The sequence below is a fragment of the Lissotriton vulgaris genome, chromosome 10 (assembly GCF_964263255.1).
Source record: "Lissotriton vulgaris chromosome 10, aLisVul1.2, whole genome shotgun sequence".
In the NCBI taxonomy this organism is placed as follows: domain Eukaryota; kingdom Metazoa; phylum Chordata; class Amphibia; order Caudata; family Salamandridae; genus Lissotriton; species Lissotriton vulgaris.
The window spans coordinates 719,709,686-719,781,774 of record NC_141698.1 but is presented as its reverse complement, the minus strand read 5'-3'; positions in this window follow the sequence as shown (position 1 = coordinate 719,781,774).

Here is a 72,089-nt window from a genome sequence, read left to right as displayed (position 1 = left end):
ATAAACAAATCAAGTGTAAAATGTCACTTTGTTTGGCTTTACATAGCCTGCACGGCTCTTGAACTAGTGGCCTTAGCCATGGTGGAAAAGCTGTGCGCATGGAAATATTCCCATCCTATGCCTCAAAAAATTCATTTTTATAGACTTCGAGCAACCCTGACTAAAAAATGGTTGTGGAGCCAGTGATTTATAGGAGTTGAGAGTCATCCAGGCGTGTGATCTATTTGAGAAGCTTGCTTTGTCCTCCACCAGAGAGATTTGTTTTAAGGTTTTCCAGAACAGCTTTTTAAAATTGGGATATCCAATTTGCGCATCCCAGAGTTCTGTGAGTTTAGTAGACTGTTGGGCTAGTTGAAAATAGCTTCTGGCTTGGGAATGCTGTCTATGCTGTATATCCCGCCACAACAGATTGTTTAGCGTGTTTGTGGGGGCATTTCTGGCCCGGTTGCAAGCAGATGATATAAGCACCATACCTAGCTAGATATTGCCGTAGGAGGCCAAACTCCAACCTTATTTGAGCAGGTGATGTGTAGGACGGAAGGCTGAACATAATTCTATAGGCTTTGACCTGCGTAATGTCCAACTCGTTAGCATCCCTTCCTCTCATTGCCTCACTGCCATAAGCAAGTGAGGGGATTAGTTTGGCCTGGACTACTTTCAAAAGCGGAGTCAGGGTCGGCCCCATCAGTTTATTTGCGAGATTTTTCATTGTTAGGGCAATCAGCAGACCTTTTCTTCTCACTTCCTCTTTCTGGCGACAAAACTACCCTTCCGTATCGAATATAACTCCAAGGTATTCCTGAGCTGGATCGAGTTTTGTGCCGCCAAGGAACCGATTTCTATGGAGAGTCTTTTTGTTGTTTATTGTCATTATCCGTGTCTTGCTCAAATTTATTTTTAGGTTGTTTGCTGTGGCGTAGTTCTGTGTTTCCGTCAGTAGGTGCTGGAGACCAACATAGGTATGACTAAGTAGAACTAAATAATCTGCGTACATGAGATTGGACAATGTTTTCACCCTTACCTCGGCGAATGTGAGTTACAGGTCTCTAACGCCTTTGTAGGTCAGCCATATATAAATTAAACAGGGTTGGTGCAAGCACACATCCCTGTTTCAGTCCCTTTGATGTTGGAACTTTCGAGGAGATGTGGGTAACACCACCTAGTTTCACCTGCACCCAAGTATCTGTGTGCAGAAGTCCCACCTCCAACTATTACGTAAACAGCGACATCTCACAGATGTATAGCTCAGTCCACAACGAACATTATGCTCTCCCCATCCTCATGTGTGAGAACATTTCACAGTTATCTGATCCCAGCAGTCCCTTCATTGTCCATACTTGAACGAGTTGACCTTCAATATTTATCAGAATCACTTCCTGTAAATCAATCTCCAGCGTCCTAGTTCTTTAATTTTGTAGGACAGCAGCATCTTTGAACATGTTATTATTAGTATACACAAATATGTACATTTGTTTCAAGGTTGGTGAGAACTATACCAAGAATTCAAAATCATTATATCGGATTTGGTATTGTTTACTACATGACCTGACAACATCTAGGCTAAGAGGCAAATATAGGTACAAACACCTGCAGTTAAACACGGGCACATGCAGGAACTCAAACGCACACACATATACACACACACATGCATGCAGAAACACCCACAAAAGCATGTTCAAGGTGAGCAGGTCTGACCTGGGCTTCACTGCACTCATAACCAGGAAGCAGGGAATTTAGGTTGAGTAATGGTCTGTTACATGCCCTTAGAGGGTTAATGGCCAATCCTTGAAACCAAGAGTCATGCTGCACTGGTAGATCTTAGCTGCTTACAGCACATGCGCAAAAGCCGCTCTATGCCACAAGGATGGTCAACACCTTGTGATCACTAGCACCACATAATTCTGGCTCAGTCGAAATCTTTGGTCTTTAAGGGCTCTTTGGTCCTTGAAGGCCAATAAAAACAGTGTGTGCTTTAATTGGTCTCTCCTCAACCAAAAAGTGGCCAAGTATAGGAATATCAGGCCAGGCGTGGAGGGAGCATCTGTGCTTATCGGGCAACTGCTGAAATTGCTGAGAGAACACAGTGCTCCCACAGCCTACCCAGCACTTTAAGCAACTCTTCAGCTTCCAACCACCTGGGGGAATTCCTGGAGTAACTGGAGGCCAGCCTAGTCATGGCTGTGCCTACTCAAGTTCTTGAGGCATAGCTTTAAGGAGGATAATATTGCTTGACTACAAATGACCTGAGAGCATGTAGGATGGATTGTTGAGCGCAATTGGCCAAAGCAAAATAGTTCTACTTGTAAATCTGACGTACAGCTTTGTGGTCTTTGTATTTATATAACTTATCTTCTGTCTGTGCTCTTCTATCATGACTCAATGAGAAAAATGAATAATTCAGGAGTGGAATGCGTCAATAAATCTCAGTTACTGCTAATTACGCTGAGACGCATTTCAGTCCACCATCAGCTCACTGTGCCTTTGGACTCAAGCTGCATCTTACTAGTAAGCCAAACTAAGTCGAAACAGGTCCGGGGTTGCTTGCTGGCAATTTGGACTGAACAGTTCCTCTTGGAGAAGGACTAAACCTGACTTGCATAAAGCAGGTCTCTGTTTGGATTGACATAGTTGGTAAAAAAAACGATGGACTGAAATGCCACTCGCAAAAAAGTAGTTCGGGCTGGACTGTTCCCATGAGGCACAGGGTCAAGGCTGATTTGCATATAGCTATTGTCTAACCTAGGGTGGTGTGGAGTGCAAAAAAACGATGGATTTAGGCCCAGATCTTTGTACTGGGGTGAATGTAAGACATTGTTCTGCATTCTGTCCATCAACTGTGTTTTTTGCAATTTTCACCCCGAGTGGGCTGGGTATGCTCAGACGTGAGTCCCAGGCTCTCCACATCACTGGAGTCAAGCTATCCAGGCTGAAGAAGGCTGAAAGCCAGAAACCGGTCCTTGGATGCTTGATTCCGGTCTAGGAAAGACATGGCTTGGTAGTTCGGGCTGGACTGTTCCCATGAGGCACAGGGTCAAGGCTGATTTGCATATAGCCATTGTCTGACCTAGGGTGGTGTGGAGTGCAAAAAAACGATGGATTTAGGCCCAGATCTTTGTAATGGGGTGAATATAAGACATTGCTCTGCTTTCTGTCCATCAACTGTGTTTTCTGAACTGCCACTCCACATAATTATCAGTGGCTGTAATAAATGCATGCACTACTGTGTCTGGACACAATTTGTGGTTTGTCAGGAAAGTCCAAGCAATAAATAAAGGCAGCTTTAAATTCTGTGTTGATTGTGTCACATTTGTGGTGCTTCAGAGACAGAGATCAAATGTCAGGCAATATCTTCTGACAAATTGGTGCTTATTCTTTTAACAGGAGGACTGATGCTTACTTTTCTTTCTCTGACTGCAAATAGAGAGGAGTTTTTAAAGTGAATTGTGTGACATGCTTGCTGGAGTACATGGATTGTGAAAGGAAAAGCTGTAGTATGTCCTTTTGTGCTGCACACATCAAAATGTAAATACCTTTAAATGAGCTGTGTACATTTAGCAGTTAGGAAAGCACAAATAAAATACTTTTTTTGTATTTCTGAAGCGTGGTGGAAACAGAAATTTTAATAGGATTAAAGCAAATCAAGACAATTTCTTTGATGATGCACAAATGATAAATATACACAGAACCCCGATTACCACACAATTTAATTTGTGTGATATGTAGTTTTATCAGTAAACCTGGTATGTCCGTTCAAATGTAGTGACCATTTCAATGGAAAATGAGCTGTCTGTAAAAGACAGTACGCTACCACACGATGCTTTAGTTACATCCGAAAATTGCCCGCCTCATGTTGATTAAAGGTAGGTGAGTCACGAAAGTTTGTCATTCTAAAAGTTGGGTGGTAGTTATAAAAACTTTGGCAGGCACTGCACTACACCATCAATGTTTTGATTTCTAAATGAGATGTCTAAAATGTGAACAACATGCCCAGAAGCGGGTCCTTTGCTAACTGTGCCATTGCACTCAAGCTGGACCTCACTGATAGGATGTATGACATTACAACGCATGCTTTTACCACGCATGCCTTTACAACGCGGTATTTACAACGAAAACCTTTACAACGCATAGCGCTTTTGGGTGCTGGATAGTGACTAGTTTAATTTACTATTCCAACTCCAGTCCCCGTGGACACTAGGGAAGGTGTTGGATAGTAAATTAAACTTATTCCCTATCCTAGAGCGCCCCCCAGCGCAAAGCGTTGTAATGGTTTGCGTTGTAAAAGTTGCGTGGTAAAGGCACTGCGTGGTAAAAGTTGCGTTGTAAAGGATGTTTCCCTCATTGATACAGCCCAACAAGGCCAGAACAGATCTAGGGTTGTTTGGTTCCCCATTTAGAAGCCTCCTGGCCTGGTAGTTCGAGCCTGGTTGCTCCTATGTGAGCAGGGCCTTGTCTGAATTGGTTATGAGGGCTGGTCTCTGTCTTAAGTGGCATAGTGGGCAAAGGAACAATGGCCTGGAATGTGAACCTAGTATTTACTAGTGGTTAAAATTAATTAATTCATTATATACATCGCTTTTTTGCTTTTCTGAGAGCCCCTACGTGTGATGGATATGCCCTGATATGGGTCTGTGCTCCCTATCCCGCTGGAATCAAGATGCACTTTACTGATAGGACCAACAAGACCAAAGCCGGCTTAGGTTTTTTTGTGTCCCCGTTTTGGGCTGAAGTGGCCTTGCGGATCAGGCTGAACTGTTACTATTGGTGCAGGACCCAGTTGGATTTGCGCATGGCTGTCCTCTGACTGGAAAGTCATAGTGGGTGGAAGAACAATGGTTGGAATGCTGCCTGAGTAATTGCCAGAAGGTACGATTAATGAATCCATTCCACCCATCACTTTTTGCATTTCTAAGTGAGACACCCCAAGTGTGAATGCATGTCCCAACCTTGGGTCCCGCCCTCACTGTGCGGTTGGACGCAGGTGAGACCACACTGTTTAGGTCCAATAAAACTGAAACCAGTACAGGGCTGCTTGCATTGCAGTCGAGAGGGAACCTGACCTGACAGTCCAGGCTTACACATTCCTTTTGGAGAAGGACTGCAAATGATTTGCATAGGGTGTCCTTTGTCTAGAGTTTCATGGGGGCAAAAAGAATGATGGATGGTGTGTGGCTCTGAGCATATCTCAGCGGCTGACATTATATAATTCCTGCATTCCATCCATCATTTTTTTGCTTCCCTTTTGAGTTGACCTGACTCCTTCCTGGCAGCCCCAGGACGGTAGGTGCTCAGAGCAAAGTGGTACATTGCACTGAGGTAACAAACCACAGAAATTGGTTCACTGTGCAAAAAGGTAGTGTTCGCTGAGAGGGATTTCACCCTATTTGAATCTTCATAGGCCACAGGCATGCTTTCTTCCCTTGAGTATAGAGTCCTTTAATTCAATCAGTTGCAGAACTGATGCTGCCATACTTTTAAAATTAGGGTCACAGCAGGCTTAGCAATAAAGATGTGAGCGCCTTCTCTCCAGATGGTAATTTCTCTTGCTTTGGCTGTATGTTTATACCGTGGTCATTAAACGGAGATGGTATGTTGTGCTCTCACAGTAAGACACGTTTCTGAACTTGGGTTTAAATCTTTGGAAATCTTTAGGCCCCGGCTGTGAATGGCTTCTAGTAAATCTTGTAAGAGCTGTCAGTAGTCCATGGCAACAAACAAGCACTGGCAAAGCCAGTAGGTCCAGCCTTTTGATTTTCTCTCTGCTTGTTCTGTTTTGTCACTTTTGTACACTTTATTGTTGGGAGTAGCTGCCGGGCTCTCACCAATAAAAAAAAATATTGGCTCAAAGCAAAAGTATTTTACCTCCTTGCCATAGCAGTCCCTGGCTATGAAGGGGCCTTCTTAGTGTGAGGTTGTGCTCCCAGTGAAAGAACAGAATGCTGTCTCTCACCGTGAAGTTAGCCAATGGCTGAAATGGGATGATCCATTTGCCGTTCTGTATACAGTAGCGGGCAGAAATAAAATGTGAGTGGCACAGCAACAGACCAATTGATGAGGAGAGCTTGTTGAAAGCCCTTATAAGTAAGTATATGAGCTATATAATTTACTAAGAGTAAATACCACTTTCAAATGTCACGAGCCGCCCCTGGTAAATAGTCTTGGCTAACACCAGACATAAAAAGGCACAACACATTATTACATGTATAACCCCCCCCCCCCCCCGCCCCCCACACCAGAGTCTTTTGGTATGTTCTGATATCCTTTATAGAAAGTGCCAAGATCTCTAGCAGTGCTGCCTTAGATGTGGCCCGTGTTGAATATAAGGGCGGATCAGATCCCACATGAATTATTACCATCGCATTACCAACTAGAGTGTAAGAAACTCCGAATACTGTAACCCAGTTCTGGAAACGCTGCTTCAATAATGAATGAGTTTCAGCCTCCCTTAGACAGTGGACGGTAAGTGGTAGGAGGGAGGGAGGCATTACTCACTTCAACACACACGGACACATCACTGGCAGAAAACACAATTGCAGCAGGCAAGATGACAGGGAGCTGAGATTATGCTTTCAGACAAATGACAACTTACTCTACGTGCTATTTTAGGGTACCAAATTGTTCAGACTGCCTGTACTCGGAGTCTCAGGACTTGGTGTGTGTGCTTTTATCTGTAGAAAGAACAACCTTGAAGGATTTTATTTACAACACGACGGGAGGGTGCACGTGAAAGTATCATATTTTACCAGCTAAAACCAGGAGGATTGCCAGAATGGCACATGCGCAGTGCAATTTTATCTGATCTTTACTTTGACGATCAGCGCAAAAACAGCATTTGCACCAACCAACTTTCTGCAAAAACTAATTTTTTTACCAGTCTGTTATAAAAAAAAATTCACAGGGCAGTTATTCATGTGCTATTTTGCGTAGACATTTGTATTACTACTCGGTGTACAAATATTGTTTGCATCAACCGAAATTTGTCAAAATTGCATTTTTACACAGCTTCGATTGGAGCAGATTCTACTTTTTTCCACTAGTCTGTTAGTGCAAAATTAAGCTGCTGCGTTGCAAAGTTTACGCAGTCAGCCCTTTTCCCGTCCTCGTGCAACATTTACAAAACGGCTCTGATAGAGAAAAAACGTGCTTTATACTCAGTTTGATGGAGGAAGGCAAGACGTGAGGGAAAGCTTGGGGGTGAAGAGCCGCATTGCAGGTAATTGCTGAGAACTCATTAGGCCTGAAACGTCGAACGTTAAACACACTTTTATGTGCATTTCCTTGGCAGTTTCTCTAGCACAGATCTGACTCATCGTGACTTAACCGAGTGGCATAAACGCCGCTTAGAGCAGTGCAGGGCGGAATTCAGTCCAGCTCAGTTCCAAGAAAAAGCTCCGCCGAGGCCTGGGCCCTGAGGTGAAGCAAACGGAGCAAGACAGATCTCGCGATGAAAATGCGTAAGCAGCTCTTAACTCAATCGACCCAAGTCCTTTTGCTTATTTGAATGCAACAGTCATCCTTGCCGACGATTTACTCGTGCCGCCTGGTAATATTTTAATATCAGTTTTGTGGTCTATTGGTTGATAAGGCCCTCCGCGCGCCCCCACGGACGCTGCTGCTGTAAACGGACCCACTTAGCAGGCGACAACAATAGGGAGTAGCGCGGGTTTATGTCTTTTCAGCGCCGACGGGAGAAGGTGTTTCTCTGCTTGAAGATGCCTCCGAGGAAAAGGGTAAATTATGAGAATCCCAAACGGGGGCAGTTAACATATCGCACACAATGCACCTCGCGCGGGATAATTCGGCCGGAAATTGCAAGCGGAGAGGATGCAATTTTATTGGGTCACATTAAATAAGGAAAATTAAATTCACCTGATTTATAACTGCCTGCCGAACCTGGGGACTGCAGAGCACGGGATTCTTATTTCACGGGTTTACGCTTTTGTAAAATAATGCATCTATTTTATTTTCGGAGCTAGGGAGATGCGTATTTTGTACAGAAGTGGTTTCTCGTGAGGATACACATTCTCTGAGCGCCTTGGAGCAAAACACATTTTGAAATGTTTTTTTTCTTCAAGTTTGTATTTTCTGTTGGTTGGAGTGTTGTCACTGCTCAGCTAAGGTCCTCTTTTAAGTGGGCTAGTGCTCCTGATATTAATGACACTGGAACACTTTTAAGAGATGGGGCTGCCTTCCATGTTACAACAGAGAAGTATTAGTGATTGTAAAAAATCCAAGTGGCACACAAAGAACAAGTGAGGCAAATGAGCCACGCCCATTTAACAGCAGAGTGGGTAACAACAGCAGCTAATTTGAAGAAAAAAAGTCTCGTCAGGAGGCTGCTTGAACCTGTTCATTACTCCTGTTAGTGCCTAAACACAACAACTACTAACCACGAAAGTAGGAATAGGATGTGGCATAATGGCCAGAGCTGCTGACACTGGAGCCGGGGAATCAGGTTTGAGTCTCGGCGTTGGCTCAACATCCTGTGATTCTGAGCAAATCACTTACTCTCCATGTGCCTACCATAAATGAATGTGTCCTCAACTGGTGCTCATAAAAAGCACCAGTGTTGATGATTAAGTGCCATTGCTCCATAAACCACCAGCTCAAATTAAGCACTGTGCAATATGTGTCCGGTGGTGCATTTGGAGCACATTGTCATAAATATATTATTAAAGCATGGTGTGGTAACACAAATGTCATATACAGACACGACATTTGCACAGATGTACAATGTTACTGTTAAAACTATGTAGCGCACAAATGATGCATCAAAAACAGGTTTCAGCATATATTTATAATTGACACATCACCAAGTAAAGTGTCTTGATTTGTTTAATTCCTATTAAAGTCTTTGTTTCCATCACACTTCAGATTTAAAAAGGTGCCTCATTTAAGCTGCCCTTGCCGCTGGTTGTACAGTTCATTTACAGGTATGTTGTGTGTTAGAAAAAAATGGGACCCTACTGCTTTTTCTTTCAAATTTCCTATAACACAGCCAGATTGTTACGCAGCTCATTTTGCAAAATCCTTCACTTTGTAGTCAGAAAAAGAAAAGTAAACCACCAATATCACTTTTAACCACATCCGTGCGGTCCAGATTTACCGCCGGTGCTGAGCCCTAATGAAAACGGGCGTGGTCATGACGGAACGGTTCCGTCATGAGCACAGCTCAACCGATGCTCATGACGGAACCGTTCCGTCATGAGCATCGAAGGGGTTAAAAGAATAGGCTGTATTGGGAGTTACCAGTTTTATCTGGAATCACATGTGGTGTGAAATTGCCGCACTCGGTCTTACCGAGACAAAATCACCTGGTCATGCATGGAGGACTTTGTCTTTATAAATGAAGGTGTCAGGGTTTTTGCAAATAGCCTCTATTTATGCTCCAAAGGTAGGAAATAGGATTAAGACAATTGCAAAACCCAGTCGGGTAAATGTGTGGTATCCATGTCCTTAAATCAGATCTCCTCAATTACTGTGTATATAGTTTCTCCTGTGTAGAAAACGTAGTGTCCTTCCCAAGATGGCGGCCGCTGTGGCCATTGAGGAGAACCTTGAGTTAGCAGACGGTCTAGTTAACGTGTGACACGCGCTGTTTATTAACTGCGCACTTCAACTGATTTGGTTCCTGAGGTAGCAGCTTGAGTCTGAGGCTCCGTGTCAATGTTCCTGACAGGAGTTGTCAGAGTCAGTAGCAAAAGTTAAATTCTGAGTCTGCTTCTTTCCCGCATATATGTAGGAAGAGCCATTGTAAGTCTAGTGAATATTTTCCTGACAAACTCTGCGGAATTAGAATAAACCTCCTCACAAGAATTCAGTTTGTCTCCAGTTTCCTGAGTTCTAGAGACCACAAGGGAGTATCGCCAGTACAACCTTTGACGCGTCAACTCTCGAAGTAGAGAGGTATTCCTGCCCGCTTTTCTTGAACTGTCGTAACAGAAGACTCTTCAGCAGTCAAGGAGAGAGACAGTAAGATGGCGGCACTTTTCCCCTTTGCCTGCGAACTTGAAACTGTGTTTTCCCTTCTTGCGCTTTCCCTTGCTTTTCCTCCCCCTCTTGCCTTCCTTGTACCTTTTTGCGCGCTGAAGGATTTCACTGTATGGATACTCCACAGAGTCAAGCATAACTATCAGAACCTACAACAGAATCCCATTAAAGCGTCATTTGGAAGTATTCAGGTATTTACAGTAGAAGCTCAGGGAGGGGGGTTAATAAACCAGTAAGAAAACCACAGTAACAATAGTTTGTCCCCTTTCAGGCAAGAAGCTTACCAACTTCCAAAGAGTTACCATCACTCCAATAGAAGAGTAGCAATATCTTGAGGACAACTGGTAGGATAAGCTTTGTTTACTAAATAGAGAGAATTGTTAGAGAAGTTGGGTTATTGTTTATTATGTTCCCCTCTGTGTATTAGGCACCCTACTGGAACAGACAGCAGAAGCATAAGCAGAGCTCCACAGTCGTTGAGGGTGACAGCAGTTCTCAAGGTGTCTCTTCTCTCTTCCACTTCCCCTTTTCCCTTTCGCTGGCGGATTTGCTCTTGGTAGCAAAGACACTGGAGGGAGGGCGATTGGGACTAGCATCCATGCTGCCTCTTCGAAGAGATTGAGCCTTCTGACAGATTGAAGTGCCCACGTTCTTTCGCTTCGCCTGGGCAGTATGGCTGAGGGAATGAATCTTAAAGAGTTGGGAGAGTTTTTTTTTTTAACTCTTTATTCGTGACTTTAGCAGGTGTTATACATTACATTCAATCGTTATATCTTGTATCAGTCTTTTCCATTTTCTTTACCTTTAACTTTTTGTAGCATATCTTTCCAAATCATGTTCCGTCTGTCTTACAATTCTCCGGATGCTTCCCAATTACAGCATTTAAACATCTTAATTATGACTTACATATTCTGCTAAACCCCAACTGCCCTTCCCACCCTACCTCCCCTCCCCTCGTCTCCTGGCCGTTCTCCTTCATACACTCTACATGTCGGGTCCGTGAGCTTCCGCCTATCCAGAGAGTGTTACAATTCGTAGGTCTGGTTTATCCCTCGTGACTTTTAATCACGCTCGTGTGCCTTGGCAGTCCCCTGTTATGTGTGTGTAGTCATACCGCTGGGTCTTGCTATATGGTCAGATCCATCTCTTCCATTTCTATCAGCATTAAGTCCCATACTTGTGCTATAGGGTATTTGCTAAGACTCCTTCCTCCTCCCCACGCAGCGCCGCGGATTCAGCTTTGCCCCATTTCAACAAGTCAGATCTCCATATTTCTGCCTGTGGGGACATGGGCGATTTCCACCTCATGGTGAGTACACTGAGTGCCAACAAGAGTGCCAGGTCCATAAATTTCAGTTGTGCTTTACATGTTTAGGGTCTTTTCCTGTTCCCTATCAGACAGGGTAGTGCCCCCTCAGGGATCTGTAGTGTTGTTACGGAATGTAATGTGTTTTTGATCGTCCCCCAGTAATTGCGTATCTTCGGGCATGTCCATAGCATGTGAAGGATGTGTGCCTCATCCTCTTGACATCTTGGGCAGCAGTGTGTAGTGGCAGGGAACATCTTGTGGAGTCTCTGGGGTGTGAGATATGCTCTATGGAAAATCATGGCCTGTATGAACTTGAACTTAACGTTCCTAGACACTCTCCTATGATGACCAAGGATAATTTTCCATTCCCCGTCTGTTATGGGTTCTCCTGTGTCCGCAGTCCAGATCTCCCTAAGTGTGGTAAGTGGCAACGCCACATGCTCCCTAATACCTACGTATAACCATCTCACCAGGTGTCCTCCCGTTCCCATATAATGCAGGAGGTGTACTAATTCATGTTGGTCTGGCTTTGTGCGTTGGGGAGCCCAACGCGCCGTATGTAGTGTGTCACCGAGGCATGTAAAAGGTATAAGCATGGCGGGGCCCCCGTGAGCTGTACAAATGAGGCATGATCCAGTATTGTGTTGTCACCGAACAAGTCTCCCACTCTGTCCACCCCAGCCTCCTTCCAGGGACTCAGTCTGCGTTGTGTCAGGTTCCCTTGCGGCATCGGGAGTCCCAGGAGGGGGATGTTATCCGCATAGGAAGTGGTCCCTGCCGTGTATTTCAATGCCTTCCTCCAACAGGTCAGAGCCACATGCAGGAGGGGGTGGCAGTTATGTTATGTTATGTTATTTTGTGTCTTTTATAGCGCTCGGCTACTCAAAAGAGTGTCCCGGCGCTTTATTGACAACCTGAAAAAGACAAACACAACACACAGATTAAAAGAAACAGGGTCAGCAGAATACGGAAATCTAGGAAGCAAAAAGCCAAGTTTTCAGGCCCTTCCTGAAAGCCAATAGATTTGAGGTGCTACATAACATCAGGGGCAGAGAGTTCCAAAGCTGTGGGGCCCGGAGCATAAAAGAACGACCTCCCATACGAGCCTTCCTCACACGAGGGACAATGGCAAGGAACATCGACTCTGACCTCAAAGATCGGGAAGGACGATAGGAGACGAGCCTCTTCTGAAGGTATTTAGCCCCTGTGGCATAGAAGGCCTTGTGAGCAAGAGGTAAGGCTTTAAAAACTATCCGCTGTCGGATAGGCAGCCAATGAAGCGACTGCAACAAGCCAGAGACTCTGACTCGCCTATGCAGGCCAAAAATGGCACGCGCTGCCGCATTCTGGACCACCTGCATCCGTTGCAGGAGATATTCCGGCAGGCCAAGATATAGGACGTTGGAGTAGTCCAGTCTTGAACCAATCAAGGCCTGTACCGTAATCCTCCTGTGGTCCTCAGAGAGCAAAGGGAAAAACTTCCGAAGCATGCGGAGAAGACCAAAGCAGGTGCCAGTGAGGGCAAGGATCTGAGATCTTAAAGTCAGACCGTTGTCAATTTTGATCCCCAAATTCTTAGCTGACTGAGACGACCGCCCCGGAGGAGACATGTCAGCAGGCCACCATACCTGCCAGTCCGGATCGGATTGACAACCGAAGAAGAGCACCTCCGATTTATCTGAGTTGCAATTGAGGCTGTTCAGTTGGAGCCATTTAAAAACAGCCCCAAGGCACTCATGGATACTCTCTCCATCAAAATCCTCTCCTTTCCGACAGGTAAAAAGCAGCTGGGTGTCATCTGTGTAGGATACGATCTGGGCCCCGAAGGACTCGGCCAGAGCCGCCAGAGGGGTCATAAAGATGTTAAAAAGAGTCGGGCTCAATACAGAGCCCTGCGGGACTCCGACTCCGAATGGCGGCATCTCAGCAGAGCTAGAGGAGGCCCAGACCGTTTGTCGGCGGCCGGCCAGAAAAGATGTAAACCAGCTGAGCACCGTACTCCTCAGACCGATCTCATGAAGTCTGACAAGCAGATCCTCATGGGGGACAGTGTCGAAGCCGCCGACAAGTCGAGCATGATCAGCATGGCTCTGCCACCCAAGTCCAGCGTCTCCTTGATGGCCTCAGACACCTCCAGCAGCGCGGTCTCAGTGCTGAGATTAGGACGAAAGCCCGATTGAGTGGAATGAAGCAGATCGTGTGATTCCAAAAAATTAGAAAGCACGTTATGCACGTGCTTCTCCAGGGTCTTAGCCAATGCAGGGAGAAGAGAAATAGGTCTGTAATTGACCAAGACCTCAATGGCCAAACCGGGCTTCTTGATAAGGGGAATGACCATAGCCTGTTTCCAAGCCGAAGGGACCACACCCTGGCATCCTGGCATTGGGTAGGAGGAGGGAGTGTAGATCCCCTCGTGCCAGCTTGTCCATTGTGTAAGCGATCTCATGTAGGTCCCTGCCCGCCACCCATCGTGTCAACCATTGGAGCTGGCTTGCATAGTAATAACTCCGCAGGTCCGGTACGCCCAGGCCTCCCTGTCTGGTGTTCAATTGCAATTTTTTAAGACTTATTCTTCTTCTCCCCGAACCCCAAACCAGGTTGATCAGTAATGTATTTAGTGTGGTAAAAATTTGCTGTGGGAGTAGCACCGGCAGATTTACAAAATAATAGAGTATCCGTGGAAGTAGGACCATCTCCGAGACCGCCACTCGTCCCATTACTGATAGGGGTAGGGATGTCCAGAAGTTTATACTACCTCGAAGGCCAGTGATTGCCTTACAGATGTTCCCGTCAATCTGATCCTCCGGGTCCCGGTACACATTTATCCCGAGATATTTAAACGTGGTCGGTGCCACCTGGATCTCACAGGCACCGAACTGTATATGGGGAGGTTGCTGTCCTTCCCGGAAAAAGAAACCTAGGGATTTTACCGGGTTTATGGCCAAGCCAGATATGATCTCGAAGCGTTCTAAAATAGTCGCCAGGTGTGAGTGGTCCCCACGTAGGTTCCGGAGAAACACCAAGATATCGTCGGCATATATAGAGACCAAGTTGTTGGTGTCTCCAACTGGTATGCCCTCCTCCGCAGCTCTAGTTCGGAGCGCAATTGCCAAGGGTTCCAGCGTCAGCACGAACAGTAGCGGCGACAGCGGGCAGCCCTGTCGGGTACCCCTGTGCACGCCATAACTGTCTGATGTGTACCTTCCCTGGCCATCGGGTTCGCATATAGTAAGCGAATCCATTTTATGAGGGCCTCTGGAAAACCGAAGCGGTGTAGGACTTCGAACATAAAGTCCCATGTTAGGGAGTCAAACGCTTGTTGGAGGTCCAGGGCTATGCAGCCAGCATGTGGTAAGTCCTGGGGGGTAGTTGTCATAAGGGCGTGGAGTCGTCTTGAGTTTTAGGAGGTGCTCCTCTCCGGGAGGCAGCCACACTGATCAGTGTGGATCAGGCCAGGGAGATGGCGTTGTATCCGCATGGAGATAGCTTTACTAAGGATTTTATACTCCGTGGAGAGCATAGAGAGGGGCCTGTAATTACTCACGTCCAGGGTATCCCTGCCGGGTTTCGGAATAGATATCACCAAAGCCTGCATGTTCGTGGCAGGTAGGTGGCCAGCATCGTAAGCAGTTTTATAAATTTTCTCCAGGATGGGTGCCAGTATGTCGGAGTATGTTTGATAAAACTCCCCTGGCAGTCCATCCATACCCGGGGTCTTGCCCCGGTTCAGTGTGTGGATCGCTACTTTTATTTCCTGCTGCGTTATGGGTCCAGCTAGGGCCGCCTGGACTTCCCGGGTCAAGGCTGGGATTGTTAGTTCTCCCAGGAAGTCCATCATTTCGTCCCTGGCATCTACAGAGGGAGGAGCATAGAGTTTCTCTAAGTGGATTTTAAACACAGCGTTAATTTCTAGTTGTGTGTGCACCTGGTTGCCTGTTGTATCTCGGATGCTCGTTATCGTAGGGCTCCTTGGGGCGTCTCCGACCAGCCGAGCAAGTAAGGCACCGGATCTGTCCGCCTCCGCCTGTTGGCGTTTCAGATAGGTCCCATAGTCCATTACCCGTAGGGTTTCCAGTAGTTCAGCGTGCTCAATGTTACACATCTGTAGGTCAGCTTTACGGTCGGGGTCCTGCCCCGCCGTAGTTTCAAGTTCCCGCCGGCGATTCTCCACTTCGCAAAGTTTACCGTGAATTTCCTGTCTGACTCCCACTAATCGGCCGATAGCAGCCCCCCTCACCACAGCCTTCATTGCATCCCACACTATCAAATTTGAGGACGTAGAGTCCCAGTTTTCATTGAAGTAATCAGTCAAGGTGTCGGATATGTGTTTGCGGAACGGGCCATCTTCAAGTAGTGGGGGGTTAAGTCTCCAGGTAGGAACTGGTGAGGGCACCTTTCCCCAATGTAGGTCAAGTGTTAGTGGTCTGTGGTCTGAGAATGTTTTAGCGAGGTAGTCCGATGTGACACATTTGGTACCACCCAGTAACCAGGGGACATCCACCCAGTCCGCCAACGCCCGGCCCACTGCGATAAGGAATCTATCCTGATCGAAATTCGGGGCATAAATGCTGCCCAGGACTACCACTTCCCCATCCAGGGTGCCCCTCACCAGTACATAGCAGTCTTGCTCGTCCGTTCGTCTCTCTAGTTCCACAAACGGAGTACCGTGTCGTACCCATATCGTGGCTCCCCTGGAAAAGGCAGAGTATGTTGTGGAGAATATAGTTCCCCTCCATTTCTTCCATAGTAGGAGTGCCTCAGACTGCGTTAAGTGCGATTCCTGTAGGAATACTATGTGTGCCCTTTGTCTAATCAAGAAAGCGTGTACTCTGTGTCTCTTCTGGACCGCCCCCAGCCCTCGCACATTCCAGGTAACCAGCCTATAGTTTCCTCTTTCGTCAGCCATATCCCCCTGTAGGTGTCGTAATGAGTGTCCTCGTATGTCGTAACATGTATGTCTTCAGTGTCAACCAGGAGACGATTCCCTCCCTATCCCAAACCCCAACTTTGGAGGCGCAGCCTCTAAACCCTGCTGTGCTGAACCATAAACTTTGAAACAGAGTTAAACAAATTACGGTGCATGCGCTTGTGGGGGGTCGGCCAAGCATGTGCCGTGTCCAAAGAGCCGTGCTTGGTCAAGCCGTCGGCTCAACGGCGCCGCCGGGAGAGTCCTCTTGAAGCTGTCTAGTACAGGTAGCCACGTCTTGCAGAGGGGGGGAACAAAAGGAAAAAGGAGGAGGGGGAAGAAGGGTGGTCACTTCCCTATACACATGATAGTCTACAGCCGTGTATCTTAGGAGTTCGGGAGGTGTATGATTCACATCCTACGAACAATATACAGATAAAGCGTCCTCCCTCCCCAATTTGAAGCCACAGAGTGCGCGTCAGCAATAAAGAAAACACATATATATACCTTGTATGTGTATCCCCTCTCCTCCCACTGCCCCGCTGTACCAGCAGGTTATACAGAAAAGGATACCAGGTTGGTCTTAAGCTTCAGGTCTTGTCCATAGAAGGAATTATTCTTGAGCATTGTCTATAAGTTTGTCTGCCGCTCTGGGTGTCACAGTCGGGAATAACACCATACTATTGTCCGAGTCCGAGTGTATAGTGCTGTCTTCAGTGTCCGTATTAATTGTCTCTCGCTCCTCTCTGAAGGAACCCACCGTTGCGACAGCATCGTCCTGTCCTTGCTTCTGTTGGTGGGCAGTAGGTTTACGCTGCTTCGGGTCTTTACGTCGGGCGCCGGTCCGGTCCTCCTCATGGACTGAGCCTTCTTTAGATCCGTTGGCCGGAGATCCCTGCGTCGAGTCCAGATGCTCATCAATCTCCATCACTTCCATCCATTCCTCCACGTCGGTGGGGCTTTCAAAAAAGTGAGTTTTGTTGTTGTGGATCACCTTCAGGCGCGCAGGGAATAACAAGGCGTCTCTTTTTAACCTCGTAGTAGGAGGACCGCTGTTTCTGCACTTGATTGGTATAATCCGGATACAGTGATATACGTTTGTTCTCCCACTGTATGATCGATTTTATTCTGGCTTGGCTTAGTAGTATGTCCCTGTCTCGGTAATTTAGAATCTTAACGATCAGTGGTCTCAGTGGCTGTCCCGGTCTTGGTCGGCCAGTAGGGATCCTATGAGCTCTCTCTACGCAGAAGAACGGCGGTAGTCCCTCGGAGGCGACGTTATCTCGGAACCACTGTTCCATGAATTCCATTGCGTGGGACCCCTCACTGTGTTCCGTAAGACCAATGACGCGGATGTTATTGCGTCCATTGTGCCCTTCTGCATCCTCTACGCGTTCCATCAGGGATTTTACCTGGTGTTGGATTAGTTGGATGGAGTCCGTGTGTTCTGCCACCGCCGGGGCAAGGTCCGTCAGCGTCAGTCCCTGGTCTTTGACTTTATCCGCCAGGTTCTCATGATCAGCTTTAAGTAAGGAGAGGTTAGTGGTGAGGGTGCCCATCTGTGTCTCCATCACATCCCTGGAGTCCCTGATCTCTTTAAGTATGAAATCTAGTTTGTCACCTTGTTGGGTATCTGAGAGGGTGGAGGTCAATGTCAGCGGTGCAGAGCCTCTTGGGTCCGCATCCAGAGTGGGCCCCGTGAGTGTCCCATCCTTGCCCTCCGTGGTCTTCAAGCCTTTCGGTACCATGGCAAGCGCCGGAGGCCCGTGTGGTGTCAGGGGCACGTCGTGGGGCGAGTCTCAGTCTTCCGCTGTGTGCCTGTCCCTCAAGTACTTGCCCTGCTGATCGACTGTATCTTTGATTCCCCCGGTGTAGTCGCTCTCAGGATCTCAGTGCTTCTTCAGGGATCGTCTCCCACCTGCTCCGGGCAATATTGAATTCAGGGCCTTCCTCCAGTAGTTTCCACCATCGGGTGGTAGGTCGTGCCCCCAGCAATCTCACTCCGGCGGCCAGAAGCCGGCAGCAATAGTGTCAGGCCTCCGGCTTGTGTGTCCACTGTGCCGCTATTGGGTGGACGGGCAGATAAAGGAGGGCTGTCTGGCAGGCTTTTATTATTTGTGCTGCGGGTGCCACCCGCAGCATCTCGGGCCCAGTCTGCACCCGGGGCCCCGGCCTGCAACGCGGGAGTAGGCCTCGGGCTCCTCCTTCTCCTCGGGCACCGGGACCTGCAACTCCCCAGCCTCTCTCACCCATGCCCGTGCTGCCGGGGCCCCAGCAGCAGGGACCGGCCTTTATTCCAGAAGGCCCCGCTCGCCGCAGCCTGTCTCTTCCTATGTCCCGGGCACAATCTTCACTCGAGGCCCCGGCGTATGCCGTGGCGCTAGGCCTCAGGGACTCCCACGTCGTTCACCCGGGTCCCTCACCTCCAAACCTCTAAAATTGTTCAGCGGGGCACCCCAACAGCCAGTTGCGGTCGTCGGCGTGTTCAAGTGGCCCCTCGCGTCTGCATCCGAGGCCCCGATCCGCAGCCCGGGACTGGCCTCGGGCACCTCTTCCTCTCCGGGCACTGGGATCTGTAGTTCCCGGATTTCACTCCCCCACGCTTACAGAAGCAGGGTCTCAGCAGTAGGGGCCTGTCTCCGGCTCAGGATGCCTCTCCGCACCGCAGTCCTTCCCCTCCAGCGCTCCTGGCGCAGTCCGCACTCGAGGCCCCGGCTTGCGGCGTGGCGCTAGGCCTCAGGATCCTTCACGTCACAGACCCGGAGCTCCTGCCGTCAGACCTCCAAGATTTTCAGCGAGGCAGGCGGGGAGCCTTATCTGCAGGATGCGGTCGTCAGTGGGTGAAGACGACCCCTCGGTGTGGCCTGCAGGATATTTAGTCTCCCGGCGGCACCGGAGCTCTAACAGACTCCGTACGCCATGATGGCCTGCTAGCCACGCCCCCCGAGCTGGGAGAGGTTTTAGTAGGAATCCAGAGGGGATAGGAGCAGTTTGGGAGGAAAACAAGAATCTCAAGTTGGAATTAGTGGTCTCTCGTCAAGAGACTAGAGTGTTAGCTCAGAAGGTAGATAGGCTAGCTATGGGAAACCCAGTATTAAGTCCTCCTACATCAAGCACCAGCACCCCAAGTCCTGATCCTAAGTCCGTAGCACAGGTGATACATTCTGTTTCCCCGTTAATTCCTTTAGCAGCCCCAGAGAGGTTTTCGGGGGACCCTCAAAAGGCACAACTATTTTTGACACAATGTTCACTACATTTTATGTGCCGTCCTACACTATTTCCCGATGCTCAATCCAGAGTTGCCTTTATTTTATCCTATCTAAGTGGGGATGCTGCCAATTGGGCTATGCCTTTGGTTAGTGAAGATGACCCTCTTCTCTGTGATTTTGCAAAATTCAAAACTGAATTTCTCAGAATCTTTGACAGGAGACGGATATCCCAGGCCGCAGATAACAAATTGCTAGAATTGCGGCAAGGATCCAAAGATTTAATTACTTATCTCACGCAATTCAACAAACTAATTGTAGAAACCAACTGGCCAGAGGAGAAGCGTGCAGCCTTATTCTACCGAGGCTTAAGAGATGAGATTAAGGATACCTTGGCACAAGTCCCTAATCATCCCACAGAGTTGCCTGCATTGATGGATTTGGTGTTGGAACTGGATTTCCGTAATTCCGAACATAAGGGAGAGAAGAGGAAAGATTGGAGGGTTAATTTCCCTCGTTTTGATCGAATTCAGACCGAAAAAGGATCTGGTGGGAGTAATGATTCAGAGCCCATGCAGATTGGCGCAGTCAGAGGGCCTTTGAGTAAGGAAGAAAAAGAGCAGAGACGTTTGAAAAGGCTGTGTTTATACTGCGGTTGTTCTGGCCATTTCGTAAAAGAATGCCCAAAGCGTCCCAAGACACCGTTTTAGGGAAACGAGACGAGCCATCAGTAGGCTGAGCCGCTCTGGTGGTGAAGGATGAAAAGACGGCTCCAGAATCACATTCAGTTCTTAACACGTTACAGTCAAGTATTCCACATGTAATCCTGCATATGACCCTAAGGTTTCGTGAACATCAGATCATGGGAGTGGCCATAATGTTAGACTCTGGGGCCACCGGGAATTTTTGTGACATTAAATATGCCCACTGCATGGGCATTCGAGCCATTCGGAAGGAAAGGCCAGAATCAGTGAGAGCAGTCGATGGAACCAATTTGTCTTCCAGACCCATTACCAGTCATACCGAAGAATTGGAATTGATCCAAGCAGATGGGCATAGAGAAATTTTGAAATTTAACTTAATAGATGCCCCCCAATTCCAATTGATCCTGGGATTACCTTGGCTGACTACTCATAACCAGACTATAGACTGGGAGAACCAAACGGTCAGTGTGCAGTCCAGTTTCTGTTCGGAGCACTGTTATGGTCAAAAGGAAGATGTAATAGAACCAACTCAAGCATCACTACTTTCTTGTAGAGGGCAGTCAATTTGTGTAATTAACTCCGGAGAAATCCCTCCCAAGTATCAAGATTTTAAGGATGTTTTCAGTGAACAAGAGGCGGAGGTGTTACCACCACATAGAACTTATGACTACACTATAGATCTAGTGCCTGGGGCGGCGCTTCCCTGCAGTAGAATTTATGCTTTGACTGAAGCAGAGAATGATCACCTTAAAGAATATCTGGATCGATATGTTGCAAATGGGTTTATTAGACCCTCGCAGTCGCCGGTCTCCTCACCGCTCTTTTTCATCCCTAAGAAGCAAGAAGGAAGTCTGAGGACTTGTATCGACTACCGTGCCTTGAATCTAGTTACTATTAAGAATCGATACCCGCTGCCTTTAATTTCAGTCTTATTAGATCAAATTAAAGAGGCTGAGATTTTCTCCAAGCTTGATTTGCAGGGGGCTTATCACCTTGTTCGGATGAAAGAAGGGCACGAATGGAAAACCGCTTTTCGTACCAAGTTCGACCTTTTCGAATACTGTGTGATGCCTTTCGGGCTATGTAATGCGCCAGCCGTGTTTCAGCACTTCATTAATGACATCATGGGTGACTTGATCGACAAGGTGGCCATTATCTATTTGGATGACATACTCATTTACTCCAAGAATACACAAGATCATCCTAAGCATGTACGAATGGTTCTGGAAAGGTTACGAATGCATCATCTATTTGTGAAGCTGGAAAAATGTGTTTTTCATGCGACCACTGTGGAGTTTTTAGGATTCGTTTTATCTCCACAAGGCATCATAATGGATCCAGGAAAGGTACAAGCAGTGAAGAATTGGCCAGAACCTCATAATATCAAGGAAATTCAACGATTCTTGGGGTTTGCCAATTTCTACAGGTGTTTCATTCAGGACTTTTCTAAAATGATTGCTCCAATTACCCGTCTTTTGAAGAAAGGGGTAAAATTTGAATGGACTAGAGAGGCTGAGCAAGCATTTGTAGAACTTAAAGACAAGTTTGTGTCCGCACCCATCCTACTACATGCTGACCCAGCAGAACCTTTCTTTGTGGAAGCAGATGCGTCGGATCAGGCAATTGGAGGGGTCCTTTCACAACGACATCTGAAGACTGGACAGCTTCATCCGGTGGCGTATCGTTCTAGAAAATTAAATTCGGCAGAGCTGAACTACACCATTGCCGAGAAGGAACTGTTGGCCGTTAAGGATGCTTTTGAGGATTGGAGGCACTATCTGCTGGGGGCCAAGCATACAGTTACTGTATTCAATGACCACAAGAATCTGCAGTTTCTAAAGTCTGCAAGGACCTTAACCCCACGGCAGCTGCGTTGGTCTTTGTATTTCGCAGACTTTGACTTTGTGATCACGTATCGCCCGGGCACTAAGAACGGAAAAGCGGATGCTCTGTCCCGCTTTAATACCGAAGAATGGGAATATCCTGTGGAACCTCAGCCAATCATTCCAGAAACTAAGATAATCTGTACGCTTTCCTTGGACAATTTTCAAGAAGAAGTCCGGAAAAGTTTATCGAAGGAAGAGCTTCAGGAATGGATTCAATCGGGAGAAGAAAGACGGTTGAATCAGCAATTACCTTACTATAAGGAGGGTTTATATCTTCCTACTACGGCACTGCAGCAAAAGGCGTTACAAAATTGCCATGACCATTCTTTGGCAGGTCATAAAGGAATTTCTAAGACCCTGGATTTGGTGCAGCGTTATTTCTGGTGGCCTGGGTTGTCCTCTCATGTCAAACAGTATGTTCAGTTCTGTGAATTGTGCGCACGGAGTAAGCCTAGTAGGCAAGCTCCTCAAGGACTGTTACAGCCACTTCCTACTCCAACTCATCCGTGGCATACTGTTTTTATGGACCTGATAGTAGATCTACCTGTCAGTAAGGGCTTTGATTCTATCTTAGTGATTGTGGACACCTTCACGAAGATGAGTCATTTCATTGCCATGTCTGGCACCCCCACTGCTCCTGAGCTTGCGCAAGCATTTAGTGAGAATATTGTAAAATTGCATGGAGTCCCCAAGATAGTGGTATCTGATAGAGACCCACAATTTATTTCCCATTTTTGGCAGGCTTATCTAAAGGGGTTAGGAATTGAGAGTAGGTTGTCCACCAGTTATCACCCTGAATCGGATGGCCAGACGGATAGAATTAATCAAGAACTGGAATAGTATCTCCGTTTGTTCCTCATCGATCGGGGGGGGGACTGGTCTGATTTTTTTATGGATGGCAGAGTTTGCTTGCAACAACGCCAAGAGTGCGTCTACTGGTTACTCTCCATTCTATTTGAATTCTGGGCGCCATCCTAATCCCTTTGTTACTCAGGAAGATTTGGAAGTCCCGGCAGTAAAGACCTTGTTATCAGACATTGCTTCCTTGCACAAATCTGCAGAGAACAATTTGATTAAAGCAAAGCAAACTTATACAAAATGTTCAGACAGACATAGGCAACCTGCTCCACACTATCAGGTAGGAGATAAGGTTTGGCTATCTACTAAAAATCTCCACTTGAAAGGGAATAGGAAATTCAAACCAAGATTTGTAGGTCTTTATTCTGTTGAGAAGGTGTTAGGACCAGTAACAGTGAGACTGAAGTTACCAACTAAAATAGGTATTCATCCTGTCTTTCATGTGTCCTTGTTAAAAAGACCAAACCACATATGAGACTGAGTAAGCCACCAGACCCTCTTGATGTTTCTGGCCATACTGAGTATGAGGTACAAGACATTTTGGACTCTAAAATCAAGAAAGGAAAATTATTTTATTTGGTGGATTGGAAGGGGTATGGTCCTGAGGAAAGGTCTTGGGAGCCCGTATCTCACATTCATGCTCCACAACTGATTAAGAGATTCCATACACGGAAACCTCTCAAGCCAGGACCGATGAATCGGTCCTTGAGAGGGGGTACTGTCAGGGTTTTGCAAATAGCCTCTATTTATGCTCCAAAGTTAGGAAATAGGGTTAAGACAATTGCAAAACCCAGTCGGGTAAATGTGTGGTATCCATGTCCTTAAATCAGATCTCCTCAATTACTGTGTATATAGTTTCTCCTGTGTAGAAAACGTAGTGTCCTTCCCAAGATGTCGGCCGCTGTGGCCATTGAGGAAAACCTTGAGTTAGCAGACGGTCTAGTTAACGTGTGACACGCGCTGTTTAGTAACTGCGCACTTCAACTGATTTGGTTCCTGAGGTAGCAGCTTGAGTCTGAGGCTCCGTGTCAATGTTCCTGACAGGAGTTGTCAAAGTCAGTAGCAAAAGTTAAATTCTGAGTCTGGTTCTTTCCCACATATATGTAGGAAGAGCCATTGTAAGTCTAGTGAATATTTTGCTGACGAACTCTGCGGAATTAGAATAAACCTCCTCACAAGAATTCAGTTCGTCTCCATTTTCCTGAGTTCTAGAGACCACAAAGGAGTATCGCCAGTACAACCTTCGACGCGTCAACTCTCGAAGTAGAGAGGTATTCCTGCCCGCTTTTCTTGAACCGTTGTAATAGAAGACTCTTCAGCAGTCAAGGAGAGAGACAGTAAGATAGCGGAACTTTTCCCCTTTGCCTGCGAACTTGAAACTGTGTTTTCCCTTCTTGCGCTTTCCCTTGCTTTTCCTCCCCCTCTTGCCTTCCTTGTACCTTTTTGCGCGCTGAAGGATTTCACTGTATTGATACTCCACAGAGTCAAGCATAACCATCAGAACCTACAACAGAATCCCATTAAAGCGTCACTTGGAAGTATTCAGGTATTTACAGTAGAAGCTGAGGGAGGGGGGTTAGTAAACCAGTAAGAAAACCACAGTAACAATAGTTTGTCCCCTTTCAGGCAAAAAGCTTACCAACTTCCAAAGAGTTACCATCACTCCAATAGAAGAGTAGCAATATCTTGAGGACAACTGGTAGGATAAGCTTTGTTTACTAAATAGAGAGAATTGATTGTTAGAGAAGGTGGGTTGTTGTTTATTATGTTCCCCTCTGTGTATTAGGCACCCTACTGGACCAGACAGCAGAAGCATAAGCAGAGCTCCGCAGTTGTTGAGGGTGACAGCAGTTCTCAAGGTGTCTCTTCTCTCTTCCACTTCCCCTTTTCCCTTTCACTGGTGGATTTGCTCTTGGTAGCGAAGACAATGGAGGGAGGGCGATTGGGACTAGCATCCATGCTGCCTCTGCGAAGAGATTGAGCCTTCTGACAGAAGGTCAGCATACCTAGGTATGCCTTAGGGTAGTGCAAAGAGTTCCAAAATGTTCAGGGTTAGGGATAAAATCAGAATTAGGGAGAGACTAGGCTTGGTTATGGTTAGAATACATTAGTGGATAGAGTGCAGATGAAGGTTAGGGTTTGCGTAATCTTTGGAGTTAGGGTTGATGGAGCAGGATTTTGCAAAAAGAAATCTGCTTGATTGAACACCCCATAATACGTACAAACAGTAAGTAGCAATAGAAAACTAACATGCACCTTACATAAACACGAGGGAACTAGCTTTGCATATGTATGCACTAATATGAAATAATATACGAAAGAAATAAAACGGTATTTTCAGTATGCTTTGAAGAAACGAAATATTGTATGACTAGGCCGCATGTACATTTTGTAGTTTGCTTTGAAATAATAAATAATGGTGCTTTTGCTTAAAGCTTATGCTAGGAAACATTAATAGGGATTAGTCAAAGGTGGGTGGTAAACAGTGAAAAGTGCATTATCATTTAATTAATTAATGTTCATGTTCCATTTTGCTATAGTGAGCTGTATGAAAACCATTTTTCCTTAACTTAACCTGATAGAGGAGGGGTGAAGAAAAGAAGTGAAATTGGTCTATCAAAGGAAAGACAGAAGCACTGAGCACAGCAGAAGAGACGCAGGGGTTAAAGGCCAATGTGATGATCGCCTGCCAAGGGATGTGACTGACCGTGGGACAAAAAGACTCCTTCCGCGGACATTGCTTAAAATGATGTGCAATTGTAACATGTATTAAATTGGGTCAACTGAACAATTATGAAATGATGGGAATATGTGTAGAACAATGAATATGCCCAAAGTTTGAATGAAGTCACCGTGGTGTGACAGAGCCATCTCCTAAACTCACCAATGATCTGTCGAGTTTTGTAAAATGTTTCAACTGATGTGGGATGGACATGTAGGTTTTAGGGTATAACTGGGGGGCCTTTAGGGGTGTGGTTTAGCTGCTTAACCGCAGCGTGCATTCTGCCGCTTTGCAGCGATTTTAATGAGTGGGCAGGGCCACGTCACCCAACTCACGTGCGCAGCTCAACGGAAGTAGTGCTACCGACGGCCGTTGGCCGACGGGAGCAATTAAGGGGTTAAACTTGAAGGAAGGATGAGAAGAAGGGTGAATGTGTTGCTGTTTGTCGTTTTGCAGAGAGACCTAGCTGTTCCTGTCCCTGTTCTGCTCCTGGGTTCTGAAATCTTTGTTCCCTGATTCTATTTCAGGGAATCCCCACCATCACCTAGGCCGAGGTGGTAGTTTCCCACAGACCTTTAGGTTTGTATTATTCTGACTCGTTCTTGCAAAATTATTTGCAAATGTATATTGTCTCTGAAGCGTTTGTCTCTTTACCTATCCACTCCGTCATAGGTACATTGACACGTATTATTTTAGATGAAACTATAATCTCTTCATCTATCCCCACCGTTAGGTGTATTTTGTTTTGCATTTAATTTTGCTGAATTGTTTTTCTCTTAATCTATCCACTCCTTCATGCACAATGTCATTGGTTGCATGATGAGTTTGTATCTATTGGAAGTTGCAGATATTTTCTCTCCCTTTGTGAATTTCATTGTTTTCATTTGTGACCGTATGCAATGATCATTTAACCATTTAGTTTGAGATAAAACTTTCTTAACTTTACCGAGAGTCTGTGATTATTTAGCTGACTGAATAGTTAGTTAGATAGTATTATCATTACCGTCAACTATTCAACTAATTGGTTCATCGACGAAGTAGACGGAAAGTTGATGTATAAGTTAGATAAGTATCTTATGATGACATACACGGATAATGGAATGAAAATAATTGAACATATATAAATTGACCCCAGCGCATCAGGCATTTGGGTGAATGTGTATAGGCCATTGTTCTGTGATATTGTTGAGTATTGATCCCTGATCAGGTATTGGCCTCGCGCTGGATCAGGGTTGAGGTAAGGGATTTTAGTTTGTAGTTCAAGTTAGTCTCAGGGATAAAGAAAGTGTGGGTGGTAAAGTTAGGTCACTTACTAAAAGGGAAATTACTGTTAAAAAAATTGAAAAAAAGGAAAATAGTAAATATATCAACTTTTACTTTTTTAGATTTTCTTTTCTGTCCATGGTCTCCGGTCAACACCTGTCCATAAAAGCACTTAACACATTTACCTGAAACCAGTTTATCCAAAAGGACATGCGCACAGGAAAGGGTTGCAAAGGCAAGGAGATACCAACTCATAGGTTCACTGGAAGGGCAGATCTGAAAATGCTGGAAAGGGAAGACTCGGCACTCACTTCTGAATAGTTCCAAATAAGTTGTCAATGTCATTGCATTTGTATAGCAGGCTGCTGCCACTAGTGTAGCTTCAACATGCAGGTACCTCGCCCTCTGGGAAATGCAACAGGACGCATTTATGGATGAGATGGGTATTGCATAGTCTAGGCAGTATTTATACAGGATTGTTGCTTGAGCTAAACATTTAATGATACTCGCTTTACCAACCTAGGCAGGATAGGAGGGCTGATATTCCCACATCTCTACTCCATCCTTGCTGTGTTTTTGTTCTGACCGCAGCAGTAGCAGCGCAGGAGCGGGAGGATGCTGAAACTGCCGAAAACGCTGCCAAACTGCTTATGGTCTGGCCGGACCCCCGTCGATTCCAGCACACTGGTGGGGTTAATGATAGGACGATAGATGAAACCGTCCGCTCACCAGCGGGGAGCGAGCAAGGAGCTCACAGGCCTTGAGGCACCAAAGCGAGGGGAGGCAGAGGTGCAGAGTTTTGTCAGCTTAGCGGAGTGGAGCCGAGAAGGCTGCACGCTTCAGCATTCCACATCAATTGGAAATTCTCGCACACAATATTTTTGGCTCGTAGGAATAGGCCATCGCCAAGATCTCCTCTGGGACAATGAGGAGTGCAAGATCTGCCAATAAGGAAACAAGAGCGCTGCAGCATCGGGGAACAATAAGAGGACTGAAGAGCTCACTAGACTTGGGTAAACCTTCAATAAGGAGCCTCCAGATACATCAATATTTCACAAGGCTGAAGAAAGAATCCCAAGTCGACCACACAGGGTGCACGGTGGAAGAGGGGGCCGCATCAGCCCTAGCCCTTTGTTATCTATCAAGGAGGCAGTAACACGGGGAGAAGCTCCCCCCTTGTCTCAAATCGCAAAGCCCAAGATAGCCTGGGAGAATCAATAATTATTGAGATGGCGGGATTCGCGGAGATAGCAGACACAGTCACAGACAGCAATTATATTCCAAACACCACAAAAAATAAAAAAAAAACAACATGGCAGAACATTGAACAGAGCAAACTGGGATCATTGAGATCTCATCAACCTTGAACGATGGTGAAGCACTAATCAAATTGCAGGGCCCAACAGCTTCTGGTCATATTCACAACAAGAACACTTCCGAAATAGAGGCCCTCATCCACCACATAAATGACAGACACCAGGAAATACTGGACGACTCTATTAACCTCTGTGGTCGGGGATTAATCCGAATTGCTCTACGCCCGCTAACAATCTTGGAAGAGTACATACACCACAAAAATTTGGTGACCTTTGCACTCCAGATTCCTCATCCACTGAGCTATTAAAAACAAAAGCAAGTTCAGACAGAAAACCGCAATCAATGACAGAGGAACCCACAGGAGTTGCCACGGGTCAATACCCCCGGAATACAGTATGACGTTCAAGATTCAATAAATACGGATGGCATGGAACTCATTCTAAACAAAATAAGTTCATAATTGCTGGCAGCAGTAAAGGCACTCACCTGGCAATCCCACAAATTATAGAAACTGGTGGATCTAATACACATGCTCGCACAAAGTATTTTGACAATCAACAAAAAAGTGGACATGATAAACTCTAAAATTGACCAGTGGACTACTAGAGAAAATGGGCAAGGGGGCTCCACAAGTCTAATAAAAAACTTTTGTGAAACAACAGTGGAAAAATTAGCCACCCTGCCTGACTTGTTACCAACCTTAATACATGAATCTAGTCAAGCACGGCTAACATACAAATCAGGAAAAACTCGGAAAAGGTGGTACCACACTCAGGATCATTAATAACACCCTAGGAACCAGAAGCAACATATGACATAGCAGATACAATTGATAAGATGCTCCCTGGCAATAGTGGGAGTCCAGCGACCAGCTCAGAGGATGGACACCAAAGTAGGAACATTTACCAAAGACCAATCGAAGGGCAGCTCTCCAGACGGCAAAAGAAAAAATTACATAAATCTCTGAAAACAAACAAAAGAAAAAGCGGGATGACATTCATACAAAAAAAGAATTGAAGGACATCTGTATGAAGCCAAGGCTGCAACCAGCCCGACATCGGCACAGACAGTACTGACAAGGGCCAACTGAACTATCCCATCTTCAAAACGAGAAACAGCATTTAGTCGAGGCTTCACCGTCGAATAACAGCCAGGAAAATTCCATTCCAAAGTATCCGAACGTGAAGCTCACAGAAGGTCCGCTCAAGGCGACTTCTACGCTTCTCAATACCCACACTGCTATTAATCCTCAAATACAATCCTATGAAGAGGTGGCGAATGCCAACCACAGAAACGCCACCAAAAGAACAGAAGGTTGGGCGGTAAAGGCACCACTCAAGACCAGCAAAAATACCAAGAGTCCAATAACAAGACATAGGTCCACGGAAAAACAACTGTGTGATAAGATGGAGAAGTCGACACTAGTACCTGAGCAGGAACTGTGCTTGGTGAAGGCACATCCAACCGCAATTGCCAAAATATAGCAGCTTCACAATTCACATTAGCATGGAAGACGCCACCGGATGACCAAAGGGTCCAGACCCACGAGCAACCTTTTAACAATAAACCAGATGGGAAAACACAAGCTACTCCTTGCTGGAATAATGGCCAAATAGGGATTCCAGATTGAACAACCGTGCACGAATGAGCAGAGTAAAGAGTTTGAGGGAAATAACCCGGGGAAAGGGACATCCGGTAGACACAGAGCATACAGTGATCCTCGCCCCTGAATTTGAGACAAGAAGCCCGGGCGACATCTTAAATCACTCAAACATCCTATACCTCCTGTCGTGTATACCCTCATTGGCCTACTTAACATCAGCCCATCTCGCATTGGTGCACTTTAAAAATGACCTCTGGATAAGTCATTGGGAGTCAACCCTACCAAAGTGGACCAACAAGCTAGACACCCAGAACATCATGGCAGAAAAAGATCTACTCAAGGATTGGGGCATCCGAGTAAACAAATGTCGAACTGAAAAATATCTCCAAGTACTACTACAGAGGCCTTTCAAACAAGCGGCAATAGAACCACGGAAAAGTATTCTAAGGGGCATAAAACCGAACCCGAGTCATTACTATGAAAAGAACATTAAAATCAAGCTCAAGAAGGGAGATGCTCCCAGACATTGCATGGAGGTAAGAGCATCTCAGGACGTCACATCAGAAGACTGGGCATGGATCTCAACCACACTGCATACCAACGGGAGGGCAAATCCCAAGCAGAAGAAATCATTCAATCTTGTCTCGACTCCAACAAAACAGCATATTAGGGAAGGCTCAAATCAACAATCTCGGTGGCACACAAGAGGCAAGAATAAGAACCAAGCTCAGACTAATAAGTTGGAACGTGGCAGGGCTCAAATCAACCTTAGCCAATAGAGAAGCCAAGGATTTGCTTAAAACAAGAGATATCTTATGCCAACAGGAAACATGGATGGCAACACTAAATTCCATTAAAGGCTTCCAGGACATTCACACATTGGCCAACAAGAAAAACATATTTGGAAGACCGATCGTGGGGTTTTAATCTTTGTAAAATTAAACCTGAAAGTACAAATTGAGGAATGGCCTTTGCATTCCCCTGACGTCTAGATCGCCAGTATAAAGGGAATTGGATTAGAGGGCATTCAACCACAATCGCAGTAATCAACCTCTATATTAATCCAAACAAAAAGGTAAAAATCGCAAACACAAGGATGATTACTGGACTGATCAGAGAATACCTCTATTCGAACCCCGGGCACGAATGTATCATAACCCGGGATTTCAACATGAGAGACCTGTGCCATCCAGAACGACGACAAGCAGAAAATGGATGGAACATCATGGAATCCTGCAGCAACAAATTTAACCTGGAGTCCGGGCAGCCAAATATGAAACAACAACCTACATTCAAAAACATCTCTACGTTAGAATACATCTTTCCGAGCAAGAACCTACTGAAGAGGTGTGAAGAATACAAGGTGTCACACACTACTGGTAGCGATCACCCTCCAATATCCATCCTTGTCAACATAAGCACCATGATGCATGCAGAACACCTAACTACTGGTAAAAAGCTTTATTCAAACAATGATTCAGCACAGGTAAAACTAATTAAATGGGGACCCATAAGCCAAGCTACATAGTGGAAACAGGTTGTATGCATAACTGGCCCTCAGAAAAGTTGGCCAGAAATCATATCCTCGCTATCTAATGCACTGACTGCAGGAAGGCAACCCACATATAAAGGAAAACATAGCAGAAATAGACCAGTCAACCTTATTGGCTTCAGAGCATTTAGAGAGAGCAAAAAGCGGTGCTGTCTGGCAGAGCTACAATACATGAGAGAAAAGTGCCCACGGACGGAAACACTCTTGAAAACAGCTAGAAAACTGCACAAAAAAACTGTATGGCAGTTGAAACAAACCATCACAAATGATAAATGGAAATACATCTATGTTTTGCTGGCTCACTCAGGGAAGTTTGGATTATGTCAATGGTCTAAATGGTGGAAGCCATATCCATAATGCCGTACCTGCAAACAAATGCGCAGCCCACACAACAAGGCTATATGTGAACCAAGACAAACCCACTGCAAAAACCATGGAGGCAAAGGGCAATTACCCAGACAAGAATAAAACTGAGGACCTTGCCCCTACAGAAAAATACATTTTAACCACCTTTAAGGGAAATAGGAAGGACGGGGCTCCTGGGTCTAATGGGCTCCCAGGCAGCGTCTTCAATGAAGATCGAGGCTTCTGGACCACCCACATGCTTTGCCTATTTAACCACTGCTATAAAACCTCAGGAGTACCGGACTCATGGAAAGGTTCCATCTTGCAACCCATCTGCAAAAAAGGAGATGCTTCACAGCCAGAGAACTATAGATTGATTGCATTATTAGACATTATTGGGAAGGCATATGCAAAAGTGCTCTTGAAAGAGTTAGAGGTATGGATAACAAATAATCAAATCATACCGCAATACCAGACAGGATTTCGGCCAAATTCATCAACAATGGATAATGCCATTGCACTATCATATCTGGCAACAAAGGCCACAGAGGTCGCCACCCCTTCACTATATTCATTCTTTGTCGTCTTTAGCGCTGCTTTTAAATGCATCGACCGTAACATACAGTGGGCAAAACTTGCAAAGTGGGGTATACCGAGGAAACTCCTGACGGCCATCATGTCACTCCATACCAGCACTTGGGTCCGCACCAAGCGCACACAGACATTTGCAACAGCTAGGATCTACACAAACAAGGGGCTAAAACAGGGTTGTGTGATCGCACCCTTACTGTTTAACTTCTATACTGCGGACCTGGGAGACACACTTCTAAAAACCAACATCTTTCCACCCAAACTGGGCCAGCTCAGACTACCAATCATGCAGAATGCGGATGACCTTGTCCTATTGGACCAAACTAGAATAGGCATGAAAAGGGCATTGGAGACACTACACCTTTATAATACGGAAAACAAACTCCAAGCCAATGCATCTTAAAACTAAGGTGCTGGTCTTTGACCATAAACCCAAAAAATCACAACGGGCTGGCATCTCGGCCCATTAGGAATTGCTACTGCCAATAAGTATACTTATCTGGGAGTACAATTCTCAGACGCCGGAAGAGCAACACTACAGGCCAAAGCACTGGAGGCAAAAGCGGCCAAGGTCACACATGCCCTATGTAGATTACATGATAAGCTTCTGAGACATTCAACGGATGGCATTCGACGAGTAATGCAAGCCAAGTTAATTCCAACACTGAGCTATGGCCATCTTGCTTTTCTGGGCTAGCTGACCAACAAATTGGAGCGCTTGCACATCATGGCGTTTAGAAAGGTTTTTAAGCTTCCATATTCGGCAAGTCGCACACTGATTCGACTAGAATTCAATATCACAGCATTGGACAGAGAATGTAAAAAATGTATAGTAAAATTCCATCATAATGTGATTAAGGCAAGTCCTGGTACTCTCAGGGAAGCACTACAAATAGTCTTCGCCAACAACCCTAGTCATTGGGCAAGGTACCTTGTGACAGCCAATAAGACACTGGGTCAGCCAGCTGATCTTCTAACGGACACTCAATTAACAACGGCCGGACTAAAAAAAACTACTAAAGAAGGAGGGAAAGCTCACTTCAAGGCAACAGGATCTCGAACGGATCAGACCCATTCGAAGCGCAGAGGGCCTTGTCTACTCATATGAAGCTACCCCATGTTAACCATACCTGAAAGCAGGATTGGGCAGGCAAGCCCAACAGAATGTACTGAGGACCAGGCTGTTAATATTACCAACACAGTATTACAGGGCACACTGGAAATATACACCATCAGGAAGCAGTGGATGTCGTTTGTGCCAATATTATACAGAATCTGCAAAGCACGTCATCTGCTGCTGTCCAGTCTTGTTAAGCCCAAGGCACGTATATCTAAGAACTATGTTTATCCAAAACGGAGTAAGATCATGCAGGGAGGCTCTAATGTTTATCTACACCACCACTGTGCTGATGCAGCTTGCACAAATTGGGAAGTTCTATACGGTAGCTGAAATGACTCTACAATCAACGCAAGAACAGAAGATAACAGCAAAATAATATACGAGCCACCCATCACCAACTGTGGTAACAGCCTTGATATTACAACTATGTACCTACACTTTTGCACTATTACTCAACTAATATCATTGGACAGTTCGCCCATCCTTCACTACGCATCTTGTCTTACTTTTTAGATGTACTCATAAAAATGCATTTATTTATGATGTAAATGTCATCGCATTGCACGTTTGCATTCCTACATTACAATGCCTTTCAGACTTTTTTAGGCTGTATCTGGCCTTCTCTTTCTGGTGTTTTTACAACTTCGATCGCAAATGGTGCAATTTGCAAAAATCGTCCGTTTACGATCGCAAATTGGCATTTTTGAAAGTTTTAGGTTACACACACACATGTCCTTGGGGAATATGTGTGCGCAACATGGGTGCACAGTTCAATTTCAGGGGTGCAACAGGGTGTCCCTTTGACACCCTTGCACCCTTGAAATTGCATGCGTAATTTGCGAGTACCTATTGGTACTTGCAAATTGCGCATGCAATCTCCCACTCATTCCTATGGGCCTGTAGGCCCATAGCAATGAATGGGAAGGCATTCCTCAATTGCGACTTGCATTTGGCGAGTCGCAATTAAGGAATGTTTAGGAATCGCTATTTTTTATAGCGATTCCTACATGCATAGGCTTTTGCGATTCCTTAATTGCGATTCCTTAAGATTCGCAAGTAAGGAATCACAAAAGCCTACCTTGATACATGTGGCAGTAAATGCTTTTATTTATGACATAACATGTATTGTATTTGTACATGATTTTAGGTAATCATACAATAAAGAATTGAACACATTAGCTAAACATTTTCTTTCTTATGCTGATTCAATATGGAATATTGCTTGACTATAGACTACTAAAGAGTCATAATAAAATGATGATGATGTCTGCTATGGAGGGCAGAGGCACCTTCTCACATCTCAGTCAACAATGGCTCCTCCGCTATGGTGGAGGAGTGTCACCCCCACCCCCCGCCAGCACCCTCAAAAACTTGAAAAATAAAACAGGTTTTAAACCCGTTTTGTTATCGTTTTATTTTTCTTCTAAGTGTACCGAGTCATGGGGGCTGTGCCAGGGGGATGAAAGTCTCTGAGGAGAAGTGGTATGAACTGCCTTCAGTGCGCATGTGGGTTTAGTCGATCATCTCAGGGTGGCCAATCTGGCATGTGCACTGAAGGTGTCTCCAACCCGAGCTGCGTTGCAGGGATGTTGACAGCAGGCCCAGGCTACCAGTCTCATTAGGAGCGCAAATCAAGGGAGCTCAGGCCAATCCTGACGCTGCTTTTATGCTGCTGAGAATAGCATCAGAATTGGCCACAGGGGATTCTGGGAGCCTGTCTACAGAGGAGCACAAGAGCTCTATGAGGCTATTTGAAGGTATGGTAAGTTTTTTTCTTTCCTGTAGTCCGTTGTCGTCCCCCTATCCCACACTCCCCCGCCATCTCGCCACTCAGCCCTGACACCAGCCGCCACTGATCTCAGTGACTTTAGCTATAATGCTACGGACTCCAGAAGGTGGGTAGGAGTATATATGGAGCTACAACTCTGTGATTTGAGAGACTTATAGCTCTGGTAGCGCACTGCAGCTTTGTAAGAATGGGCTAAATCCCAACATTGGCACTTGTCTATTTTGAGGGATAATGCAGGGCTTAAACAGGTGAGCACTGGAGGAAGCTAGAAGAAAGGTGCGATCTCTGTTTAAAGATCTTGATTTACCTCCTGCAAGAGTTACTTCGGAAATGTGGTGGCTAATGGTCCCAGCAAGAACAAGGATCACAATTAAGGGAAACTAGAATATATGTCATGGGAGTCTTTTGAGGATTGGGCTAGGATCGCTGTCCCGAATAACCGTCTAGTGAAAACCTTCAAACCCCTTCTTAGGCCATGTACACCTGTGAAAGCAGTCTTGAATCACGAAAGAAAGACGGCTCCCCTGCCTACTTCGTACTACATGTCAGAGGAAAATTGAAGGACTTGTTCCTCCTTTTCACGTGAATATCTGCTCTGGAGCATATGTTATCTGCTCAGGAAACGTAACTTAGGCAAAAGCTAGCAAGCTCCATACTCTAAGAAGGTTTTGAATAATTTTAGACTACTAACCAGTTCACAGCATCTCACTTACCTGGTAGTATGCCAGCCAGGCAACTAGGGCAACAGCTGGAGTATCAGCAAACACATGTGAAGGCCAGTCTAATCAACATTGATTGGCACTCCGTCACACTTAAGTAACCAACTTCCCCACAGCCCTACTGGCCGATGTGAACATCCTTGGGTAGAGGGTACCCAGTGAGCATACTTGGTACACTGATGCCTGAGTGTGGACACTTTGTATACACCATTTTCTTTAGTTATTGCTAGTGTTTCAACGTTTTCTACCCTGTTTTCCGTGTTTGTATAGGAGTTCTTATGTTTTTACCCCACATAACATTTGACCTCTTGAGACAGTTCACTGTACTTAGACCTAGAGAGAGGTTGGCTAGCTTCATAGTTCCCACAGCAACATTCTGCATACAGCCCCCATCTGTAGTCCTTCATGTGTAAGACTGGCAAATCTTGTAAAAAGTCTCAGTATAATGAATCCCAAAGGTCGACCTTAATAGTAATTGCAGAAGCAGCGGTGTATACATTTTTGTCCTGAAAGGGTGGGCTGATTCTCTAACTTTTTCCCAAGACTATCTGCTACCTTGCCTCTAAAGCTGCTTGACATCTAATGGCCTGTAAGGAGCTAAACTCTTTTATTTGGTTCAAATATACTCACCAGCGGGATGATGGAGGACTCCCACATCTATTAACGCAGTTGCCTTGCTTGAAGAAGGGCCTATTAATTCAGAGTATTGGGTCTAAGATGGAAATAGTACTAGATACTTATGGCTTTCCTTTGTTAAACTCATTGGTCTGTAGGAGATGAATTCAGAACTTTCATCTCATCGATTACAGCAGAGTTGTGGATTTCATCATAATGTTTAGTTTCAATTGCAGTAAAGGCTTGGTCATACAGAAGACATCACATACATGAGGTGCATATAGAAAAAGTGCGAAAGTATGGGTCAGAACCTGGAAATTTGTGATCATATACACATTTCAAAGTTCGTATGTTTGTTAAATAGTGGACAGTGTTGAATAATTCCAGTATGTTACTTGGTAAATTCACTGGACCTGTAGGCAGGTTTGGAGCCCATCTGGAGTGTTTCCATGAGTTGTGTGGAGGCAGTTTTAATTTTTCATGATGGTAGAGTCAAGGTTCGCACATAATTTTTATGTGGGATGTATTGCGAGGGGACAATGCACGACCAACTGCATGAAATAATTTACTGTCCCAAAAGCCTCCGTTCAAAGACACACAGTTCCACTATTCTTTTTTATTTTTTTATGTGTGTGTGTGTGTGTGTATAATCATACACACACACACACACACACTTCAGGTAACTAAATTGGCTGACCCTGAGGCGCTTCAAGTATATCTTCACAGAGGAAGCTGTAAATTCCAAATTTACATTTGTGTATCATAAAAAATGATGTCTAAAAAAACTGGATTCGAGGTTTCAAAATGTAAATTACCCAATTAAGCTGTTTTCTCCAGAGTTCAGGATCTCCTTTTTTGTGGATTGCGAGTTATGGCTGTCAATGTGTTTAGCATGCATCACTGAACCTTGGGTAGCTAATGAAATATTAACTACAAAAACATAGACTGCAAAAAGAGAGCACATACAAAACACCTAACTGCAAACATATCCTATATCACTGTAATCTGTAATATAGCACTGTCTCAAATGCATTTATTTATTTATTTAAAAGGTTTTATATAGCGCTGCTGGACCCAAGAGTATCAGAGCGCTTTACATAGTGATAAACATGAATATATTAAGATACAATATATAATTGACAATGAACAGTAAAATTAAAAAGAAGATAAAAACATTGCGTTACATGAGTGATGGGGCAAGGAAAAGAGGAATAGTAGAGGGGACAGGGGGAGTTGAAATTAGAGCTATAGAAGGGTGTGAAGGGAGGGAGAGTGGGATGGAAGGGGGAGAGGGGCTGAGTGAAAGAGCGAATCAGAGCAGAGAGGTAATGAGCAGGGTCAAAGTCGGTAGCATTAAGAACCCAAATATTGGGGCGTGGCTTGTGCGCCGGCGATAGAGGACGTCTCTCCCGTGAGCTCCGTCTCGGACAACCCGCGGATGCCGTGAGAAATCGTCAAACCGCCTTTCGGACGGTTTTTCTTACCAGATTTCAGTGTCGGGAGGTGGGGACTCCATTATGCAGCGCTTTCCCGACCGAAAAGAGTGCATTTTCAAGGACTATTTTGTATGCCGCCGGTTCGTATGTTCTATCAGCGCTGTTACTGCTCTCTCCCCTTTCGCTCTGGCGCTAGCTTGGCTCTGTTACCACGTATGATCCTACGACTTTGATGAGTTGCTGTGGACTCTTTTTCACTTTTGACGATGCTCCCGCTTTCAAGTTAAATGCGCAGTTCTTTTTATGTGGTGGAACGACCGCCATTTTGTGCCTCTGGATGCCTAGCTTTCTACTATTGATATGCTCAAGGAATGTGATGGATACCTCAACGCTACTTCAAGTTTCTTGTTCTTCTGACCTCTAATGACCATCGGTCTCCTCCACTGCCTTAATGCACTGTCTATACTTACCTGTGAATGTTTTGGTGCTTTCTTTCCTCTAATCTGACATTCCATACTGCCTTGTTGGTCTATCATAGTGTCAAGACTTTGATTTAGTGGATGCCTCTTGTTTGTCCTCGTGTGGCTGTCACTTCATCCTCGCACTGATTAATAGTGTGTCACTGGACGACTCCTTTCTTTTCCTCAGTATCCCATTTTTTGCCACAGGGTGTGCTCCTATCACATTTGGGCATCCACATTCTACTTCATATTCTACAGCATTATTGGGCATAGCTCCCTTTTGTCATCCTGCATCATGGCAAATGTCTCTACTTCGCCGAAGTTATCGCAAACAGGAACAAAACCTAAAAGACCAAAAAATGACCCACCCTCCCCCATTAACTCTTCAACTAATCCTGTTCTAGACTCCATCCTTGAGGAGGTGCGTGGTCTCCAACCCTTTATGACTGCTACCAACGCTAAACTTCAGCAGATCGAGGAGCGCTGGGTGGTTATGGAAAATAAGGTTTTGAACTTAGAACAACGTGTCAGCGATGTCCAAGATCTCTCAACTCGAATTCCACTTTTGGAACAAGAAATCCACAAACTCAAATTACACACCGAAGATTTGGAAAATAGAAATAGACGCAACAACCTACGCGTTTATGGTGTTCCGGAAAATTTGGAGGGGTCCGATATGGTCTCTTTTATTAGGAAACTTCTTCAGGAGCTTTTGGAACTCTCCCCATCGACTCATCCTCTCAATATCCAGAGAGCGCATCGTCTTGGTCGTCTCAATTCCAACGCAACCAAACCACGTGGAATCATCATGTTATTCTTGGAGTTCACAGAGCTCATGGCTGTTCTGAAAGCCGCCAGGGCCAAACGTCGTCTCCAGTGGTCTGGTCACAACATCTTCATTTCCCAAGACCTCTCTTCTGCTACCAATGCTAGACGTAAGGAATTCCTGAACCTTCGTCCCACGATGAGACAACTCAACATTCAGTATGGAATTCTTCATCCCTGCTTCTGCAAGATCACACACAATGGGCGTACCAAGTCTTATGATGACCCCCAGAAACTTCGAGACTTTTTGATGAGTGTCTCACCTTCCACCATGGACACTGCCAGCTAATGCCTTTTCGTCTTTCAATGTTTTTCCTTTTCTAAATTACTACTCCACTCTATCTAATTTCTCTTAACTTATCTCCCTTTTCTATTTTGTTTTTGACTCTTTTCTCACATCCTTGTGCTTATCCTCTCTCATATGTCCGTATCTGGTTTGCTCGTGGGTCATGTCCTCTCTCTGGTGTACCCGCGTCTCACATGTTTTGGTTACTGCTTTCTTCTCAGGTCAAGCCTTTGTGCCTTGACCTGTTCTCTAATTCTATCTCCTTCTTTATGTATCTTCCCTCTTTCTTTCTCTTCTCTCTCTTTCCACGCTTCCTTCTTCTCAAGCTCCCTCTGCTGTTTTCTTTACTTCTCCGTTTCTTCTTTTCTTGCTGCTTGATTCTTCTTTCCCTTCTTGAAATGAGCGTTCTCCTACTCCAAGGTTTAACTGTTATTTTTTGTCTTCCCTTATGTAGTGATCTCCTTGCTGTGTGTTGCCTCAACTCTTCGCCCATTCTTCCCTCCTTCCGACATGTGTAATTTTGTCTCTTGGAATGTTCGTGGTCTTGGTCATCCTGTCAAGCGTCAGAAGGTATTGTCTCACTTAACCAAATTTCATTCACAGGTTGTCTTTCTTCAGGAAACTCATTGCTCGGACATTGACTCCCTTAAACTAAAGAGACATTGGGTGGGTCAGGTTGTGTTTTCTCCTGCGGTCAACAAAAAAGGAGGGGTCGCTATATTATTTCACAAGGCTTTAAATGCGCAAATTATCTCCTCTCAAAATGATGATGAAGGTCGTTGGACAATGGCAAAGGTTGTTATTCACAACAAGACGATGGTCCTATTGAATATTTATGGCCCTGTTCGTCCAGACCCCAAATTTTGGAAAGACATTAAATTGCTTATTGCATCCATTGACTGTCCTAACTTCATCGTTGCTGGTGATTTTAACCAATGGTTGGACCCTTTTTCAGATCGCTTGTCTTCGAGTAAATTTCAACCTGATAAAACCCATAAGGCTTTTCAATCTGCCATTGCCTCTCGTCCTCTATATGACTCGTGGAAAGTGTGTAATCCTGATTTACTGGAATATACTTTTTTTTCTAATGTCCACCATACACGTTCAAGGATTGATTATATTATGATTAGTAAGTCTCTTCTTCCCTCCCTTCAAAAATCTGTTATTGGCTCTATTTTTATTTCTGATCATGCACCAGTTTATACTACCCTGGATCTATCCATTAGTCCCTCTAATTTTAGTCGTTGGAAATTTAACTCTTTTCTTTAATCTGATGACACTTTTATGAAAAAATGTACTGCGTTTTTTAATGAACATTTTTCCTTAAATGACCCTGCTGATACCTCCATTCCTAATACTTGGGATGCTTTTAAGGCTTCTTTTCGTGCTTTTACGATTTCCTATGTTTCTGCCAAAAAGAAGCTTAACAAGCAAAAATATGAAGACCAACTTAAACATATTAAAACACTTGAACATACTTATTTCTCTTCCAAACCCTTATCTGCCCTTCAGGACTTGATTCATGCCAAAACAGCTCTTAATCAAATTATAACTAATGAAGCTTGTCATACCCTCCTTAAAATAAAATCTAAATATCATGGGGGTCAGAACAAAGCAGGTAAAATGTTGGCCAATTACTTGAAAATCAAATCTGAACGCAAAGCTGTCGGTCCAATTTTTAATGACTCACTCAACAAGCTGGTCACCTCTGATGAAGACATTGCTGAAGTTTTTCACAACTACTATCAAGCCTTATATACAGATGACACTCATCCTTCTGATGCTAACTTAACAACTTTTTTTGAAGGCCTTCCCTCCCCCCCAGCCCTTCCTGTTGAATTTTCACACCTAGAACGTGAAATTACTCTTCAAGAGATTACCTCAGCTATTCATTCCCTTAAGAAATCAAAAGCTCCTGGTCCTGATGGCCTACCAATTGAATTTTACTCCTCCTTTCATTCTTTTTTTGCTCCCAAACTCCTTCAATTATTTAATTCTTTTATTTTTGAGGCTAAGGCCTCTGGGTCATTTTTGGATGCCCTCATTGTCATCATCCCGAAACCCGATAAGGATCATTCCCAATGTAAAAATTTCCGCCCCATATCCTTAATTAATTATGACTGTAAAATTTTTGCTAAAATTCTTGCCTCTCGCCTTGACTCCATTATCCCTCGCTTAATCAACACAGACCAGGTGGGGTTTGTTAAGGGCAGACTTGCTGCAGATAATGCCCGTCTTTTTTCCAATGTCCTCTCTCACAGTAAAAATGTCAAAACCCCATTAGCAGCCCTATCCCTAGATGCTGAAAAAGCTTTTGATCGTATTAATTGGCAGTACATGTTTCGAACCCTTACTTGGTTTGGTTTTGGTCCAAATTTTATAGCGTTAGTCAAACTCCTTTATTCCTCCCCTCGTGCCAGCATTTTTGTTAACAATCAATTTTCCAGATTCTTTTCTTTAACAAGAGGCACAAGACAAGGCTGTCCCCTTTCCCCTTTATTATTTATCTTATGCCTTGAACCCTTTTTACAACGTATTCGTTCCAACCCCCATATTACTGGTTTAAAATTCTCCTCTGTCGAAACTAAACTCTCAGCGTACGCTGATGATGTCCTCATCTACATGTCCAATCCCGAATCATCCCTCCCACCCTTTTTAGATGAAGTTCAGTTATATTCCTCAATATCAGGTTATAAGCTCAATTTATCCAAAACAGAAGTGCTTCCCCTTAACTCTTTGTGTTTTCAATATATGTTTAATAATACTGACTTTGCATGGTGTCCTTCTAAAATTAAGTACCTCGGCATATGGTTTTCTTCCTCCCTAAAAGATACCCTTAAAATAACTTTTGACTCGTTAATTAAGAAAATTCAATCCCTTCTGCAGATTTGGTCTCCCCTATTTCTTTCTTGGTGGGGTAGATTAGACACCATCAAAATGATGATTACCCCTCATGTTTTATATACAGTCTCTATGCTCCCCATCAAAATCCCTAAATCCTATTTTTCTCGTATCAATTCTATATGCACAAAATTTTTGTGGAATAATAAACATCCCCGCATTGGGTTACATAAGCTGGTTCGTCCTAAAAATGAAGGTGGTGTTCGTTTCCCTGATTTTGGCTCTTATCATTCTGCCTTCCTTATCAAACAATCCTTCTCCTTGGCATATGATTTCCTTGATACTCCTGTTCCTAAATGGGTGCTCCTGGAACGCTCTTTTTTAAAAGATTTCTCATTTCAACATGTTCCTTTCATGTCAAATTGTACCTTTATATCCAAATATCCTATTCTGAAATACTGCCAATCTACCTTACAAAATATTTTTTCCTCTTCCCTTTCCCCTCTACAATGTTTTTTATCATCTGTAGTTTGGTACAACAAATTTCTTAGATATAAAGGTAATTCATTCTACTTTAAACACTGGAAAGAAAAGGATATAATGTTTGTACATCAGTTTTTTCTTGATTCTACTCTTCTTTCTTTTGTAGATTTACAAACTAGATTTAACTTACCCTCCTCTTTTCTTGCTGAATATTCTATTATAATCTCTGCTATTCAATCTCACTTATCCTCTTTATCTTCTTCCTCTGCTTCTTTTTCCTCTTTCACTCCTGTCACTCCACTTTACCCTCTCTTTTCTACCCAACAACCTAAAGCTGCTCTTGTATATTCACTTTTACTGTCTAATTGTTCTGTTCGATCTAAGTCTACAGTAGAGACTGCTTGGGAAACTGATCTTGATGTCTCTTTTGACACTGCATTGTGGGATCGTTTATGGTCTAGACTCTTCAAAGTTTCTGTTGCTGCACGCATTACCCAATCCTTACTTTTTATTTACCACAGAGTTGTTATTACCCCGGTTACTATACATAAATTTTCTCCAACCTCCTCTCCTTTATGTTGGTCCTGTTCCAAAGTTCCTGGTACTCTACATCACCAACTTTACCATTGTTCCCCAGTTTTATCTTTCTGGGCTGATGTTTGGAATATATGTATGAAAATGTTATCTCTTTCTTCACAATTGTCTTTTATACACATATTTTTAGGTTCTTTATCTGATGATATTGATATTGATACACCCTCTTCTGCTAAGTTGTTAGACCTTTTTATTGCACTTGCATTTAAAGTTATTTTATCGTGTTGGAAAGATAATTCGAAACTCTCGGTCCACACATGGTGGAATTATATATGTGACGAACATAGAATTTCTATAGCCTCTTCTACCTCTATTCCTTTGAAAATTAAATCTGACTTATTATGGCTTCCCTTTACTTCCTATCTCTCTTCCAATCCTTCTCCCTTACCGCGTGCTCCTTGTCCCTCATGATCCCTTATTTCTACTTCCTTTTTCCCCTCTCTCTCCCCTCTTCTCTTTCCCTGTCTTCTGCTTTCCTCCTTTTCTTTTTTCCTTTACACTCCTTTCCTTTCTTCTTTCTCCTTTCTATCTTTTCATACCTTTCTTTTCTCTATATAAATTCCTATAGATTGATGTCTTTTAATTATTATTATATTCATATGTACTTTTTCCTAATTTTTCATGACATGTTTCTTGTATCACTTTTTAATGCTTAATAAAAATTTCTTAAACAAAAAAAAAAAAGAACCCAAATATTTACTGAGGAGAAGTACTTTGAGTCTTTCTACAGTTTTCTATCATCGGATTGCAGGCTATCTTAAAAGAGCTCAACTGTAGTCCTAAAATCTTGCAGGAAAAATTGATCTTGACTGAAATCCCCTGACTATTTCCTTTCCTTGTTTTCTTTGAAATGCCCCATTCCTTACATTCCATCCTCTATATGCGTCCTCCCTTCGAGTTCAGCCTACCCTAAGTCGCATGCATGGTGGTCTTCATTTCTATTATTGCATTTCTCCAAGATGCCCACGCCTCATTTCGGGGATCACAACATCTCCATTTTTTAAACCATATCTCTGCAATGTGCCAGTACCCAACTTCCTCTAGCCTATCTGTTAATCCCACCAATTATTTGCATGGACTCAGGTAGCCCCCACTAATGATCATGCCTAAACCTATTAATTTAATAGAAGAAAACAAAGTACATGCATGGATTGGTTTTCTTGAGATCAAAACTACTCCATTTAACGTTGTGTTGATAAATGTATTTGATCTTTAATTTTGCAGTTCAGTGTGATGATCAGTGTGATGAAGCTTGCATTCCGGCAAGTTTGCTCAGCATTCTAGCTATCTAAGGAAGGTAAACTGAGCACCATGAAACTGGGTAATAGTAACATCTATTATTTGCACTGATTATAAATTGCAGAAATGCTCTAAAAGTGCAGTATACAAACAAGTTAATCTGTTAGTTTTGTTTTTAATCCTATATTTTGACACCTACCATGGCATTTTTGAGAGCTCTATACAGTGTGAGAGTGGGCATTACCTGTTTATCTTTGCAATAGTTCTCGTCCGTAGGTGGAGTGTGCGCAAGGGTGTACCAGGGCATATTTAATTGTGCTTAAAGGTACAATTAATTAGGCAATTCTCATTTTTATCACTGCACAGCAGTTAACATATTTCAGCGACAATTCATGCCAGTTAAAAGTAGCGATGGTTCTCTGCATTTGCCCAAGTAATCCACAGTCCAGGGTTAGGCAGAGTTCTCAGGTTTCCCAGATTCATGTGTTAGATGCGAATCCTGTACAGGCTTTACATTCTAGTATGTGTAGACCTCAATTTTTAATGCTATAAATAAGACTTCAACTACCCGAATGCTAATGTAAAACCTGAACCGGATGAGCCCCTCATGCATGGTACAGACAAACATAAGAATTTGTGTTTATAATAAGCTTTCCTTTATTTTAGTGTTGCTGCTAGCAAGTGTTGTGCCTCCTCTCTTTTCGCACCCCGGTCTTCCTCCAGCATTTGGATGGCAGCATTCCATGACCCAGTTCCAGCTCTAGCACTATTGATGGGTGGTTCGATATGTCTCCCCCCAAACTGGAGCAGCAGTACAAGATGAGGAGACTGCATGAGAAGTTGTTCAGCCCGGAGCTGGTGGCATTGACATAAGATACAAAAGTATAGTTTATGTCTCTGTGATGGGTTATACGCCCTTGTCCCTAGCATTGTATACAGCTGTATTCCATATTGGTCAAGGTTGATATTTTTGATGGCATCTGTGACCTAATCGATGCAGGTGACCAACTCTAGTACCCTCAAGATAATCCATTAGTGGAACTAGTTTTATTTCTTGTTGTTGGTAATAGGAGAATTCAATTAGTATATCACATTTCTAGTGGCTTCTATTGCAGGGATGTCTTCAAAAGGTAGCTTTTTATTTAATGTGCACATTTTGGGTTAGGTGAATATTCTACTAAGAGGCTGGCTAGAGACTAGTTTGGTGTTTTTTTTGCACCTTATGGGAAACGCTAGTGTTTTTGTTATATATTTACTCTATGTACATTTTATTTTGGTCAATTTTTATATGCGTAAATATATTTAGTGTAATGTTGTTTTATTTAGAATTATGTAAATGTTCTGGTGTTCAATATTTAGTTTTTCTTAATTGTTGCATTTCCTTAATTTTAATTTCTAAGCAATAATTTTTATTTCTTTATTTTTGTGTTGTAGTATTGTAATAATTTAGATATTTTTACGGAATATTTTTGTCTTGGATATTTGTGTCTTTACTGTTTAAGTATAGGATCACAATATTTTTGGTTGTTGATATTTTGTGATATTTGTGTATATCAATATTTTTTTCTCGTAATAGAGCCATCTGTATAAAAGCATTACCAAAAAATGGGTTTTCATTTGTACAGAGCACAAATTGCAACTCAGTAACATGTCACCGAATTGCAATCTGTGTTTACCAATTCTGTATTTGGAAGTGGCTTGTTTAAAACGTCCTTTCCTAATACCGAATCACAGTTATATGTATGAATATTTTGCGATCAAATAATGGTTGGAAAACATTAATTTTTTACCGATACCTCAAGAGGTGGGGGTAACCTTTTGCAAATGGGAAGGGGCCCACACGGCCCCCTTACCCATTGTGAATGTTGAAACCAATATTTTTCAGAGGGACCACTGCCTCCTCTTAAAAAATAAAACGTAAAAGTTTTTTTTGAATTATTATTAAGGAAAATGGGCTGCATTTAGAAAAAAAGATTGCTTTATTAAAAAGCAATCACAGACCTGGTGATCTGATAACTCCAGCAGGCTACAACTCCTGTGATTACTGCAGTTCCTAATGGGTTGCAAATTGCGACCTACCTCATTAATATTCATGAGGAAGGTCTATTGCGACCCCTTTAGGAATTGCTAGTTCCAACTTGTACATTTCTGTCCATTAGGAATTGCGATTTCTTAATTGCGATTTGCAAAGATTCGCAATTAGGAAATCACAACCCCTAAATTCTGTACATATGGCCCATTGCGTCATAGAACCCCTTTTGAGGCAAGGTAAAAGTAAGTTTACAAGTTGTTAGCAATTACTACAATTGTTCAAGTGATAAACAAATAGAGGAAATAGCTTCATAGCAAATGGACAATTGAATCCTGTGTATAAGTATTGCCCTAAAGCCTGGGCGGTAGGAAGTCTTCCAAGAGAAAGGACAGCCCATTGGAGCACATCTAAGTGTATAGGCTAGCAGCATATGTGGCATATTTACAGAAAAAAAGAGTAAGTGTAGTCCAAATCCCTATAGGCAGCAGTGTTGAAAATTTGGCAGTCAAATGGGGAGTAGGCCTTTAAAGTCTCAGCACTTGTCCTCTCGTTGGAACTCAGCGTCTCTGTTCTCTGGTAGAAGCTGCAAAGATTGCCACTGCCGCAGTGCTGGGAATGCACTGCAGATCAGTGCTGGAGATGCTGTGGTGAACTTCGGCTTCCCAGTCTATCAGTTGCACTCTGCAGTGATGCTCCTCCCCTCCTCCCACCAGTGGGGTTTCTTACCTTTAATTGTTAGAACTCAGAGCACTGCTGTCCAACAGGACTCACCATTGTAACCGTAGTGTTGGGGGTGGCCTTTAGTCCCGCAGGGATGCCTCCCAGTCTGCCAAATGTTTTTCCCTGTTGCATGCCTGTCCCTCATATGTAAGGGATCAGGTTGTTTGAAGAAGCAGTAGGTTGGGGGGGAAGGAGGGAGCTGCACTTTTCTTCGTCTGACATTACTGCCAAGCGGTTCCTCTAGAGACTCTTATGGGACTCTGTCATGATGCCAAAGATAGGGCAGAGTGAACACCTCTGGCTCCTTTTCATCCACTCTCTGTCTTCCTCTAAGAACACTCACCCTGCGTACAGTCGTAAGAGAATCTATTCAAGAGAAGCGCGGGGAGGTGGTGAATCCCTATTCTGAGGTGATAATGCATCTGCCCTTGCCACCTGTCGTAGTCTCAGTCTCCTCAGAGGTTTCTTGTGGGTGTTGCCGGATTCACATGTGGTTCAAGCAGGTGATCACAGTAGATATCCAATCTTGCCGAATGTCTGCAATCCAGGCTGTAGTCGAGCCGCTCTCAGTTGAGACCATGTTCCACACAGCAGGGATGAACAGGCCGGCCATGGTGCCTCCTACTATCCCACGCAAGTTTCCAGTATCCACCGGCAGTGGAGGTGCGGGATGGTTCTGGACCTCCCCTGTTCAAGTCGAACCAAGTGGGCGTGTGAGAGACCTATGGAAGCTGGCCATGAGAGTTCTGACCAAGCAATGCCTCTGCACATTTCAGTTTCAGTAGCTGAGCAGTTGAGATTTGCAGGTCTTGCTTAGCACATCAATCTGTTTTTCACCACTTCAGGACCTTCTGCTGATCGCCCTCTAATCCACGGCCTCATGGAAAAGCTGCATATAAAATATGGGCGGATTTCTTTAAAGAATACACTGGAAAGTGATGCCTTGGTTGTCGCACATCTTTTGCCTCTTAAAAATGTTTTGAAACGTTTGTAAATATCTGTGCACTTTTCAGAAGTGCTTGTATGTTTTTAGGCACCCTAACGTATTTTAAAGCTTTTCTACTTTCAAAATGAGAAGATGAATCAGAGAGAAACTGATGTTTCCCTAAGGCATCTATGTGGGAAATTCCTGCAGTTTAGTCTGCACCATAATTCAAACAAATAAAGACCCCAAAAGCAAAATTCAGTCCTTTCGCCATATCTAACTGAACAATGTGCTTTGAGAAAACAAAACTCCCGACGAATGTACAAAGCACTTACCCGTTGTTGCTCTTGTGGGTGATCCTGCCAGCAGTGTGGAAAATGAAACCATAATCCTATCGATGCCCAGGCTGCTGGCGCAAACCGCCTCTTAGTTCCCATTCTGTATAATTACCAAAATAAAGAGACGGGCGCTGGGAGCAGGAATCAAGAACAGAGTTTATTTCTCATGAGGAGAGCATGTCATTTCGGACACGAAACACAGTGTCTTTCGGGAGGTGCTCTAACAAGTGAGCTGAGACTCTGGCTTTTTATACTCTATAGAACACATGATAACACAATCAGGACGGTGTGACGCAAAAGGAAAGACATCCCTATAATCCTCGTGGTGATCCTACTCATATACATTCACAATGGGGATCCTTGACCTGCTGATAAGAGGGGAGGGCAATCACGCAACTGAGTGTTTTGTAGGATGTGTACGCCTGATCATAGCCCAAGGGGTGGGGTGGCTAAGACCAATAGAGGATCCTTTGAAGAGGAGTGACTTCATACAATAAGGGCAGTAAAAGGTATCTCCTGGCTCAGGCGATGGCCTCGGACATGTGTGGTCAGCTGGACTCGGGGGGGGGAAAGGGTCATCAAAGGAGTGGTATTAATGCCGTGTGGACAATCGAGTGCGGAGGGAAGGCTTGCCAACAGAGGGGCATTCATGGAAGGGAAGGAGGGGTTGGTCAGGCGCGGCCGTGATTCTCAAGGACAGGGTCTTGCAGAAGAAGAGGGTTTATGACTTGCCCACGTGAGGAGAAGGGAGGGGTAGCCAGGGTGGACACAAGGACAGAGTCACACAGAGAGCGAGAGAGACCTTATGACCCGTACATGAGAGCGGGGGCAGTCAGGTGCAGCTGGGGGAGGGCTATGTCTGCTAGGGCGAAGGATGCCTCTTCAAGAGGGAACGGGGGTTTGCGTGGGTCGAGCAAAAAGGGGCTGCCTTTCAGGGTAGGGTCGTGTACATGCAGAAGAGGAGTCGGTGATTCTAATCTTAGGCGGGCAAAAAAGGGCCAGGGTGCCTAAAATGGCTGTTATGTATACACGGGTACAGGCCTTTGCTGGCAGTAGGATGTAGTTAAATGCTTTACGGTATTCAGGGTACGCGCAGGGAGAGGAATGGGAAAAGGGAAATGAACGTTGCTTATGTACATCAATATTTCTATTTTTCGACAGTCGCCCCTTTTTACATAGCAAAAGTTCATTTTCGTGATCGATGATGGTACACATAAACAGGCATGGTCGCAGAATTAGCATTGTCAATATTAGCATATGGTATATAATCATGGACAGTTGATGTGTTTGGCAAAATACGGCACATAGGAGATTGCATTTGTCGAGTTCCTATCATTTCAAAGCACTACATAGCATAAATGTTTCTGACTAAAAATGTAACCAATGAACAGTTTTGACCAGGTAGTTGAGAGCGGAATTCAGTTCAATATACAATATTTCTTCGTCCCAGTGTCTTTTTGTCAGTGAGCCATCACTGGTAGGCTCTAGTCCGAGTACTTTCGTTGGCGCTGTTGAGCACCGGCGGTGGAGCTATAGGTCCAGCTCTGTTCTATCCTTTCGCGTTGCAGGGTGCGGTCAGTCCTCTGCTGTTAGACCACAGTCCTGTTTCCTAAACAATCCGGTTGGTGGCGCCTTATGCTCGGCACCCATAGTTCTATGGCAGCACCCTATTCCCAGTGGAATGCTGTTTTTTTCCTTTGGCAAAAAGTCACGTGGAAAAGAGGGTGAGTGTGGTTCAAATAGTCGATAGGGGAGAGGGTGGAGTTGGGTCAGAGTTCCTGGGACACGCAAAAGGGACCAAGGGAGCAAAGGATAACAAGCAGGCAGGCCCATCCATCGGGCTCAAGGAAGGGGGGACGGAGACTCCAGGCACACGTGGTTTTAGCAGGCGAGTGGCTTCGAGGTGGCTCGCCGTTTTTCATGTTCCACGTTGAAGTTGCGGTCTCGTCCCGTATCCTGTTGCTCTGCGGCTCCACCTTTGGTCGAGGTCACACGAGTCCCAAGATCCGCGGCCAGGCTGTACGTCACTTCTGACCCATCTCCTTCGGTGATCGTGAATCTTTGAATAGGTACAAGACAATGTTTCAGTGAAATGGCAAAAGAAGATATCTATGCATGCTGAATTCCTCCCTCAATTCTACGCATTTGGGAGATACGCTCATTGGTCACAGTCAGAGGTCCATTACCAAGCAGTGCACGTGTCAGTATTCCTACTGGGTTCATGGCAGGTCTATTCATCGTTTTATTTATAAATCAAGTGAGGTTCCCATCAACTGTGCATTACATCATATTCAGCATTCTACAGAGCATTTCCCATCAGGACTGGCTAACCTTTTCGAGCAGGGCGGGGGTGTCATTATCGAGAGTCAGGCAAAACAGGGTATTCTCGAGGGTCAACAGCTACTCATGTGCATCAAGTTCATATTCGGGACAGCAATTGGGGTTTATCAAAAATGGGGCGGGGACGCTTCGGGCGCTTGCGCTTGGGTGCAAAAGGGGGGGGGTGGGGCAATCCGGGCGTTGGGAGTTCAATCTGGACGTTGGCGTTCGTCTCTGAAAAACAGACATAAGGTGCCATTGACATACAGTTCCCCTATAAATGGCCAGATTTTGGGGGACTTTAGTCGTCTTACCTGTCCTTTCCTTCTCAGCCAATTCAAGTTCATTCATTTTCGCAGAAAGGAGAGGCAGTAACATGGCGAGATACAATCATTTTAGTTTCGGTCAATTTCGCTGAACACCTTTGCGTTCAATATGTATCAAATCAGACTGGTGCCGGTGGGGCACAATTTTACCAATGAAGGAGAGAGAATTAGGCAGACTCTCATAGAGAGTGAGAGTCGTCCGCAATCTAAACGAGCCATTCGGTACACGTATGACATGTAGGGAGAGAGAGAGAGAGAGAGAGAGAGAGAGAGAGAGAGAGAGAGAGAGGGAGAGAGAGAGACGTGTACAAAAATAGGTCATTTAGTGCGCTCAAAACATGAAACAGCAAAGGTCAGGTAACGCACAAATACAGACAGAGGGAAGACATAAATTCGTACATTTATACACACACAAACTCAGACAGGGAAGACGGCACATGTATTATACATATACAAGACATTCACGACAAGACAGAAAGCAATTGTTAGTTTACAAGATCTATTTATATATATATATCCTACGTATCTTTACTATCCTATTTATCTACGGGCTTAGCTCTTTCTGCCCTTCCCCCCTTTCCCTTCTCGCTTGTCATACCTGCGAGCGTCCCCGATTACCAATACTCACGCCTCGGGTGGTTGATCAGAAATTAACCTGGCTGTGCTAGTTACCCGTGATTTGGATCTTAACCCATTTTTCAGTTCCTTCCTTTGGTGGAAAGTTCTCCAGGCTGGGGCAACGGCAAGTATTGATCGGGAGAACAGTCGGACAGCTTGGCTATATCTACAAGAGTGTGAGAAAGGGGGTAGTGCATTTTGAACATTAACAACATTTCTAGCTTCCTAGACGGGTGGTGCCGTGGCAACCCTTACCTGTATAATTTTTCTTTGTCCTCTCCCTACCTAGTCGAACGTCCAGTTACATTATTTAATACGTCATTTCTAGTCAATTTTTTTTTTCGTCATTCAGTACCTGTCCAGTCTCTGTGTCAGTCTATCCTCTCTGTCGCTATGTCCTAAGGAGGAATAGTCATGTTAAGTCTACGTCTTTTCTTTTTAAAAACCTATCGTTATAACGACCACACACATATTCCCTCTTTTCCTGTTTCGTCGGTGATCCGACCGTCGCTCTTCCACACTTCAGCCGACGTTCTGACGTGACCTGCAGAAGGGAGGGAAAAGAAGGGGTGGGGAGGTAGCATTCAAAGTACATCAGCATGTAGTAGTCCGAGAAAAGTTTTTACTTACCACATACTCGACCCCTCTCCACGTACTGCCTTTTTTTACCATCTCGGCGTTTAAGCCCAGATTGACCAGTAGTGTCAGATAGATAATCATTGACGATCTGCCCATCTACATGAGTTACCCGGTCGTAACCCTCTTTGTCGGGTGCAAGGGTGACGGTCAGGTGGTATTTCTGCGGAGTCGTTTTAAGGGAGTCTAAAACACCTTTCCTGGCTGCCTGCGATACATAATTGTAGCTGTCAAATATCTAATCCCTTTTCATCTACATCCTTCATCATACTTATTCTTCGCTCACAGTAGGAAGACATCCAAAACTCATTAAGGCAACTGCTACAACCACGCTTTCTTTTTCAAAATACTTTTAATAAACGATATCGGTGGCAGTTCATGGCATAAAGTGCAGCAGTGCAATAAAATCGTGTTAAAATTTTTCCTTCAGAGCAGGCATGATGCATGTCAAGAATTCAGTTTTAATCAATTCATAATTCATTATCCAATACTCAGTCTTTATCTAAATTACACCAATTCATTTTCCAACTCATAATCAGTACCCACCCTAAGTCAATTCATTGTCCAAGCACATGCTCAATATCCTTCATATCTACTTTCATTATCCAAAACGTTATATATATATCTCGGGGTAAAAAAGTTGCATGGTCATGGTACAATAAAGTTCATTCAAAAAAAGTCTCATTTTGTGTCGGCGCCATTTTGGGTGGGGTCAGGCAAGTTCCAGCACAGTCACGATGTCTCTAGTCTTGCATGGTTGGCCCAGAGCCTTCCGTTGGGAATTCAAAAAGTTTTGTGCTATAAGGTTAACAGTCTAACAATATGGACCATGAGTCAAAGAGTGGGAAGGGCGGCAACAATTTTCCTACCGGGTCATCCTGGTGTTCCTCCGGAACTGAACAAGTCTGTGCCGTGGCTGCATTTTAGCCATTTCTAATCCGAGGCTGGTGCCGGCAGGAGTCGCACCGGTGTCGTGGTTCCCAGTGAAGGGGGCGGGGGCACCCATGCAGGGGGTCGGGGGCCCCCCGGCTCTTATAGAATCTTCAAGGTCGAGGAGAGGCGATATGGAGCGAGTGCCCGTCCTGGGCAGAAGACCGCTTTATGATGTTGACCCTCTTTAAGTAAGAGCATTGGGGTGTCGCTGGAAGCCTCCACCTGGAGGGAGGTGGGGGAGGCTCGTTCGCGTCACCTCCCCCTTCCAGCGACCCCGCGCCGTTACTCGGCTCCGTCGTCTCGATATTGGCCGTGCTGGCTATTGAAGATGGGGGGGGGGTGGTCGGCGGCTGAGGCAAGACAGCCCCCCCTTTCCCTTGACATGTGGCGGGACTACCTGTACCTATGCAGGCGGCGGCATGCGGTGAATTTGGCATCTGGCAGGACTACTTGATTTGCCGCCGTTTTCGCCTTGGCTTCGGCCTTTGACAAGCAGGCGATGGCATGCGGCGAATTTGAAATGTGGCGGGACTACTTGATTCGCCGCCGTTCTCGCCTTCGGCTTCTGCCTTCTTCGTGGGTCGGACCAGGCGAGAGACAGAAGGGGGGGGGGGTGGTCGGTGGCTGAGGCAAGACAGCCCCCCCCCCCGTGGCCTGCAGGGCAGCGGAAGAGGAGAGAAGGAGAGGACTCTGCCATTCTTTGGACCGCCTGCCCAACATCATCTCCTCCCGACCGTGGTCAGGCGGGCCCCTCGTGCCTCGAGGCCTCGCCTTCCGGATGGGCGTAACCGCGGACCTGTTGCACCTTGGGAGCTTCCGGAATGAGGGTAGGTACCTATTGAGTTGTTTCTATTTCATTTGACCGTTATTTGGGCGGGGCGGGCAATGAGGCTGACATGTTGCGAGCAGGAACAGGCAGTGAAGCCTAGCTACCTCGTGGCTATTTTTTGTTGTCAAACTTTTCGCCATTTTATATTTCTTGTTACGAACTATTTCTAATGTTTCTGTCAAATTTTTCGCCATTTTATATTTCTTGTTACGAACTATTTCTAATGTTTCTTATTTTTAGTGAAGTCAAAAGCTCATCAGGGGGTTACTGACTTAGCCTGATTTCTTTTTAGTTTTCTTTCTCTTCCTTAGCGTGTTTCGAGCTAAGGCTTTCTGTTAGTAGGGAACGGTGATCACTTCATATTTTTATGTGTCCTTTTCACTAGGGGGTACTTCTGGGCGGACCAGACGAGTTCCCTCCAATAAATGGTCCGGGGTGGAACGAGATTATCGATCAAAAGGGGAACATATATTCCTTCATTAGGGTATCATCCTGGACGGACCGAGCGATGTACTTCCATTTACTAGGGTAGCCTCCTGGACGGACCAGTCGGTCTATTTCTACTAAATGGCCCATGAGTAGAGAGCATATGTCCTCCATAAGAGTAGTCTCCTGGGCGGACCATGCGAGCTACCCCACAATAACCAACCAGTGGGGAGTGGGTAGGACTGACGAATTCACAAAGGGGCATAACCTACCCTTTTCTACTTGCAAAGATTAGATAGAATATCTCTATTCCACGTTGTTTGCAGGCGGAAAATACCTCAAACGAAACAATGCCTGGAACAACAATGTCCAGGTTTTCAATCAATCAGTGGGGAGAAAAACAGGCATGACGGATTACAACGGGGACAAAAGTCTGCATTACCTGCCCTTCGCTATCCAAAAAGGAAGACAGAATATTTCTACTCGTCTCAGTTTGTAGACAGGGAAGATCTCAAAGAACAACCATCGACTATCAACCGACTTCAAACAATTCTTAAAGAACAACATCGATTATTAATCGACTTCAACAATTCTTAAAGAACAACAATCGGTTATCAATCGACTTCAAACAATTCAGTGGGGAGAAAGGTAGGCATGACGAATTACAATGGGGACAAAAAGTCTGCATTACCTACCCTTCTCTATCTGCAAAGAGGGACGACGTTCCTATTCGCCGCTGTTTGCAAACAGAGAATGTCTCGTTCTCAAAAGAGAACCAATATGTCAAGTAGCCCTCAAAGCTAAATGAACCAATACCAACAATGCCAGTATACAAATACCGGTTTTCAATACAAACAATCAACAATCAGCAATTTCGGTATACAAATACCGATTTTCAATACAATCAATCAACAATTGGGTGGATAGAACCACCCTACCAATCAGGCGTAGGAACGCCCTACTTAATCTTACCCGGACCGGACCATACGGATAGTTCTTTGACTTCCTCCTCCAGCGCCCGATCGTTCTCTTACTCCATGTAGCATTCCTGTGGGATTCCAGTCAGGACAATAGGTCACTGATGAGAGGTCCGTTCAGAATTGGTGAAGTTCTGCTGATCGGCCGCCGGGCGAGGGCCCTCTCAAGGCAGGCATGCCCCGATCATTTAGACGTTCACTTCTTCGTCTGGATCTCTCTTACCGAACCCTATGTCACTGATGGACCCCGCGTTGGGACGCCAATTGTGGAAAATGAAACCATAATCCTATCGATGCCCAGGCTGCTGGCGCAAACCGCCTCTTAGTTCCCATTCTGTATAATTACCAAAATAAAGAGACGGGCGCTGGGAGCAGGAATCAAGAACAGAGTTTATTTCTCATGAGGAGAGCATGTCATTTCGGACACGAAACACAGTGTCTTTCGGGAGGTGCTCTAACAAGTGAGCTGAGACTCTGGCTTTTTATACTCTATAGAACACATGATAACACAATCAGGACGGTGTGACGCAAAAGGAAAGACATCCCTATAATCCTCGTGGTGATCCTACTCATATACATTCACAATGGGGATCCTTGACCTGCTGATAAGAGGGGAGGGCAATCACGCAACTGAGTGTTTTGTAGGATGTGTACGCCTGATCATAGCCCAAGGGGTGGGGTGGCTAAGACCAATAGAGGATCCTTTGAAGAGGAGTGACTTCATACAATAAGGGCAGTAAAAGGTATCTCCTGGCTCAGGCGATGGCCTCGGACATGTGTGGTCAGCTGGACTCGGGGGGGGGAAAGGGTCATCAAAGGAGTGGTATTAATGCCGCGTGGACAATCGAGTGCGGAGGGAAGGCTTGCCAACAGAGGGGCATTCATGGAAGGGAAGGAGGGGTTGGTCAGGCGCGGCCGTGATTCTCAAGGACAGGGTCTTGCAGAAGAAGAGGGTTTATGACTTGCCCACGTGAGGAGAAGGGAGGGGTAGCCAGGGTGGACACAAGGACAGAGTCACACAGAGAGCGAGAGAGACCTTATGACCCGTACATGAGAGCGGGGGCAGTCAGGTGCAGCTGGGGGAGGGCTATGTCTGCTAGGGCGAAGGATGCCTCTTCAAGAGGGAACGGGGGTTTGCGTGGGTCGAGCAAAAAGGGGCTGCCTTTCAGGGTAGGGTCATGTACATGCAGAAGAGGAGTCGGTGATTCTAATCTTAGGCGGGCAAAAAAGGGCCAGGGTGCCTAAAATGGCTGTTATGTATACACGGGTACAGGCCTTTGCTGGCAGTAGGATGTAGTTAAATGCTTTACGGTATTCAGGGTACGCGCAGGGAGAGGAATGGGAAAAGGGAAATGAACGTTGCTTATGTACATCAATATTTCTATTTTTCGACAGCAGATCCCCTCAAGCACACCAGAGTACTATCAAAGATGGTACCTCTGAACCTCAACAGGCTGGCATGCCACTACCCAATGATAGAAGTTATATTTAGAGAGGGGGACAGAACAGAGCGACATGAACATGAATGTAGTTCAAAATTGACCCCCAGAGTGGGGGGCAGGATCGGCTTTTATTGGCTTGGTCACATGACATGGGATAAATGTGTAATGCACGTGTGGCGCTGTGAGTGATGGTCCTTTTCCAAGTGAACATAATAGTGGCACCATATCAAAAGTATAATTGCTATTTGTATGTTCGAAAAAATAAAAAGAATAAAAACTCAATTTAGAAAAGTCTTCTTTACTACCTCGCCGCCATTGTAGCATTAGCATCGCTTTCCATTGTTTTTTCAGGTAGATGGAGGTGGCCTCGCTTATTTCATTTTTTTTTTTGGACCCATGACAGACACATTACCACCTAGATATTCTTGTTCATTTACATTTAAGGTAACAAGACCTTTGAGGAACTGTGTTAGTAAGGGGAGGACTATGGAGGTTGCCTCCTTCGCCAACATTTCGCCTTGAGTATTAATTTACTGAATCCCAAATCAGGACATTTTCACACAAATACGTTTTTCGATATTGGCATTTAATGAAAAGTGACCTTAATTCATCTAACATTACCCTGATCATGTTTGTGTGTGGTTGCTTGTTACAAGCTTGTTTTAGTTTCTGTGCGGTATCATTCGTGAACGTTGTGTTTTTTACTGTAATTTCTCATATTTTTAGACAGGTTGTGTTAGAGGCTCAGTTACTGCTTGTAATCATTATAAAGAGAAAAGTTAGAAAACTAGTCTCCATAACTTTTGGCTTCAATCCAATGAAATTGTGAGGTTTTGTACCATTGATCTTCATAACAGCTAATGATTTCTCATAATTAATATATGGAATATTAAATGTAACGAGTGTGCCATTAAATGTCATACCAGCTAATGATACCTAATAATTAATATATGGAATATTAAATGTGGTGAGCAAGCTGAAACATTGTAGTGGGTCCTTAGGGCTTTTCCTCCTAGAAATATAGACAATCACTGAAATTTAGTAGTGCGTTTCAGTTCATTATAATAAATAATATATGCAATGCAAAGCATTCCAATCAGGCCAAACATTTAAAGAGCGTTGGGAGGGGCCACTGAAAAGGAAAACCATAAAATTGTGTTAGACTTTTGCTTACTAAAAATCCGGTGTGAGAAATTAAAAATATTGTAAATTAGCAAGCTATAATGTCCAATTGCAGGTCGGGGGAACAATCCTCCGTTTACAACAAATAATTTTCACTGCCTGTATTTATTTTACAAAATTAATCTATGCATCATCTAAAACATGTTTGGTTTACCCTTCGAAAGCACATTTTACCAAGCTAAGTTATAAAAGGCTATTAGCTTTCAGAGTGTTTTATGAAATGACTGAGGTTTGTCACCAGAAGATCCATGTCAGAATATTGTCTGACATAAATATTGTGTCATAATACATATCGCCCTCAAAACTATCTCCCCAGTTTGTAACAGAAATTCTACACCTAATGCATGATATTTTGAAAACGATATTCTGGACACAATATCTATGTCAGATAATTTTGTACATAATGCAACCAAGGCCGGACTGGAAACCAAAATGAGCCCTGACCAAATATTCAGAGGAGCCAACACCAGGAAACCGTGACTACCGTAGGGCCATGGGGGCAACATTGGATTATAGCAACCCTTCCATCTCTAAAAGCAGCCCTTTAGCTCAGCGGCATAACGCGGGTTGCCAGCGCCAGGGGCAAGGCAAGTAACCTTCCACTTTTCTTTTAAAATGTGTGCCCCTAAGAATTTTGTGCCCGGGGCAACCGCCCCTGTGGCCCCGCCCACGCTACGTCACTACCCTAGCCTGGAGCCCAATGGTGAAATGCCAGTGTGGCCTCAGGCTGGTCAGGCACTGAATATACCTGTGGCAGAAGGAGAGATAGCCCTCCTTCATGTCACACTACTCTGGACATATTTCACAACCTGTGACGGTGAATGCTTTCGAAGTATCTTTGTAAAACATAACAATAAAACTTTCCTAAAGTGTTGTCCATTCATGTTTAACTTTTCACAGTCTATCCATTCACTCAAATGCCTTAGGTTAAGAGCCTTTGAATATTCGAAGCCAGTGATGAGACAAAACCTTTACAAATTGCTTGAAGTTTTTATAAAAATCTCACAAAATTTGAGAAATCCATAATTTTTTTTATTGCAAAAGGTAGTTGACAGTATCTTCAGAAATACATTTTTTTTGTTTTACTTTTAAACTTTATTCATTGTGTTTTGATACATCAGAAACCTTGTTGGAAAAAATTGAAAATAAAATAAGGACAACAAAAAAAGAAACACATTGCAAGCAGGTGCTGAGGTCATGTAACAGACTACATGGCTATCATTATGAAGCAGACACGGAACAAGAGTAACATGCAAATGAGAAACAGCCGCCTATGGTGTTGTAGGCATGTAGCTAATCACAGAACAGGGAATCGATCGTATGGTTCGACAAGGCTAGGGGGGGATCGACATACGGCTCAGTTGAAATGCGGGGTTCAATCTGGAGCATCAGGTTCTGGGGTGAGTAGATAGTCTCTGAGGGGCTTTAGGTCTGGGGTGTGAGGCTGTAATTGTACATATTTCTTACTAACCTTGTCGCAGTATGTCATATCTAGTCCAATTCTGCATTGTGATTTAATATGCCATCTTTGATTTTCTTCTGATTTGGAGTTGAAATCAATGTATCATTATTTGTGAACAGTTTGGACTTATAATTTGGATATATCAAAGGAGGAAGCAATCAACACCTTGAATATCTAAAGAATATCTATGTATGCACCCTATTTTATGTGAATGTTTATCTCTGTATAAAAAAATATATATTTTTTTGTCTTGAAAACAAATAATAACTTTCAGACAACTCAAAACCCTGGTTTTCTGCATTTATTCATTATTTTTTATATTTACTGTGTTAGTGTGGTAACACTAGTTTTATTGATCCTTTGGGACCCCTATAATAATAACTAATAAAATAGCACAGCCACTGATTGACAACAGTGTTAGGTACTCTGATTATTTACAACGGATTCTATCAGTGCTGACAAATAGAAAGAAAATAAAATCCCTTGCAGGTCCTTTTCTTATAACAAGTATTGCCCAAGCCCGCAAGGGTATATTGGGTTGCTCACCCATTTATCTTGTATATTTTTGAGCTAGGCAGAGATTGAAGGGATGGGACTGCCGCCACAGAGAACCACCAATTCACATTTAGCAAGTAGGAGCTGTACAGATATAAATCGGTGTATGGATTTAAGGGGGTCCAGGGTGTACCCCAGGAGTGCAACTAGGGGGTCTAGTGAGACCGTAATGCCGAACTTTACATCCGTAGGGGTGAAATGCGCCCGGTGTAGGATTTTAAAGTGCAGTAGTTTATGGTTTACCAAGACGAATTGAGTCAGGAGCAGGAATAAGACCAGACCTTTCTTATTACTTGGTAGAGAAAAACACTTAAAACCTGTGTTTTGGAGAAAGATATTCTTGTAATTAAGTTGTAGCAGCAAAATTGCGCTAGATTTGGGGAACAAAATTTCATAAGTAGACAAAGATTGGCGAAGTACATAGTGCTTAAGTTGTGGTCTGTTTTTAATCTCATGGGTGGAATGAAAACTTCTCCTATCGTTTGTTTCTAGGTAGTGATTTGTGCTGGTTTGCTCCACCTGCACTTATTTCTGGGGATTGGGACTATATGCCACATTCTGCTCTGCCCCGAACCCAGCCTGAGCAAAGGAGCCAGCTAATAAGTCCTTCTTTTACTTCCAGTGGGCAAAGACAGAAACAATATCCTGCAAACACAGTTCTTTCAACAGCACCAGTGTTGGTGCTGTTGAAAGAACAAGTTGGAGGAAGGTCAGGCAGGTAACCCCAATTCCTTAATTATCTGATTTTAATTACTGTCACCTCCATTTGTTGTTGTCTGTGCAATGCTTTATTGTGATAAGTTCCCAGTTGCCCTAAAACACTCGACATTTTAACGATCGATTTTTTTTTTACCACAATTTATACTAATTTGGATGATTGACTATGTGCATAAAAGCCATCTGTGGTGTAGCTTGTCCTTCTGAATGTTTATTGCCAGGAGAAATGTACCCCATACTCTGCATTTATTCAGGCTCCCTTGCCCTTTTATAGGCGGGTAAATATGTTTCAGTCCCCTTTACTTCCCCTCACTGTGCATCGTCGTGGCCATGGGTTTAGTGTTTCCTATGCAGAACCAGACGCACTTTATTATGTTAGGTGTTTGCTTTGCACTTCCATAATTAAAACAAGATAAAGCATTGAGCATAGCCGACTGCAGAACTGTCCGGATCAGGCAGCAGCTTGTAAAGGCTGCCGGCTCCAGCGTCTGTCCTCCGACGCTCTAACACAATTTGCATGCCACTAGGGAAAGGGCCTTTTATGATGCGCTAGCTTTTAGCCTGTGACCTTTAACCTCACATGTGACTCGGGTTTCCAGCATTGTCAGATGGAAGGGCCACTTACTGCAACATGAACGGCTAATAACATTAGCACCCTCAACCCCGGTGCCCCACAACAGGCTGCTGTCTTTTAAGTTGGGTGCCTCCTGTTATTTGCACCTATACATAGTCAGTCTATTTTAGGATTGTGATATGTCTGCGGAGGCCAGAGTATGTGGTGCATATGTCTAACTGAACAATTGTCTAACTCATGAGTGTGCTTGGATTGTAGGCCCTCTTACCTTGGCTTTGAGTGCTGTTCTGTATGTATAGTGTGTGCAGCCACATCTGCTACAACAGAGAAAAATCAAAGCAAAAAATATAAACACTAGCAAAAGCATTAGCCTCATATGGCTCCTTTTCAAGTTAATCGTTTAATATAATATATTTTGCTGATATTGGTATTCTTGCTTATTTCATGATTTTATTGTTTCACTTGCAACTTGCTTCAGTATTTAAATAAACCTTTTGAAACGGAGACAAATCAAGGCAATATTTGTGTTTGACTTGTACCTCCCTATTTAGGTCTGGGCTAGAGACAGTTTTAGCTGTCTCACCAGACTCATCTTTTCTGTAAAATCCCAATAAAATTGCTTGCACACACATATATACAGTCATGTCATTCACATGTGCTTCCACCCACCACAGCCTACAGCCTGGGGCAGTGTGCTAGCTCACTCCAGCCACAGGCTCTCCAGTGTCAGTTATGCCATTTTGCTCTCGCACAAGAGTGTGTGCCACCAACTCAACGCCAGGGCTGATTTAATTTCTGCATCCACTTTCAGTGTTTTTATTTATTTATGTGATAGATCATTTCCCTTACTTTTTTGCAAACATATGCACATTAACTATAGAGAGTAGCATCTTTTTTTTAACGTTTTATTACTTCTACACTTCCAATTTCTTTTGCATTTGAGTGTAAAATCATTGTAGACTTGCCAAAGTCAGATCTATTGACTTGGCCAATGCTTGTTTAAACAGTGTCTTGGGTTCTGTGGTAAATATGAGAAATATTTGGAAAAGCAACAATATGCTTGTTCAGACAGAACTCAAAGAGTAAACAGTCCACCCTGAGATGTAGAGCTAATGCCAGACAGATGTCTGCTTGGATAGAAACATCACTGATGTAAAGGACCACTGGTTCCGCAACGGGACAGATACTAGCCAAAAGCAAAACTCAGCATGACGGTTGTTTGAGTACACCATGATAATTACCATTGTTCATTAAACACATTTCTCCGTCTACAGCTGAAAATGTCAAATACGAAGTAATTATTCCGCCATTCCTGCCTTCTGCTTTCTATCGGCATTTCTAATTCTGCTGAAAACATAATCGTTTCTGTCAGGTCCTCATAACCCATTATGTATCTCGTAATGTCTCCATATCTGACAATCATTGAAAATGCAATGGGTCTCACATTTGGCTGAATTAGAGCTAAATAATTTGCATTGTAAATGGCAATGTTTTTTACCTATGTGCTTTGGAATGTATGTATGTGCTGTGTAGTGTAATTATCTGTTGAATTGAATTAGTTAGTTGTGTAATTGTGCGGCTTGGTGTGGTGTGGGGTGTATTGGATGTGTGTAGTGGAATTATGTGGAATGGTGTGCTGTGGAATTATGTGGATAGTGTATATGTGGTATTGAGTGAACCGGAACTATGTGGAGTGGGATTGTGTGTTATGAAGTGTAATTATGTGGAATGGTATTTTGTGTTGTGGAGTGGTGTGTAGTGGAGTTTAGTTATATGGTGTGCTGTTGAATTTTGAGACACGTTGTGGAATTGTGTGGTGTGGATTAGATGTATGTGGTGTTGTGCAATCGTGTTGTTGAGTTGTATTATACGGTTTGATGTCAAATTATGTGGTGTGGATTGCAAATGTGTGGAGTTGAATTGTGTGGTGTGGAACTGTGTGGATAGCTTTACTTGTTCTGTGATGAAAAAGAAGAATTAGGTAAGATCTAGAGTTAGAACTATTGGCGTTGTAAATGTAAATGTCTCTTACCTATATGTTATGGATTGGGGAGGATGTATTTGTTGTATACTGTAATTATGTGGGTTGGGTTGGAATTGTTAGTTGTGGCATGGAATTGATGTAGAGTTGATTTGTGTACTGGAATTATGTGGCATGGTGTGCACTTGTATTATGTGGGTAGTAATATTGTGTTTTTGAGTGTACTGAAATTATGTGAAGTGGGATTGTGTGTAATGGAGTGTAATTATGATGAATGGTATTTTGTGGAGTGTTATATAGTGTAGTTTAATTACGCGGTGTGCTGATTTTATGGTATGATGTTGAATTATGTGTTGTAAATTGAATATATGTGGTGTGGTGTGGTTTGGAATTGTTTTGTGGGGTGGAATATATCTTTTTTAATTAAGTGGTGTGGAATGGATTTGTGTGGATTTGAATAGTGTGACATGGAACAGTGTGGCATAGAAGGAAATTATGTTCAGTGGAATTATGTAGCATGGTGTGGAATTGTTTTATGTGGATTGCTTTGTGGTATAGAGTGGATTTATGTGGTATTGAATAGTGTGTAATTAGGTGGAGTTGAATTATATGGCGTTCAGTGGTATTAGGTAGATTGTAATTATGTTTTGTGGTGTGGTTACATGGACTGGCGTATTGAGTGGTGTTGCGTGAAGTGGTGTTGTGTAGAGTAGAGTGGTGTGGCTTTGAGTGGAGAGGCATAAAGTGAAGTGCAGTTGTGCAGCATTCGATGGAGTGCAGACGGTTGGAGTGTTGTTGCATAAAGCAGAATGGGGTTGCGTGGAGTGGTGTTGTGTAGAGTGCATTGGCATTGCAAGAAGAGGCATTGCATGGGTGGTGCCACATTGATTGATGCTGCGAGGAGTGGTGTGTTACAGAGTGAAGTGCAGTTGCGTTGAGTGGCCCGGCATTGCGTAGAGTGGAGTGCAGTTGTGTGGAGTGTCGTAGGGTGGCACTGCATGAAGTTGCGTGAAGTGGCGTAGAGTGAAGTGGAGCTGCTTGGATTGGCATTGTAGTGAGTGGGTGTTGTGTGTAGTGGCATTGCACAGAGCTGAGTTGCATGGAGTGTCATGGCGCTGAGTGGAGTGCAGTTATGCAGAGTGGCAAAGAGTGGAGTGCAGTTGTGTAGAGTAGAATGGAGTGTGGTTGCATGGAGTTTGGGGGCTTAAAGTGGAGTGCAGTGGTGTGCAGTCAGGTGGAATGCAGTGGCGTAAAGCAGAGAGGTGCGCCGTAAAGCAGAGTGAAGTAAAGCAGAGTGGACTGGAGCTGCGTGGAGTAAAATAAAGAAGAGTGGACCAGCTTCAGTTTAGCACCATCTCTGCAGGAAATGAGCTAAACATTTATCAGTACCTGCTTGGTGGACACCCACAAATGTAGCGCCTTGGGTACAGCTATTAGCACTGCGGCATCTCCTTACAGCCAATGGGCTATAAACGCTAATGAGGCTTGCAGCAGTGTACGCCCACTAATGTAGCGCCTAAGACTTAGCACAGCAGAGTCGCTATCATCTGAGACTCTGAATACGTATCACTCGCCACTGGTGGACGCCCAAAAATGTAGCGCCTCAAATACTGTTTCAGGGCAGCATCATCTCCCTGCAGGGAAAGGGCTATAAATCTCTATCAGTTACTGCACCGGTGAACACCCACAAAGGTAGCACCTCAGAAAATGTTTTTGACACAGCAGCATCTCCCTACCCTCCAGGGGCTGATGAGGCATGAGGGTCTAAAAACCCAACAGCCCCTGCACTGATGGACACCCACACATGTAGCACCTAAAATATTGTTTTCGGCAAAGAAGTATTTCTCTGTGGGAGCTTCTCTGTCTGCACCTGGCCAGGACACAGAATTACAGCCACTTGGAGACAGGACATCCGATCCTTCTCTCAAAAGCATCTGGCAAAGGAAGGAAGTTGCCCATGTTGGTGCCTTGGCCACTTCCTCTATGACCCCTCTGCCCTCGAGGTTGTGCTGTATGGTCTTTTCCGCTGATGTGGTCATCAGGAGGGACGGACCAACAGTGTGCATCATTTTGACAACTCAAGGAATTCGGCAGCTGGAAAGCCAACCGGATGCCTCAGTGAGCAAGACACTTGATGTGGCCATAGGGGACAATCTACAGGTCACAAACTGAAAGCTTAGGCTATCATTATGGGGTCAGAAAACTCAGTACCCTTACAGTAGTGCCTCTTATTAACAGCGCTTAGAACGGCAGAAGTGGGGTATGTTACAACAGTAAGATAGCGGAAGGAGGGCTTGAATTAATCTCAGTTGTTGTTGATTGCTTGGGGCGTTAGATGTGGTAGCTGACGCCCTACATGCAAGGGGTATGCCCAGACGTGGGTCCCTGCTCACTGCGCCATGAGTGACAAGAGAACAAATATTGTGCAGGGGTATGAGAGAGGTATTACAATGCATCAGACTATGGTATGGTTCAGTAGAGGAACGAGAGGTACAATAAAGCAGAACACCTCAGCAGTACAGCGGGGTGCAGAGGAAGAAGAGAGCTTATTCATACCTTAGGGATCTAAATAGAGTGGGGGAAACGCGTACATCCATTGTTATAGCAGGTGACAAACTGGGCACCAACTGCAGTCTGCAGGGGGGCAGAAGGTAGTGGTGACAGAGATTGGGCATTAATGGACATCTGCTGGGGTGCGAGGCAGGTCGTGACAGACACTGGGCATTAATGGAGCTCTACCGGGGACTAACAGCAACCACTACAGAGACTGTGTTCTAACGGGACTCTGCAGGGGGAGCAAGGTAGAGGCGACAGACAATGTCCAAGTCCAATCGCTATTTAAATGTAATGCTGAGTGAATTTGGTATTTGTATATATATAACTCTAACCTCTAGTATATGTAGAAGACCTTTGTACTTAGTACCATTCTTATGTGATTTTAGAGTTTATCCGTTTGTATCTCTTCCTTGAGTGACTTTACAGCTTGTACATTTGCAATTTTTTTTGTTTGTATCTTTTCCTTGAGCAACTTTACAACTTGTACATTTTCAATTTTTTCAGTTTGTATCTCTTATGTAACTCATGTCCTTATGTGACGCAACTGGTTCTTTTGTAAAGCGCTCTGACACCTTCGGTTAATGTTCACACTATATAAAATTGCATTAAATAAAAAGATGTTCACTTCTGGAGATCCGCAGGGGCGCAGGGAAAATAGTGGCAGAGGCCGAGCACTGACGGAGCTGTACTGGGGACGCACAGCAAACGGTGACGGAGACTGCAATACCGGAGCTCCACAGAGGACGCAGACCACGGGGTAATAACTTGGGACCAGCAGGCAACAGAACCTGTGCATTAACGGAGAACTACAGGAGCGCAGCGCCTGTGCATATATTAAAAAAATAATGCAAAATCATCTTGCATGGCGCCCGTGCATATATATATTTTTTTAAATGATAAAATGGGCGCCGTGCAACAGCATCAAGCGCGGGGCCCGTGCACTGTGTTTACATTAATTAAGCAAAGAGTTCTTGCTAAGGGCTAATACAAGCTATACAGTAAGGACACAGTGAAACGTCCAGTCCTGAAGGGAGGTTACAAATGTAGACAAGGCGGTCATAAGGAGGGACTAACAAGCCTATTAATGAATCAGAAGCCAAAGTTTACGAAGGACATTGACATAAGCCAATGAAAAATATGGGTGGAGAGTGGACGAGACTTCAAGTCCATACTCTAATACTGCATGCCTCGCAGCAGTGCATGCGCTGCCCTGGCTCGACCTAAAAACAGTGTAAAACACGTGTTTATGTGGCAAAACTGAAATGCCCAAGAGAGACAGCAGACATTTGTGCTGACATTCTTTTTTCACTCTCGAACACTATTATCACAGAAGCTGCAAAGGCCTGAATTATTTGCCAGCACTGGAAGGGGAATATTTCTAATCAGGGGCATGATCCTGAGATGTCCAACAAGGGCGTGGCCTCGGTATCCCCCGACGCCTGAGCCCCTCCTCCTTCTCTCACACCAGGGACACTTTTGCTCCCAGTTGAGGGGGACTTGAGGAAACACATATAAGCTAACATTTTTTCAGATCTCTCACCTTTGCAGGGATCTATTTGATGTAGCAGATCTCCCTATTCTCCAGCGTGACAAAACCAAGATGGCCACTATGCACTAATGATCATGTGAGCCAAAGATCTCTGAGCCAGTGGCTTAGACTGCCGCCATTTTATAAGAGTTCCAATCAGGACAGTGCATCAGCAGAGAACCTAGATACACAATTCACACCAGTGAGGTGGCTTGTTGGTCTCAAAGGGAAGGCGCTCCAGAAAGGAGCTGTCATCCACTCCCTTGTGCTGCCTCTGAAGTGGCTTGCTGGTGGAAAGCATGGGTCTGACTCCGGTAAACCAATTGACTGATTCCTAAGCCCTCTATCCAGTGCTGAGATCCCCGGCACTCATTTTTGGAGACCAGCACTTATTTTTCCTCATCAGACATTGACCAAGAGTAAGAGACAGAAAAAAACACAAGGAGGAAGAAGGAGGAGTAGAACGATGAATAACCCATCAGAAAGTGAGAAAGGAAGAACCTGCAATAGAGAGACAAAGGGTCCAAGAGTGTCTGGGAGCGGATTAAAGTATCATGCGTAGGATTCAAGGCCACATAACCTTAGTATTCGGCGCACCAACATTTAACCTCTTCTCTGCTGATGAGGAGCTAAGCTCGTCATCAGCTACGGCGGTGGTATGCTGATGACGAGCTGAGCTCGTCATGTAACGCAGCTTATTGAAAATTGCCGCACACAGCGGGAAAAGCCGCAGCAGCGATGCGGTTAATAGTGCCGGCCACAAGCTTCTGAGCAGAGCTTTGGGCACCGGCACTAATTCTTTTACAAATTAAGCACTGCTCTCTAATACCCCTCGCTTGCCCGAATATCAGAAGACTAGTGGCGCTAATCTTGCAATGTCCTCCAGTTGCCATTCTACCTCCCTGCTGGATGCCGGTAGAGAGATACGTGATCTGGAGTGGGTAAATCCTTGACCTGCCACCGCAATACAAACTGGCTTCTGGTGCAATGAACAAGGTATAAAGTGGAATGGAGGGTTTTGAGGTCCCAGGACTACTGATGAGAGAGAAAGAGAGAGAGAAACGGGTCAAGGTGTTTGAGAGTGGCACTTTGACCCCGTGCAAGGAGACTGGAGGTGACTAGTTTTTGCTGCAGAGGAGGGTAAACACAGAAAAAGGACCACCTTGAAATCTTGTGAAAGACAGTGCACATGGGAGACATGATGCCCTGCACCTGTGCGCCTAGTTAAGGTTTGACTTCCTAATGAAGATAGAAGTAAGACAGGACCATCATATGAGTTTAGTCTTTGAAACCATATTTACCCTATCGTCTGCGTCTATTAATATTTGCAACTTCTGGTGGGTCGTTGGATGCTTCACTCAGAAGTGTTCCTGTGCACATGATGTCTGGTGCCTCTGGGTGCATGTGCTGATTCTTCTCCCATGTTACACTACGCACCTTGATGGCAAAATAATGTTTCGATATCCATTCTACACAGGCTACTCAAACTTGAATCCCAGAAGTTTCCCTTAGAGCCGATACTAGAGATGCAATATTGGTGGCCGGGTTCCCTGTTAAAACTTGGAAAAATCTCAAAAGTTGAAATTAGTCAACATTATAATATAATTAAACCGGTTATGATATATTGCCTTCTGGGGAGCCAGCTTGGTGTAAAATCAGGAAAAGGTTATATTACAGATTTGTTGTAGTCTGTTACTGAAGGATGATGAGGAGCTTGATAGAGTTTCTGAGGCACTGCACATTGCCACTTCCGCTCTCCAGCGCTCCTATGTATGTTAAGTGTGGCTTGCTGGCCTCGGTTAGAGAATATCTCAACTCACACATTACGTATTCAGAAATAGGGGTGTTGTCTCATTGAAGACACCCAAGCCAAGGTAGGTTCACTGCTTTGTTTATACACAATTTGCCCTCTCTGAGTTCCCAAATCAATGCCAACATTTTACTTGTCTCAAGCTCAGGCATAACTTTGACCGTTATCATCCCTAAACCTGGGAAAGACCCGCAATTTTGTGTTTCCTACTGTTCAATAATGCTCATCAATATTGATGGAAATATATTCCCGAAAACCCTAGCTACTTCACTAGAAACAAGTCTACAGTGATCCAGCCATAATACTTTGGGTTCCTAATGGAGAGACAAAGAGAGGTCAATACTACGATGGTGGTCCACCTCACAGAGAAAGCTGGAGGAACAGGGCTGCAGTGGCCATGATCCAGTTTGAGATCTAAATACCAATGTATTGGAACACTTTGGCGTGCATGTAACAAAGACACTGTTGAAAGAAAACACCCCTGCAGGCACCAATCACAAAGAAAAGCGACTCACGAATTTGTTTCTTTTATGTACCATCTCTGGGAACGATTGCCAGAGCTATGTCCCACACCATTTGGAGAGAGTTTTTGAAAGCAGTCAATCAAAGGGTGGATTTGTGCTGGGAAAACCAATGTGCAAAATCCAGAGGTCAAGCAATACTATGTCAAAAAACAACAGATTGGAGGACTTCATGCTAACAGGTGAATATTTCTGGGAGATAAATAGGCTGTGATATATACCTATCTCCATCATCAAACTGTATCTGGTAACCTTTCTATAAAAAGTGGTCCCAGTAGCACTAAGTGAACGATAGTGGCTCTAGTTGCCAATCTTCAAATCTGCACGGTGTGTTATCAGTTGATCCCATATGGATTCAGTTCATGTTAGTTTCATCCCTGCCTCCTAAATCCATCAAACAAGATCCCTATACAGAGCTGGTGGCTACACCTGCAGCTCCCATACTGATGCCAACCAAACATGTTGTCAATTGAATTGCTCACAATACTGGCACATGTCGACGCACTCAATCACCATTTGGCAAAACACGTTTTGGTGTTGGCTAGAAAGAGGGTAGCCTACTAGCCTCCTTTGAGGATAATCCCTTAACTGACCTTCCCAAACATCAGAAGTTATCCCGCTTATCGATGTTGTTTGAATCAAACTCTGATCGCTTGAGATGCTGTTGCCAAGGTCCCTTGCAGAAAAGGTGATAGAAAGGTCAAGACCAGCTGCAGGCTGAATATATGGATGCTGTCTTTATTCTTTACTTCTAGAATACTAGCACACTAGATACCTGGCAAACAATGCCAATCCCACAGGCCCTCCCAATGAAGATTCTGTGTCCTTTGCTTTAGTCATCAGAAAGGCAATGTATGTGTTGGAGTTACTCTTGCTGGCTGCAGAGATCAAGTCTAAATTTACCTGGAGATCCTGCAGCCTTCGGCTGCTACAGCTGAGCCCTTGCTTCCTTACAAAGATGTTCGTTTGGATCCGATCTTGGAAGCTTGGTAGTAACCTTTTTTAGCTCCAGGCGTCCGCAGGTAAGTGACTGAGCACCATTGCTGGTGCCTTCTCATACAAAATGTCTGTGAACCTATGATGTAATCCCTCACTGAGGATCCTAATGATGCAGGCCTCTTCCTGCTCCAAACGGAGCCTGAATACATTCTCTTCTGTATCCCTGATCAGTGAATGGAAATAGTTTGATGCCATAGTGGAGAAGTGTGGCTCAGGGCTTAGAGGCGGCAGACCTGGAGCTTGAGTTCGGCCCTGGACCAGGGTTCAATTCCCCGCCTCGCTGGGTCTTGGGCTCAATAATTCTACGGACTCGATAATTCTCGCTCCGGTGCCTTCTCGACTCACAGGTTCACACTCTGCGACTCTGGGCAATAGCTTGCTTAATCTCCACATCGGCCCCTCGCGGTGGGATGCCTGGCTTTCACCTTGTGGATACCCTGCCAGGGTTATCTCACAGGGGAATACCAGGACGGGTTCCCTAAGCAAGCGCGGAGATGCCCCAGGGTAAGTCATGCGCTATATAAGCTTCATACATTTACATTTACATTTACATTTACATAGAAGTGTCAAGGTTTTTTGCCTTTGTGAGTCGTTCTCTACTCAGAGCCAATGCAGCATTCCCACTGGCAGCAGCAGCGATCTTTCTCTTCTTCCACTGCAGCTCCCCACCAAAATTACCTTCTAGGTTGCCAGTATCTTCATTCTGTCAGTTATATAGCAGGTTTATGCTATTTCATTTCTGGATGGACCACCTGCAATTTTGCCTTCTGCAATAGTGCTTTTGACTTCACCTCACCACCCACATCTTGATGAAGCAATTTGTTTTTGTTTTGTTTTTAAAAAAAGGGTGTTATAAAGAAGGGTCTGTATGCAACCAGGATCAGGGATGCTTTTGATAAAGTCATGTTCCAAAAAAGGTGTGGTCCTTGGATCCTTTCTGGATCTCAGGGTTCTGAACTCTTTCTTGCATGCAAAGACGTTTAAGGAGCTCTACCTAACTCAGGACCTGCAGGCCTAACAGTATTA